Source organism: Patiria miniata, unplaced genomic scaffold (genome assembly GCF_015706575.1).
Source record: "Patiria miniata isolate m_02_andy unplaced genomic scaffold, ASM1570657v1 HiC_scaffold_6, whole genome shotgun sequence".
Lineage (NCBI taxonomy): Eukaryota > Metazoa > Echinodermata > Asteroidea > Valvatida > Asterinidae > Patiria > Patiria miniata.
The window spans coordinates 23,729,738-23,801,826 of NW_024037073.1; the positions used below are offsets into that span (position 1 = coordinate 23,729,738).

Sequence of the window (72,089 nt, forward strand, 5' to 3'; positions counted from 1 at the left end):
CAAGCACATTATTTTGAAGATTTGGGCAAAAAATCACCGACTAATTGATAAAAAAAATATCATTTTTAGCCAATCTTTCAATAGAGGGCGCGCCACATGCACAGTGGTCGCTACTCGTACCGCGTCAACACAGATGTCCGACTTTTGAGTAAAAAGAAGACATCTATCTCAAATATTGAGTAATGCATTAAATTGAACGGTGGCCAGATGGTTTATCATGAAAAATAGACAAACTAGACAGAAGATTAAAACAAAATATTGTTTTTCTCTCCCTCAACAGTTTCTGGTGTCAACGCAGAGAAAAACTTGGAGATAGGATGCAGTCCCAGTCCAAACACTTTTTTTCTCACTTTTTGCTCGAAAACGATAGTCCTGTTCGACAAACTATCTCAAAAATTGAGTAATGCATTAAATTGAACGGTGGCCAGGTGATTTATCATGAAAAATCGACAAACTAGACAGAAGATTTAGACAAAATATTATTTTCTCTCCCTCAACAGTGTCTTGTGTCAACGCAGAGAAAAACTTGGAGATAGGATGCAGTCCCAGTCCAAACATACTATTTTTCTCACTTTTTGCTCGAAAACGATAGTCCTGGTCGACAAACTCTCTCAAAAATTGAGTAATGCATTAAATTGAACGGTGGTCAGGTGATTTATCAAAAAAAGACAAACTAGACAGAAGATTTAGACAAAATATTGTTGTTTTCTTCCTCAACAGTGTCTTGTGTCAACGCAGAGAAAAACTTGGCGATAGGATGCAGTCCCAGTCCAAACATACTATTTTCCTCACTTTTAGCTCGAAAACGATAGTCCTTGACGACAAACTCTCTCAAAACTTGAGTAATGCATTGAATTGAACAGTGGCCAGGTGATTTATCATCAAAAATAGACAAACTAGACAGAAGATTTAGACAAAATATTGTTGTTCTCTTCCTCAACAGTGTCTTGTACAACACTGAGAAAAAGTTGGCGATATGATGCAGTCCTAGTCCAAACATACCATTTTCCTCACTTTTTGCTCGAAAACGATAGTCCTTGACGACAAACTATCTCAAAAATTAAGTAACGCATTAAATTGAACGGTGGTCAGGTGATTTATCATGAAAAATAGACAAACTAGACAGAAGATTTAGACAAAATATACTTGTTCTCTTCCTCAACAGTGTCTTGTGTCAACGCAGAGACAAACTTGGCGATAGGATGCAGTCCCAGTCCAAACATACTATTTTCCTCACTTTTAGCTCGAAAACGATAGTCCTTGACGACAAACTATCTCAAAAATTAAGTAATGCATTAAATTGAACGAATGTCAGATGATTTATCATGAAAAATAGACAAACTAGACAGAAGATGTAGACAAAATATTGTTTTTCTCTCCCTCAACAGTGTCTTGTGTCAACGCAGAGAAAAACTTGGCGATAGGATGCAGTCCCAGTCCAATCATACCATTTTTCTCACTTTTTGCTCGAAAACGATAGTCCTTGACGACAAACTATCTCAAAAAGTAAGTAACGCATTAAATTGAACGGTGGCCAGGTGATTTATCATGAAAAATCGACAAACTAGACAGAAGATTTAGACAAAATATTGTTTTTCTCTCCCTCAACAGTTTCTGGTGTCAACGCAGAGAAAAACTTGGAGATAGGATGCAGTCCCAGTCCAAACATACTATTTTTCTCACTTTTTGCTCGAAAACGATAGTCCTGGTCGACAAACTCTCTCAAAAATTGAGTAATGCATTAAATTGAACAGTGGCCAGGTGATTTATCATGACAAATAGACACACTAGACAGAAGATTTAGACTAAATATTGTTTTTCTCTCCCTCAACAGTTTCTGGTGTCAACGCAGAGAAAAACTTGGAGATAGGATGCAGTCCCAGTCCAAACATACTATTTTCCTCACTTTTAGCTCGAAAACGATAGTCCCTGACGACAAACTATCTCAAAAGTTAAGTAATGCATTAAATTGAACTGTGGCCAGGTGATTTATCCTGAAAAAAAAGACAAACTAGACAGACGATTTAGACAAAATATTGTTATTCTCTTCCTCAACAGTGTCTTGTATCAACACGGAGAAAAACTTGGCGATAGGATGCAGTCTCAGTCCAAACATACTATTTTCCTCACTTTTTGCTCGAAAACGATAGTCCTTGACGACAAACTATCTCAAAAATTAAGTAACGCATTAAATTGAACGGTGGTCAGGTGATTTATCATGAAAAATAGACAAACTAGACAGAAGATTTAGACAAAATATTGTTTTTCTCTCCCTTAACAGTGTCTTGTGTCAACGCAGAGAAAAAACTTGGAGATAGGATGCAGTCCCAGTCCAAACATACTATTTTTCTCACTTTTTGCTCGAAAACGATAGTCCTGGTCGACAAACTCTCTCAAAAATTTAATAATGCATTAAATTGAACGGTGGTCAGGTGATTTATCATCAAAAATAGACAAACTAGACAGAAGATTTAGACAAATATTGTTGTTCTCTTCCTCAACAGTGTCTGGTGTCAACGCAGAGAAAAACTTGGCGATAGGATGCAGTCCCAGTCCAAACATACTATTTTCCTCACTTTTAGCTCGAAAACGATAGTCCTGGTCGACAAACTCTCTCAAAAATTTAGTAATGCATTGAATTGAACAGTGGCCAGGTGATTTATCATGACAAATAGACACACTAGACAGAAGATTTAGACAAAATATTGTTTTTCTTTCCCTTAACAGTGTCTTGTGTCAACGCAGAGAAAAACTTGGAGATAGGATGCAGTCCCAGTCCAAACATACTATTTTCCTCACTTTTTGCTCGAAAAAACGATAGTCCTGGCCGACAAACTATCTCAAAAATTAAGTAACGCATTAAATTGAACGGTGGCCAGGTGATTTATCATGAAAAATAGACAAATTAGGCCTATATCATTGGTTTTTAAAACTCTACGCTTGCAGTACTGACATGCGTGAAATGTTTTGGTTAAATATGTTTTATTTTGTGTAATGCTCTGCAACTAGTTCGAGAATAATACCATAGTCAGTGATAACTCTGTGTTAAGTTTCATATAAACTGTTAAACGAAGTTGAAAAATCTAAATTTCAAATGCTTTTCAGGAAACACTGTGTTATTTCCAAACTTGTCTCTCCTATAGTTTTCAATTCTTGGTCCAATCATGGAGGAATATTCATAAAAAAAGAATATTTATATTTTTAATTATATTTGATTCTGAAAACAACAGTTCAATTTTTCTAACATAAGTTCAGTCAATTTATGTCTCGGGAATGTAAAAAAAAAAAAAAGGGAAGAAAATTAAGTAACAATAAAATAATGGTGGGACTCGAACCTGAGTCGCCTGATCGGGAGTCATATGCCAGTCCACAAGACGAGTCCACGAGCTCAATGCTCGACTAGTTCTGCTTAAATATAACTGTAAGATAGGCTTATCGTGGCTTTTCACATTGCGCCCATGCACGCTTAGACGTAAAACACAGTCTGACGATGTAAAACATTCGTTTGATTTTGGGTGTAGCTGTTCAAGTTGATCTAAATTTATTTGGAAAAGGGTGTAGGGTGTCAACTGAACTAAACTCCTGAAATTCAATGAAATAAAACTCGTACAATCTTTGGTTTCAGTACGAAACACACGTGTTCAACGGATGCAGAGAAGCCCATTTCTTTTGTTAAATTCCTTTGTTGAATCTGGCGTTAACAATAAAATGTTTCCATTGAAGCGAAAGGATTAAACGCCGCGATCTTTTTTCACGCTTGAGTGCATCTGAATGGGGAATATTGAAGCGGAAAATCACGAATTACAGCACTTAGGCAGCATTTTATCCTACATAATGATACTTTTTGAAGAGGAAATTGCATACTGAATACAACTATAGTTTCAAAATTCAAAAATTCGCCGTATTTAAAGAGTCGAGGTAATTTTTTAGGAAAAATTTCACCAAAACTTTCCTCATCTTAACGTAGGCGGCGCTATATATATTCATTCCCGCACGTGCACCGTATCCAGAGTTGGCTAGCGCATTAGCGTGTGTGTGTTATGGCATTGCAAGGGGATGGGGGCGGGGCTGGCTTCCTTTTTTGAATACATATACAGTTTATAGCCCTTTTATTTAAAAAACATTTCTCCACTTACGACTTCAAGTTTAATAAATATATTTCGCTTGTTCCCCCCCCCCCCCCATCTCACACGACAAAAAAAATCCCGCCTCCCTCTTGCTCATGTGTATACCGGAGCCCTTTAATTAATATCCTGATACGCGTCACTTTTGTTCCATTAAAGTTGACTTTTATTCGGATTGCATTTTTTCACTGACCTTAATTATGTATTATTTTAGTTTTAGACCTATTCAACTTTTATTCGTGAGATAAATTGAAATTGTGATGCTAAAATGAGATTGGGTAAACAGGTGATACACAGATCGGGCGGCGGCTATCGCGCGCACTGAGAAGGAAATATATATATAGCGCCGCCTACGTTAGGATGAGGAAAGTTTTGGTGAAATTTTTCCAAAAAAATTTCCTGGACTTTTTAAATACCGCGAATTTTTGAATTTTGAAACTATAGATGTATTCAGTATGCAATTTCCTCTTCAAAAAGTATCATTATGTGGGATAAAATGCTGCCTAAGTGCTGTAAATCGTGATTTTCCGCTTCAATATTCCCCATTCAGATGCACTCAAGCGTGAAAAAAGATCGCGGCGTTTAATCCTTTTCCCTCAATGGAAACATTTTATTGTTAACGCCAGATTCAACAAAGGAATTTAACAAAAGAAATAGGCTTCTCTGCATCCGTTGAACACGTGTGTTTCGTACTGAAACCAAGGATTGTACGAGTTTTATTTCATTGAATTTCAGGAGTTTAGTTCAGTTGACACCCTTTACCATTTTCCAATTACATTTAGATCAATTAGAACAGCTACACCCAAAATCAAACGAATGTTTTACATCGTCAGACTGTGTTTTACGTCTAAGCGTGCACGGGCGTCAACGTGAAAAGCCACGATAAGCCTATCTTACAATTGTAATTAAGCAGAACTAGTATAACATTTGAGTGCCTTAATGGTCTTGTGGACCGGCGTAGGACTCTCAATCAGGCGACTCAGGTTCGAGTCCCACCATAATTATATTATTCTTTTTTTTTCTTACCTTCCCAACTTTTTATAGCTCCATGCCCAAACATAAATTTACTGAACTTATCTTTTAAATAAACTGAAATTTTGTTTTCAGAATCCCAAACAAACTTCCAAGAAAACAAACAAAACAATAACAAACAGGTATTTTTTTTCACTTTCATTTATTGTGATGATTTAATATCCTTTATTCAAAGAACTATGCACAGCATTCCAACAATATTTTAAGTACACATTTACTTTTAAAATTCACCTACACAATATTTACACTGCAAGAAAATATTTATCAGACTTAAAGGGCATGTACAACATTTGCTTCGCTGCAATTTTCAGAAATAAATGGATTTGGAGGATTAGTATGTTTTAGCAAATATTGTTAAAATGACTTTTTTCACGTTTGGGCTTGTAGATGCTGGAAAAGCCAAGAAAATCAGTCATGTATTTGCAGTCTGGTGACCCCACTTATAAGATAAAACGGAGCAACTAATAGACTTTGGGGAATCAAAAAGTCAGAGAATCAGTCTAGCAGACTTATACCTCTTCACAGGTGTGTAATCAATTGCAAAGAAAATAACTAATTATAAAAAAATTGGGAGCAATTTTTGAAAAATTGCCAGTTTTCTCCAATGCTGGTCGGCCGACCAGCGTTGGAAAAGTACCATTTTTCTTTAAAATGTCAGCACATCAGGAGCCACAATTTTACAGGATGCTTTAGACTGTCATTCCCCAACAATCCAGTAAGGTATTTCGTGATAATTTGATCATTTCGTTTTGTGATGTTTGCAAATGTTGTATCTTCCCTTTAAAGAAAGGCAGTAAACATTTAATGTTTTTACAGATGAAATAAAGAAATGAAGTCAGACTATCACACAATATTGGCAAAGAATGTTGCAACCTGACGCCACTTCAGCGGCGTTAAGTATGGAGCGTCAAGAAAATGTTCTCTTAAGTATTTCTCAGTCCCAGATTCATGTCTATTATCATCATTTTTGCAATGAATGACTTCATTGACATGATATGAAGAAAAAGCAGCATCAGGTTGCAACATTCTTTCCCAATATTGTACATGAAAAAAATATAGTATTTACAATGTGATAGATTGCCTTTGAGAAAGATTCTGTTGGATTGAAATTTCTGAAACTGACTTGGGACATGGATGACAAGATTGACTTTCAAGGATTTGTGTGGACTCGGGACTTGAATACAATCTGGGCCCAATTTTATGGCGCTGCTTAACAGTTACCAGATTGAGATCTACATGTACATTGTCACGTCAAAAGCTAAGCAAATTGTTCCTCTGAGGTATACATGCCTTTTGCTGTGTTTACTGCTTACGGCAAGTTAAGCAAATTGTTCCTCTGAGGTATATTAGCATGCCTTTTGCTGTGTTTACTGCTTACGGTAAGTTAAGCAAATTGTCTCTGAGGTATATTAGCATGCCTTTTGCTGTGTTTATTGCTTACGGTAAGTTAAATTGTTCCTCTGAGGTATTAGCGTGCCTTTTGTTGTGTTTACTGCTTACGATCTCCGTAATATAGACAGAGAGGCTCTGCTGGCAGAAATTGTGTGCTTAGCAGCGCTATGAAATTGGGCCCAGTACAAATCACTTATTTTCAATTTGTTTCATGCCTTCTGGACCTTACACCCAAATTGCTTGACAAACGTGCTCTGAAAACTTGTACATGTATATTTATATAAATATACACCATTATTTAGTATAATTACATTACATACAGGCATGCAACTGGGAAATCATAAAAAAAGAGGAAATTCAAATTTTTCCCAGACTTTGTACAGTGTTTTTCTATTTTCAATGGCACACATGGGAAGTAAAAAAAGAGGAAATCAGCTGATCCGAGGAAAAGTTGCATGCCTGTACATACAGATGACTACCCCCTCCTTGAATAACCATTCCTGGCCCATTCTCATGCCGTTGGGTTGTCTCTAAACAGGCCCAAGAAACTCCAAGATACAAACTTGCAGAGTTGTCCTACATGTAAGCAACATTTGTGACGTGAACATTCACAATTATGATGAACATTTCAATGCTGCCTGACTGACTGTCCGACCGAGTCACTGAGTATTAACTGATCGAGTCAGTCACTATTATCACTGACTGACCGAGTCACTGACCGAATCACTGACTGCGCGATGAGACACTGAACGAGTCACTGAGTCACTGCATGACTGAGTCACTGAGTCGCTCAATGAGGCACTGACCGAGTCACTGACCGAATCACTGACTGCGGGATGAGACACTGACCGAGTCACCGAGTCACTGCATGACTGAGTCACTGAGTCACTCAATGAGGCACTGACCGAGTCACTGACCGAATCACTGACTGCGGGATGAGACACTGACCGAGTCACCGAGTCACTGCATGACTGAGTCACTGAGTCGCTCAATGAGGCACTGACGGAGTCACTGACCAAGTCACTGAGTTGATGACAGCCACCACGTTGCTCAATGAGTCACTGAGTGATTCACTAACCAAGACATTGACCGAATCACTGACGAGTCACTGACGAGTCACTGACCGAGTCACTGACCGAGTCACTGACTGAATCTGACTGAATCACTGAGTTGCTGATCGAGTCACTGAGTTGTTGACTGAGTCACTGACCGAGTCACACAGTCCAGCTTAACCAGGCAAGCCTACTTTGTTTATGCCATGAGAGACTTAAGCCTCTCTCCAGAACTGTTGTTTTCTCCTGCATAATCATCTTGCCAAAGCTAAATAGAGAAATATTTCAAGGCAAATTTCCCAATGTGAAGAACAAATACTTTGGAAAATCCCTTTGCGAAGCAGGACATTCGGGATGTACAAATCTAAACAATCTCAAGACTAGGATAGGGACCACCTCAGGAAACTGGTACCCTGTTGTCCTTGGCCCACTTCTTCATGACACGGATGATGTATTCCACCTGCGGGTTACTGGTGTTGCGCAAGATTTGGAGGATGTCTCACAGAGTGTTTCTCTGTAGAGGAAAAAAAATGACAAAAATCTAGTGGCTTGAACTTCACTGGGTTTTGTGCACATAAAAATGAAAGCTATTAACAAGATGGACTTTGCGTCGGGATGATGCATTTCAATATTAAGATTTGCCCTTCAAAAAATCACTCGGGTGGGATTTGAACCCATGACTCGACCACCCAGTTTACGAGATTGGTGGTCCAGTGGTAAGATGTCTGCACTAGAAAGCAGGAGGTCATGGGTTCGAGTCCCAACCGAGTGATTTTTTTCCAACTTTCACTCGGGAGGTAACGCACTGAGTAAACAGTGTTTATAAGTCGGTGAAGGGCAAAACCTAATAGTGAAAATGAAAGCTGTTCATAGAATATGGGGACAAAGGAAAAATCCATAAAGATCAATGAATTTGAACTAAAGGGGTAAGAAGTTGAAAAGTATTCATGAAAATTTGTAATAAAAAGCCGTATCCTCTCTGAGTGATCCCTGTTTTATATTTCCCAGGTCTGCATCGTGACTCTGGGCGTGATCCCTGGCTGCATGGCATATGCGGGTTGAGGGCTTCTGACTAGCGCCCCTTTGACAGAGACATTGACAATTAGGGAACCGCCAACATTGGGCTGGATAGCTCAGTTGGTAGAGCACCGGTGTGATATACTAATTGAGATGTAATTGGTCAGTACGCACTGTTTGATTGATGAACTGTGGTCACCTGACTGTCACCTGACCAAAGGTTGAGATCTGATTGGTCAGTGTGCACTGTTTGATTGATGTACTGTAGTCACCTGACCAGAATTTGAGATCTAATTGGTCAGTGTGCACTGCTGATTGACAGAGATGACACCCACCTTGGTTCATGACCAGCAATGATCTGCTGGAATACGCCCACGCACGCCCCTCGCTTGCCTTCCCAGTATTCAGGATTGGGGTCCAATCTTTCCAGGACATCGAAAGCATAGTAGAACTGGCCCATCTACCGACAGAAAAGTTGGAATATGAAAATTGAGAGGAGACCTTGACAATTCCAATTTGAGGTCGAGCAAAAAAACCAGAAGTTTGAATGAAAAGCCTGAATTTTTCGATCATATCCCACCGTGTTGAAATTGTCCAAAAATCAATATTTTAAGCAGTTTGGGATTTTTGGCTATTCTAGTATTTTATGATGCCCTCTACATGCTTACCAAAGTTGGGACACAAAAGTGCATCCTTCATTATTCAAGCTAATGACACAAAGTGGTAAATGTGCAATGAATCATTTTTTTCTTTTTTTGACAGGGATTCGTATTCTCGTTGATTTTACACGTGGGAAACAATGTTGCAACCTGACGCCACTTTTGTCTTCACACATCATCTCAATAAAGATCAGTCATTGCAAAAATGTTTCACAAACATGAATCTGGGACTGAGAAACACTTCCAATTTGGTTCAGAAATACTTGGAAAGTTTTCTTGACTCTCCATAGACTTTGTACACAACCGCTGAAGTAGCGTCTGGATACTGCATTCTTTTCTACACATGCGTTATATTTAGATTTATGTCTCCTCTACCATTTGCGTTTGGACGAAGTGACCAATCTGTTTTGTGAAATCGGCTGCAGGTTGAGATTGAGTGACTGGATACTAATTTGGGGCTAATGCCAAAATCTTGACCAAACATCCAACGGACTAAAATAGGGGATGATGATTTACCTTGTAGCCGTCGTTGGCAATGAGCTGCAGCAGGCTGAACGATTCACCAGACGTCTCCATCTTAAGGTACAACTCCCAGGCTAGTCTGGCCTTACGATTCATGATGTCTGAACAACGAAAACAACACAAAGAAAGGTTATAAATACATAGGATACTGCTGTAAGAAAACACATTGGGTCCACAAAAGATGGTTCGGTTCAGTGGATGCTCATTTCAGCAATTTTCGGCCAGCAATGCTCAGTGTAACTGTGTACAATATTTGGGAGCCAAGAGGGATGTTCAATGTAGCAAATTTCTGTCGTACAATCTGCTTGAAATGTGATAGAACAAATCCAACATGGCAAATATAGGATTAAGATGTGACGTTTACACGTATGAAACAAAAAAACTTCTTACTCCGCTTACTAATTTTTCAAAACATTTAAACAAAACCCGAATTATATAAAAGGGATCTCCGTTCACCCGATCTTCCTTTGAGACAACCACACATATATGTAGCACAAATAATTAACGTTGTTTTCAAACCTACTTAAGTTACAAAACCTTAGAAGCACCTCATAATTGATTACATTTGGGGAACAGGTAGAACATGTTTACTTTATCAACGACTGCCCGCTATTTACTATGTCAACCATTGTTGATTTATCATGTCAATCACGCCGCTCTGCAGATCAGACAAAATGGGTATGCAAAAACCACTGTCAATGGCTAAATGTTTAAAACAGTTCGTAAAATATTTGCTCAAGGTTTACAAAATAAAACGCCAAGTCACATCCTTAATATACGATCAGGGCAAGTGCATGCTGGTTATGTCATTGTTAGAGACACGTCAGTCTACCTCACACATGGGCAACATGTGCATCTCCCTAATGCCACTCTGGATTTTCCAGCAGTACATGAAATGCATGCACGCGACGTGTCGTGACTTTAGTTGGACATTTGCTTGTGCAGTCACAGTTGTGAGTGCATGGTCAATACATTATGAGTTGAGGCTTAACAGGTAGATTCATTCTCATAATTAGCAACTTTGAAGTTGGAAGAAGAAACGTCATTAACAACTGACGGTAATACTCACAGCATCTTGCCAACCAGAGACACGTGTAGTCATTCTTGATCTTCTCACTCTGAATGAGCATAAAAATCTGGAAAACAAGAGAAACGATTAACCCACTCCAATTAATTCATGGTAAAACCAAGTGTTCCCCACCAAAACAGTGGTCTAGGAGGCACAGAAAGATCCCCATCCGGGTTTTAGACTTGTTTTTTTTATGCCTATTCGCCCTGAACAAGGCTACAAGCCACTCCAGATATACAGGGCTACACGTCGGCGCAAAGCAGCTAAATCAACCACACCATCTCTGCCCTCATAGGCACCCACTTATAAGCCATCAGTGTGGGGGTTTGGTCAGTATCAAATGAGGGGAATAATGCTCATTGTGATGTTTGGCAAGGTATGCACCCCTCTAGTCAAAAAATATGCGACAGCATTGCAGCGGTGGCAGCTTTTTGGGTGCTGTCCCTTGTTTTCTTTTTTAAAATGGAGGCCAAAACATGCTTGTAATTACCACATATAATTTATTTGGTTCAAGCATATTGACGTACAGCCATTTTGAATGAAAACACAAATCAAAAGTGATAACACCCAAAAAACTGCCACCACTCACACTGCAAAGCTATCACACATTCTCCAACTCTAGATATGCCTTTCAAAAAATCGCTATGAGCATTGCTCTTTTCAATCGTCTGGTACCGGTGGCCCATTTTTTGGACCAAAGCTGATAGCCTATTACTCCTGGGTGGGAGAGAAGCAATTAGTGACAAGGTGCCTTGCCCAAGGGCACACCCACCATGACCCCAGGCTGGACTCAAACCCACAACCTGCAGCTTTACCCGCAGACCACCAATCCAACGCCCTTGAAGGGCCTCTTGAAGCAGGACAGATCATAGGTTGGAGGGAAATAAGCACCAAGCAAAGAATTCCAAGGAGATGCAGCACGTGGGAAAAAAAGCTATTGCAATATATCTTTTTGTTCTACATCTAGGTATACGGCAACAGTAGATGGATGGGAACAGACAGAAAGTCAAGCTTCTCTCTCAAACAGGGCCGACCATCGGTGGAAATTGATACAAAATCCCACTTTTCTTGAAAATGACAGCACACCAGGTGCCGTGATTTCACAGGATGCTTGAGACTATTATTCACTAACAGTCAAGATATTTCATAATAACTTGGCAGTTTTGGTTTTTGATGTTTGCAAATGAAAGGCGCCATGACTAGTTCCTGATTGGTCGATCCATGGCAACAATGTGGTATTATTAGTTATCCCGCGAGTGCGAGTGGAACACGGAATAATGCAGTGTGTCTGTGTCCCACATTCGGCTGAGTGGTATGTGGGACACAGACGCACTGCATTTTTTGTGTTCCACAAACGTGAGCGCGATAACAAATTCATCTTTAAGCAAACTTGAGGCACAGTAAGATGAAACACACATGCCGCTGTTCATGTTCGTATGGAATGGCGCGCGCATCTTAGAATAGTGCAATATGCGGAGTGCAGTATGGACTGTGGCCGTGCTACATTGTTATATGTAGCACGGCTTGTTGCCATGGATTCACCAATCAGGATCGAGGATTCAAGTTTATTTGAAGATAATATCTCATATACCATGGTCCATATCACACTCTGCCTATCATACAGACCCAACCATCGCTGAGAACAGACAGTTATCTAAAATACTACATCTGTTAAACAGCTGTGAGTTGGCTGTTGACTTCATGCATATACTTGGGTACACTACATATATCTGTGCATTACTTTCCCCTGACAGAGCTGGCACTCAGGCACTCCCTGTGACCTATGGGTTCTATGCATGACAGATTCTACAAACTGCACTTTGAGGGATGAAAAAGAACAGCTTTTTTTCGTGGTTTTTCAGCATGGAGACACAATACATTGAACAGCTCAGTGGAACGACGTCAGCTATAAATTATTAGCCCTTAAATTTGGTCCAGTTCATGAAATGATGGCAAATGATCCTATATGCCTTGAACTCAGCTTACTTTCCCGGCTGGTCCTATCTGATTTTGGCGAGCGCTGTGGCTTGTCTGTCGGTGTTCTGGAAGATGGCCTGTATCAGGCTCTTCACGTCACTGGCGCTGAACACCATAGCGAGTGGTCCCTGGAATGACGGAGAGAATCACAGTCTCAAATGTTTAAAGAGCAACTAGACAAGAAGAGGAGTTCCCAACATAAACAATGTTTTTAATTTTAAAGTTGAGCAAAGAGCAGGGGTTGAACCTGTGACCTCCGGATTGCCGTTCCGGTGCTCTACCAACTGAGCTATCCAGCCCAATGTTGGTGGTTTGTCAATGTCTTTGTTCAAGGGGTGCTAGTCAGAAGCCATAATCCCACATATACCATGTAGCCAGGGATCACGCCCTAAGTCACGATGCTAGCAACATGAGCAATGCTGCAAACCTACAAATACCAAATGGGGATCACTCAGACAAGATACAACTTTTTTTATTACAAATGGGGAACTGCCAGCATAGGGCTAGATAGTTCAGTTGATCGAGCACTGGAACGACAATCCGAAGGTCACTGGTCCAAACCCCACTCCAGTCAATTTCTTTGTTCAACCTGAAAGAATTTTCCAGCTTATAATTTGAATCTGATTTGTGTTGTATCTCACCTTGCCCTCCGCCCACCTGTCAACAATATCTTGCATGCTGGCGTCTAACATTAACAGCATCTCGCTGAATGACATCCACTGATCAACGGTACTCTGCACCAAAACTGGTTCCTACGCATCAATCCAAATACGAACAGTAAACCTCCTTTACAATAAGGAATACACTTCTACATGGGCGTCGCCAGGATTTTTTCTAGAGGGGGGCAAAATTTTTTTTGCCCCAAAATGCTTTTATTTCTCAACACATTCTCGATTTATCAGTTTTAGAGGGGGGCAGGGACAATTTGCCACCCCCCCCCCCAACTCATTACATTTACACAACACTTTGTCTTCGCGCCTCTTTTTCTTTTCTTTTTTTTCTTTTTTTTCTTCCTTTTTTTTGTTTTTTGTTTTTCTTTTCCGGGGAGGGGGGGGGGGGCAAGTGCCCCCCTTGCCCCCCCCCCTTGCGACGCCCATGCATTTCTAGTTGTTTGACAAGTGGATTTGTGGGCAATTTATGAGCAAATGAAGCATAAGCTTGCAATGGTAATCACGTATCGTTCAAGCAATGCATTATCGGTCGTGTCCATCCTCTGCAACTATATATACAGAGATCATACACTTTTCTAAGCTATGGAGTAGTCTGCTACACACCTAACAAAAAACACAGTGATTCATTTTTTTAATGTGAAATAATGCACCTCTCAACGGTAATATGTTGTTTGCATTCAACAGAATGTGCTTGTTAAAAACAAAAAAAAACACATTTGTGTTTATGTTTGGTATGCACAAAGCCACATACTGTGCATTATTCAACACATGATATACATCACTTCGTGGGCCACCTAACATCTTATCAACAAATTCTGCAACAACAAACAAATTAGATTCAGGAATTGCTTTCTTACCTCATCTTCTCCTGGTTTGATCAAGTGTGGAATTCTGTCTTGCAGTCCCGAGAGTAACAAATATAACTGCTGCGCATCATCAGCTGAGATGTCCTGTCAAGTTGAGCAACAACAAAAATGTTCTAACCAATTAGTGGCAGTATTCCACAAGGATATCACAGACGAAACAAGTGTGAGTGCACAATAAGCTCTGGTCACCTTGCATGAAATGATTGTGCATAAAAACAAGCCCGGGCAGCCGTCTCACGTGAAAATCACGAGCTGAAAATTGACCAAAATAAGCCCCCTAAGTTTCCCATCAAAATAGCGGGCTACACACTACGTGACTATTAACATTATTAAGCATTATCTTGCCTCCATTTTACAAAATGTTCATAAACAACTTTACAAAATGTTACAAACAATTTTTGTTAACTATATCACTGTTTTTGTTTGCGAAAATGTTGTAGTTACATTATATTGGAAACTTAGGGAGCTAGCGTTTGCTCAATTTTCCGAGGACAGACATATGCAAAATAGATGCGCATACGCATCGATCGAGACAAACCTCGTTTTCCGATAACTTTTGTCAAGAGTGCATTTACTGACAACGGCATGGCATTTTGTCAATTTTTGGTCAAATAGTTTTTGTCAATTTTTGGGGACAGACAGACAGACCGACCAACTGACCACCAAGTGACATGTAGAAGCTCCTGCCACAGCTTAACAATAGTCCCTAAGACATGCTGAGTCAGGAATTTGTTGGCAGCCTATGCACTCCATGCACAAGTACCACCTCCACACTTACGAAAGGAGAGTTCAGGGAGACCACTGGGAGGGACAATCTAATGCATTGCCAACGGCGCCTGACGCCCATGCCAAGACGCCAGAGGTTTGCACAGAATTCAATCAGTTGTGTGTTCTTTACGACATACCTGCATGAAACAGTCAAATACTTTAGGGATCTTCTCACCTCAAGTGACGAGACTTTCTCCACGATGTGCATGAGTCAGGGATGTGATTGGTCTGTAACAAAAAAACCTGAAAATTTTATGCTTGAAGTGCAAACCCCGGCGAGCGCGAAGCGCGAAGCCGTTAGGATGTGGGGTCCGGGGCCCGCTTAAGGGCCCCGGAAAATTTTTGATTTTAGATGCTCTGTGGTGCAATCTGAGGCAATTACTGGGCACTTTCCTCTTAAATTCTGAAGCAGAATTTGTTGTAATTTTATGAAGAATTTTCCCTTATTTGTTAAAATGTACTCTTGTTCTAATAAAGTTTTTTCTGTACTCAAAAGTTGAGAACCATGCTGTTCTCCCCAGGATTTTTTCAAACCTGTGGGGGAATTTTTGTTGTGATACAACAACCCGCGAAGCCACGGCGTGGGTTCGGGGCCCGCTAAAGGGCCCCGAAAATTTTCGAACTTTAGAAGCTTTCTGGTGCATTTTAGAGCATTTCAGAGGAGATCTTGTATTTTTTTTGTAAAAAAAAATCAAAATTGTAAACTTAAATCACTTCTGCTTCCGATATTATGCCTATCAAAATAGCGTCGGTAGTATTGTTGGAAAAAATTATTTAACCATTTCTATATTTGTAGTAAAGCAAGGAATCGTTTATATTCCATGTATTTTGTGCCTGGATTATTCTCATTTGCGCAACAAAAATTATCAAGACTAGCCATCAAAAGTGATTAAAACTTGCCTCACCTACTTAAAAATATATTTGAGGTGGGTCATTCCACAATTATGCTTAACGTACATCATGGCCGCTAGCGCCGCAAACATTCAGTCTGGCCGGCCGTACATCGCGCCGTACACACGGCCGGCCCGGCGCGGTATCAGTGTGGATTGCTGCACTGTGAACGGCCCATCCCGTGTGGCCGAAAATTCTGCCGGACTGCAGAAACACGCTACGATGTTTCTCCACAGGCTCGAGTTTTGCAATCTCGTCATTTCAATGGAAAATACATACACAGAAAATGAAGATCACGTTCTGTGAATTAATTTCCAGAAATCCTCTTTTTCCATCGATGGTCGTTTTACTATTTTTACGATCCAACTTCGGCCGATTGATTCCGCACGGAAAACGAACCTGTGACGTGAGTATACTTGCAGTAGTCACTGGTTCCGATCCTTCATCATAGCATTGATTCTGTTAGCGCGCGAAGGGTACCAGTGTACCATGCTGCACTCGTCTGCACACCTGACCAGCGCAACACGTGCATCTCAAGTACCGACACAGGAACTAGACCTGCATAACCACAACCTCGGCCCCGAGCGAAAAATCACATAATCGCACTAATGGCAACCGCATGGTCTTCAACTTCGTTCTCACATTGGGTGTTCAATATGTGCGTGCGGCATACATATCGGCGAAGTTTATGTCCGTAACTCGTAAGTAAATTTCGGATATTTCGGCAAGCAAAACTCATTATGAATAATTAATTAGCACATTACTACCCCCCTATTTTCTCAACGGATTCACACGATTCACGTTGGTGGACTTTTGAGGCCCAAAAAACCGGATTTCCGGATAAAACCGGAGAAATCACATCCCTGATGAGTACCGTGTTGATGAGTGTAGACATGGCCTTGGTGTAGATGTTACTGGGGAGGATGTCGGTCCAGACTCGCTGGAGGTGACCCAACTGATGGACAACCTGCATTGGGATAAAGACAGGGATCAGATTGCCTCTGAAAGATGCATTCCTTTCGAGACCGGTAATGTCTTTCTCTCAGATTCAAAAGGTCTGATTTCAGACAAAATCGTGCCTGTTAAAGGCTTAATATACAACATTTGCTTTTCCTGTAATTTTCAGAAATTCAAAATGGAGGATTTGTTTAAAGGATTTGGGAAGATTCCTAGCCAAAAGGCAGAGGTGAAACTTTACTTTGACTTCATATTTATCAACAAAATTGAATATTTGAATATTCTTATGTGGAAATCCAAGTCCTAGATAAGGCCGAGTAAAAAAAACAAAAATAGTTTATCATCCGAGGCTTTGAAAAAAAATTAAGGAGGCGCCCCCCCCCCCCCCAAGATGGTTGATTTTCCAAGATGATGAATTGATTGATGCATTTTCTCGACTCTTTTGCTGGTACAAAATTGTGTCTGAAGGAGCTGTCACCCCTTCTACAAAGGTACAATTTCATTAGAAACAAATACATTGACAATACATTTGTAACTTATTTTGTAAATATATGAATAAAAACAACACAACAAAGGAAGCGAGCAGGAAAAACCTAAGTGGGCCATGGCAAGAAACTGGTTTATTTTTCACTTGGCCTAAAATGTTGGATTGTTGCCGAACCTACTTGTTTAATGGCCCTCTCACACGCCAAGAAGTTGTCGTCAGTCGCTACTTGGTCAAAGCCCTCAGCACCAGACAGACTCTCCACTAATTGATCTCGCTGAATTCTCTGCAACATAGAAGCGGTAACAATAACACGATCAGGAAGGTTATTTTGCTTGAATGTGCACATTTGACATCACATAACATTCAAAGCCAAATTCGCTGCAGGTGACTTGATCTGCAACTCCTGCGATCTGCAGCAAGAATACCTGCTGTGATGTCAAAACTTAGGATTGGCGAATCCAAGAAAGATACACTGGCCTCAACCCTAACCCTCCAGGGTAGTCAGGCTAGAAACCCTGCTAAATGCAGCAATGTGTAACACTTGTCAAAATGACATGTCTGGTCTTTCAGCAAGATCTATCAGGTCAAAAATCTCCAGTCAAAACTGCCTCAGAGTCTGTGGTCACTGAATGCAGCAGGATACAACTGTGGCATTTTTCAATGAGACTAGCTTGGATTGTTTTAGAATTGGCCGTCTATGCAATGGTGTTGGTGGCTCAGTGCAGCAAGGTCCCACAGAGGATTACACCTGATGTACAGTGTTAGGGTTAACAAGCGGCTAAGTTCTACATCAATAATTAAACAAGCTCGTTCGGATCTTGGAGGCTGCGGGCCAACAAATGCATGTGCAACTTATTTTGACCTTTTACCCCATAGCTGTAGGTCAGATGAAGAGGACACCAGGGACATTTTTTAATGTTTGACCCACAACCAACATGTTGACAGCGCTACTTTTGTCATTTGAGCTTATTTGGAATTCGACAATATCTTAACCTTGACCCCATGATGACCTTTAACCCCAGTTTGGTCATGTGACATGGTGGGGCTGGGCTACTGATACTTTTGACAAAGTTGGGTTAAAATCTGTCCAAGTATGTAGGAGCAACAGACAATGTCAACGTTTGGTACTAACTAACAAACGAACGAACTAACTAGCGAACGGACTAACGGAGAGACATGATGATTTGTTGAGCTGCTAGCCGCTGCTAAAAACTCAGTGCTGAAGATTAGTCCGACTGAAATATTGGGAGGTACAGTAGAAACCCAACATGTGTTGACTGGGTACAAATGAGAAAAAAATAGGCTGCTATTTTTTTTACCATGTGAGCCAAGAAACATTCGGATGCCAGCTTCCTGAAGACAGAAATTAGGTCGACAAACGTGGACGTGCCGTCACAGAGGGGCGGGGGTAAGGATTGACGATACTGATGGCCCAGCATCAACAGGTGATGGGCGATGTACATGCAGTTGTTGTGGTGGAGTGGGCACACCTGGGGTAGCTTTTGCTGTTTCACAAGAAAAATGAGAAAAAATAATGCAGAAGTCAAGATTTCTGTAAAGCAATTGTAAGACAATATCAATATTACTTTGGTTGTTGATTTCATCCTTGCTTTAACAAGTTCAAGTTGAAATTATTTTGACAAGAACGGAACGAAGAGCGGGATATATTTTCACTCAACCTCAAGCCAGGCGGGTTGAAGCCGTCACCCTCGGGCAGCACACTCATATTTCTGGCCTCGCTTGCTGCAAGCGGGTCGCTGACAGATATTTCCGGCCTTGCTCCCTGTGTGTTTATCTGTCATCTTTGCGTGTATACAAGGCGTCCGGCATGAACTGGTTTAAGGAATATGGGAATATTTGCCTTTGGTGCAATTTTTTTTTTGGGGGGGGCTCAATATTGCTCAAAATCTTAAGAAGGGTTCATAACAACTAACTTGTTGACATTTCAGCTCAGTGGTTACTATACATTTTGAGAAAACAGAGAAAATGTTTGCACAATTTTAGGGGTCTCATAACTGGATTTCATTGCTAACACATGAAAAATATGTGCCAGCGGGCACACTTTCTAAAAGCACCTTCAATGATTATTTTCTTCTAAATGATACCAGGCAGAATAGTTCCAAGTTATTTGGTACCGGTCCTATCTTCACTTTGAGCTAGGATTTTCTCGTTAAATCGATAGGTATGTTTCGGGATAATTGCAAATGTCCCTATGTGCCATTAACAACCCAAGTTAGCAATTCGTCGAGTTCGTGCAACAAGGTCGTATCTCCTAAAATGGGCCGTACGAAAAACGCGAGTTTCAGAACGTCAAAAGGTCGTATCTCACTTAAAATAAGCCGGATGTAACACACAAAGTCAACGGACCTCGAGATACAACGTTTTTACTCGCGCGAGATATGACTTTGTTGCAGAATGGAGTTACGACCTTGTGAATTCATATTTGGCTATTGTATTTCCAACACGAGTAGAATTTGCTTTTGCAAAATTTGGATCTTCATTGGATCACAGTTGACAGGTTGAGATTTTCAACCCGGGTTGAGAGGCTCTAGTTTAAAAAGGCCTTAAGTGACTACTCAGGTTCACTTCTGACTATGTGAATGTTCACATTTTCATGACACAGACTTGGACTCTATTAATCGTTCATTTGTTCAAAACAAACTGGCCAAAAAATTTACAAAAATTACTCAGTGAAAAATTAGTAATGGTACAAAATCTTCCCATAAAATTTGTCAGTTGCACCACAAAGTGATATATCGTGTGCACAAAGTCCATAGACGATTTGTCACTCTGTGGTGCACCCGAACAATTGAAACATCCGGCATGTTATCATTTTGAAGAAAAACTACACACTGAAAAAGTCTTCTTTTTCCCCCTAATGGTACATGACTAATCTCTAATACAATCTTTGAGCACCTATCTATGCATTTCAGACAAATTGTTTTGAGCAACTATGCCATTTAGCAGATGATAATGAAATTCAGTATTACTAAATGACCGTTTGAAAAAGTCCAGAAGTTGACTCACCAGACTATCTCTGTGGTATGTGGGTACGACATCACAAAATATCTCAAACATGTTTTGCACTGTGTAAAACAGCTGGATGGCACTGCAAACATAAAAATAAGACATTAGCAGAAATCCTTTACACTATGTAGGTTGAGGTTGAATATATTGTGTACACTGACATTTTGTTCAACACAATTCAATTTGCTTGGACAAAAGGCACTTTTGCTTTTTCACATGACTTGGGACAAGTGCAGCCAAGTGGTTTGGGTTCGTGACTCATGATCAGAGGGTCAGAGATTCCAATCCAGCTGCTGGCCATATGTTGTGTCCGTGGGCAAGCCACTTCACCCCCACTTGCCTCTCTCCACCCAGGAGTATAAACAGGTACTGGCATTAGCTGGGGAGTAACCTGCGATGAACTAGCATCCCATCCAGTGGGAAACATACATTTTCTCAGTCGTTTCATGCTACTGAAACCGGAGGTAAACACCAGCCTGATGGGCCATATTGGCTCACGACAGACTTCACTTTACTATGGTTAGAACAGCATAAACACATCAGATCAGGCAGTTGGCATGGGTGGCGCAGTGCGTAAAGCACTTGCCTCTCACCGCTGTGGCCTGGGTTCAATTCCCGGATCGGGTAATATGTGAGTAGAGTTGCTCATTAATTCTCTCCTGTGCCACGAGGGTCATACGACGGCTGCTTGAGGCGCTTGTACATAACATGCCTTCGGCTCAACCACGTTGTAGCCGCGTCCTTCACAATTCAGCTTCTGCTGCGAGTAAGGATGATTAGCTCCCCAAATTAATTAATGAAAATGCAAAGCCAGATGGACCCATTTTCCAACTCACCATTGTGCTGTATTACTAGCAGCTTCTTGTAATGTCTGGTAGGCTAGATTAACAAGACACTCTATGCTTTCACTGACTGCACACTCAGGCAGTGCAAAGATACCCTCACTCACGTGGCACTTGTCCTGAAAGAAGTAAAAAAATATGCATTGCAAGTGTCCTCAAGTGAAATTGAATTTGAATTGAATTTAATATGATAAGTTCATTCAACACATTTCAACAATAAATATTTCAATTAATGTTTTAAACTTGCAAGAACTCTTAAAGGCTGATTAGAATGACAAAATCATATCCAGTTTAGTCTTGAAGCGCACAATTTCCAACAAATTCTAACCTTGGCATCTTGTTTTTGATCTTTGACGTTCTTGTTGTCAACCTTCATTGTACCGACTCTCTTTGTATTGTGCAGCTCTCTCTTCATCAGCTTGCGGGCCTCAACTATCAGCTCTTGACACTTGCAAAAAGGAAATAAACCAAACATAAACAATGTCAGGGATGTAGTCAAGTACATCACAAGCATGGGCGTCGCCAGGATTTTTTCTAGAGGGGGGCAAAACATTTTTTGCCAAAAAATGCTTGTATTTCTCAACACATTCTCGATTTATCAGTTTTAGAGGGGGGCAGGGACATTTTGCCCCCCCCCCAACTCATTAAAATTACACCACTTTGTCTTCCCGCCTCTTTTTCTTTTCTTTTTTTCCCTTTTTTTTCTTCTTTTTTTTTTTTTTTTTTTTTTTTTTTGCTTTTCCAGGGGGGGGGCAAGTGCCCCCCCTTGCCCCCCCCCCCTCGCGACGCCCATGATCACAAGTCCAGTCACAAGTCCAGTCACAAGTCCAGTCACAAGTCCAGTCACAAGTAAATCACAAGTCCAGTCACAAGACCAGTCACAAGTCCAGTCACAAGTCCAGTCACAAATCCAGTCACAAATCCAGTCACAAGTCCAGTCACAAGTCCAGTCACAAGTCCAGTCACAAGTCCAGTCACAAGTCCAAACAAACTGAATGTTGCTATTAAAGAAATGTTGCCACAACATATTGAGAAGTACCTTAAAAAAAAGAATTCACCTTTTTGTTAGCAAAGTGGACATTGACATCTCTGGCGTAGGTCAGCAGTGGAGAAGCAGTTTCTGCAATAAACCCTGAATAAGAGAAATTCTCTGCTATTTCAAATATTTAGCTTCCAGGCAGTGTTTTATTTTATTATTTATATGAGGCTTCCAGCGGTCAAAAATAAATCAGCGTATTGTTTGCTTTTGTGAAACGAACCAAGATAGCAATAATTTGGAAATTCTCCGGCGCGCCCTCATCCAGGCATTTTCGCTGCAAACTCACAGTTGTCAACCACTCAACAGAGCGTAGTGCGCGGTACCGTTGAACAAAGACACCCACGCAGCGAGCATGCATGCGCGCAGCAGGTCAGATATACGCGCACTGTTGTCAACAATTACAATGGCAGCTTCAAATAGTTTGACGAAACAGGCAAAATGAAGATAGTGTCTTGAATTGTATTTCTAGCGAATTAAGTCAGCTCGATATAAAAAATAATAATATTGGATGGCTTTTTTGGGGAGGGGGATACAAGAATATATTGTCTTCGACTCGTGCAATATTGTCATAGCTCATGCAATATATTCTTGTATCCACCTCAAAGCCATCCAATATTATATAAATATTCTGTATTCTGTAACTGCTGACTGACCTGTTTTCCGTAGAGAAGCTTCAAATCCCTCGGTAGCCGTGATGACAGCTTTGTATTCATTGAGCTAAAATGGTGAATATGATAAAATAAACAAATTAACAAATGTTATCATACACTATTTCTGTAAATACATTTTCAAACATGAATATTCACTACACAGCATTAAATGTGCAGACTTCTTTCTTTTTTTTATTCATATACACCACAAAATCACAAGTGAATTTTATTGTTTCTACCAAATTGGCACAATTCCATCACTGAAAACCTCCCGGTTCGATTTTCAGTGTTTTAATTTCTAGAACACTTTTTGTCCCCTCAAATTTTCCATTTAAGATTTTCAAATAATATTCCAATAAAATAAACTTTAAAGGGGCACTAGGTCCTGAAATCCCCGAAAATTTCAGGTTTTGGATTGTTTACTTATCATACAGTAAACTCCGGCTAAGACGGCACTCTGGGGACCAGAGAATTTGTGACGACTTACGCGAATGTCGGCTTCTGCTGCAAGTCGTCATTTTGCCGACTTACACAAATACACAAATTAAATCACGGAGTGAAAAAAATAGATTGAATTAATGGCCCATGCGCATCTTTATCTGGATCATGCAAACAAGATTCATGGCTAAAATTCAAAGGATTTGATTTACCCTCTTTTATTTCTACATCCATGGTTGATTCCAGCAAATAGATCCTCAATGTTTATCATCACAAACAGGCTGTGGTATTGATCACAGAAAGTCATGCATGTACATGTACGTACGTACCAAGCAAGGACGGCGCGGCCGGCTAGCGTTAACAGTGGTACGATATACAGATCACTTGCATACTGTACGTCCATGTACATGTAGTGTACATTGTGCACGTACGTGCTGGTACAATAAGGGGACCCCCAAAATGAACAAAGCACATGCCTGCAGTCGAGAGGGGGTACTGGTATTGATGTGCTATCAGGAAAACCCCTTTTTGATCGCGCACGTGTAAGCGAACGATGCACACAATGTACAGACTGTGCATGAAACAGTGTACAAGTGCGATTAGTGTACACGTGCTGGCCGATGCATCAATCACGGGCCATGCCATTGATAAACAGATGTCAGTTCGTAGTGTGTGGGACTTTTCACTCGACACTTCTTGCAAACCGCAGAGCACGATGCCGACTTATACAGAGAAATGTTTGTGGTTTTGAGGAAATGGGACTGAAAGTAACACGCCGACACAGGCAAAATGGCAGCTTACAAAGGCCGACTTAGAAATAAAAATGTCAATGGAAATGCATTAGAGACAATCGGGACTGTCCTCAGACGGCCGATTTAAGCGATAGGACGGTTTATACGATGTCGGTTTAGCCGGAGTTTACTGTATTTCAAACATCTGGTTGAAAGGAAACCAACCTAATGTAATAGTGTTCCTGGGAATAGACAAAAAGAAATTGGTTGTTTACATCAGACACGACGGAGTACGAATACACTCTTCCTGTCGTTTTCAGTGTATTGACATACAGCACCATATGCTCATGAACAGCGGTGACCAATCACCAATGCCCAAAATGTGGTTTCTTACACGTCCGCAAAAGGCAAACACTTTATGGATGGAATCACAACTACCGTAATTTCCTGCGGATAAGGCGCGCGGCGGATAAGGCGCAGGTCCCTAAAATCACCCAAAAAAAATTCAAACGCCAACAGATAAGGCGCACCGCCGCATAAGACGCATGTTTGACCGCACACAGAAGAACACCAGGCGTCACCCGGTGTCGGTACATCGCCACAAAGGGGCCATTGTGTTGCCTTAGAACGATCACACTATTCGGAGGATGAATTAAGCCGTGTCCGCACTGGACTTTTTTTTTGGAAGGTTTTACCGAGACGATAGTAAAATGAGAAATGGTCAAATGTGACCACTGTCCGCACTTGGACTTTCGACACGGGAAAATTTACCCAGACCGCGTGGGAGAAGTAACCGAGCTGTCACAGTGTCAGTATAATTACTCACCGTACACAGAAAACAAATTGCCGATCACATTTTCAGCCGCCGATACGCACAGTAATATTACACACGCCATTTGCATGCACAACATAATCGTTTACACGATATTATTTCATCTTGACACGCTAAATCTTGACGAAAAGGCCTGTAATTCTGACGCATTTGTGATGCACGTCGTCGAAGCCATGCCGCTGTACGATATTCCGTGCGGCAGCAGTGCCATCAGTATTCGTTGGTTCCCATCGCATGCTTACAGAATCGAAGCTATGATGTGGGCCAGGAACCAGTGACTACGGCCTACATACGGTACCGGACCATGATGTTCCGTGCATGACTACAGTAGCGTATCAGGACGAATTTGGATCGTAGAAAATAACATACATCGGTGGAGAAAGAGAATTTCCGCAAATTAATTCTCAGAACGTGATCTCTCTTCACTGTGTATGTATTTGTCCGTTGAAATATATATTTTAACGAGATTTTACCGCTCGGACTTGATGATACACCGCAGCGTGTTTCTACAAAATGTTCGGCCACACGTGCACTGAGGTTCGCGCGGTCTCTGTATGCATAACATGGCGCTCGGGCCGGAAGTACGCTTTCCTGAGCCGCTTTTACCGACTCGCACTGTTTTCATCTTGATCTTCAGGCTTGCAGACTTCGAAGATATCCTGTACAATAAACACCCTCAACGTTCACACAATAGAACTTGAGTGAATGCGATTTCCAAACGTTTAAGTAATTCTGATTGCAGCATTTTCGGAATGAAAAAACGGCCACAAAGAAAAACGTTTGTATGACGGCATTGTTGGAACGAAAGCACGATCACTAAGGGGGATCAACGCATTGCGGCATTGTTGGAAGGAAAGCACGATCATGGGGGATCAACACATCGCGGCATTGTTGGAATGAAAATACGGTCACAATGTCTGGAGAGTTGAGCCTCGGTTGACCGCATTATTGATTGCGGCATTGAAAGAATTCTTCACACAAAGACCGTCACTTTGAACTCAAGCGACACCAGATAAGGCGCACCTGTAGATAAGGCGCAGCGATGTTTTTGTGGTCTAGAAAGTCAGATAAGACGCGTCTTATCCGCAGGAAATTACGGTAGTACCCAAACAGCTCGACTTTTGGGGGTCGAAAATTGGACCCGAAAGTCGTTTTCGCATGCATAATACAAGAATAACACAAAAACGCCCAGTTTTTAAAGGATAGCCGTGTGAATGTTTATATCCTACTTTTAAAAGTAACATCATTTTGTTCAAAGCGTGTTAGCCCAATTGGGCTGTTCCAGGACGCAGTGTCCCTTTAATTCAGAGATGACGATACAGACAACAAATCTTTAAGGAAATGATGTTGATTTTGTTTTAACCTAAACCCTGAAACAATTGTCTTGAAGAGAGTAATCCTGTGTGGCTACCTTTGAGCTGCTTGTGGGTATCGAGTGCACCAGACAATGTGTGATGATACACTTGGACAGCTCTGGCCAGATGTGTTCTCCTGTAAAGATCAAAGAAACATTTGGTTAACGCCCTAATTTATGTGTCAGAGGGACAAAATGATTAACTCCCTAGGCATTTTTGCTAGGATGCAACCTCAATCCTGCAAAATCCTCTGTCATTTCTTGAATGTGGTCCTTGGAGGGGTGACTACTGCCTCAATCCTACCAAATCCTCCAATAATCACGGTCAAAATGTTGAGGCAATGCCAGCGACATCCTGGAGCAGTGGGGAGGATTTCTGGTGTAAATCTAGGCCTAAATTTATGCACGGCTGAGCATAAACAACACAAGGTCCGACCCAAGACCTTGACACAGTGCATCATCCAAAAAGAGCCGCACATTTTGGCCATATAGCCTCAATTCTGCAAAAACCTCCATTTTTCAAAGAGGATTTTGAAGGATTTGGGAAGGTTAGGGTTAACAAAAACTTGCCTGAAAATGTTTCTGTTCGGACACAATATGGTCAACTGTCGATGTCACATCATAATTTCACCCGCTGCATTTTCCAAAAGCAGCCATAAAACTGACACTGAAATTGGTACTTAAAACATCTACTTACAAAAATGACACTTAAAACTGCCTAAAAGATCAGAATAATCGATTCTAACGATGAACCCAAACAACCCTTGATGAAGGCATGATAACGAAGGTGTTTGGCACGCATCTTCAGATGATGGTTAATGAATATTGTAATAAGGTGTTTCACGGTAATATGCGCCATCTTGCTGATGGGGCAATTTTTCACGCGCTGCTGTGTACGCATCGTCGATGGAAACATTTGGCGCTTCCAAGTCATCATGCGGTCATTCCAAAATGGTCCGCGTCTAGCAACGCGCATTCTTTTTGCCCCGTGAACAAGATGGCGTAGTGCATATTACCGTGAAAGACCTTAATATAAAGTTGATTAAAGTTCCCAAAGTGACTTGTAGAATGAAAACGTATGCAAAACATATGGACAAAATGGGGAAAAGAAAGACAAAAAGTGGGGGAAAAAAACAAAACAATGAAATGGTCTCTACCTAGCATAGCCATCAGCGTAGTGTTCTCATCTCTGTTTTTACCCTCTGTCTTGAGGCTAAGTAACGGCCCACTCAGTGCTTTCAGTATTGCCAGTGTGCCCTTGTATACAGCTACGGGATCGGATGGATCCTCAGAGCTCTTGGGTAGCACCTTGAATCCAACGGTGGTTGACTGCGACTGCAAAGAAGATGTTAGCACATTCATTCACTAAATGCACAAAAAAAGGTTTTGCTGAGGAGTGCTGTGGCCTCGCGGTCTGGAGCATTGAATTTGTGGTCTGCGGGTAATTCTGCAGGTTGTAGAAAAAATCTAGTACTAAAAACTTAGTAAGCAATGTTTTCTGCTTAATAGCAGCTCTATGGCATTTGTCTAAGTGCTTAACATGTTATTCTCTGCTAACAGAGGATGTGTCCATTACAGGGAGATCGTAAGCAGTCAGTGCAGCAAAGAGCTTACAATTTATGTGACAGCATTTGCTTAAATTGTGATGCAACAATAGGAAGCATCAGCAAATCTATGCCAGGAGGCAGCATTGTTTACTAAGTTGGCACAATTTTCCAATAATATTAATAATAATAATAGTGGCATTTATAAAGCGCCTAATCCACCAGGTCTGGTGCTCAAGGCGCTACACGTACATCATTATTACCCCTGCTAATTTGGCCAACATACAGCTCGATGCAACCTGTTAGGCGCAAGGAAGCTAGAATCAATCACAATAACCATCTCTGCCCTCACAGGTACCCATTTACTCCTGGGTGGAGAGAAGCAATGAGTGACAAAGTGACTTGCCCAAGGGCACACGCACCATGACCCCTTGAGGCTGGACTCAAACCCACAACTTTACCCGCAGACCACGAAACAAATGCCCTTATTAACCACTAGGCCACGGCACTCCACGTAACTGCTGGCAAAACCCGACTGAGAAACCCACACTCAGCTGTTTTTCTGTGCCTATAAACTCTGTATGCTTATAAACTTGTATAATTTGTATAATATTCATGTCTTCTTGTTCTCATGAAAAAAAAAAAATGCACTTGTAACTTAAGACTTAATTGAAAATAACATAACCTTTTTAGTTACGTTAATTGATGGCGCAACATTTGACAATGTCACAACCGGCTTCAAAATATACTCCATCAGTTTCTTTCCTGAAAATGGAAAATTGACAATAATTTTGTTGAAATAAGTCGATTTGCAGCTGACGTTTTCAAAGGACTGAAAAGATACAATGAGCAAAGTCTGTTTCAAATGTGAATTCAAAATTCAAATTCGTTCTGCCAATGTATTTTTGGTTTATCAAAGCTCGGTTTTGAAAAACAGTCACAAAGAGAAGACAAACATTTAAGAAACTCACCGAAAAATTACATTTTGCTCTTCAGAATTCCAACCTGGCTCATGGCATTGGCAGTCACCGAAGCATTTTCACTGTGAACTGGTTAAAAAAAGTGAAAAAACAAAATTTACTTCTGGGTGGGGAGAAGCAATGGGTGTCAAAAGGTAATGTGCACGAACACACGCACGACACCGCTACCCAAGGTTGGACTCGAACCCACAACCTACAGAACTTGAATATGATACTCCAGACCACATGCCATAGCGTCCCACGTCTTGTTGACCTACCTAGTTTGAGTTGGACTTGGCTGACGTTGGTCAGGGTGACAGGTTCTTTGGCATGGGGTATAGTCCAGACAGTCATGGCAGACCAGGCTTCTCCTAGATGATGCAGCAGCGTCTCTTGGTTCACCCGCAGCTCAGACTAAAACGGGGAAAAAAACTCTCATCAGCAATGTCTCTCTCTTGCTGGCAAAATTCAACAACCTCATCCCAACTGACCTGTCACCGTTTGCGAGTTAGCCACGCCCCTTTAGACAACCCCGTGGAATATTTGTACACTATGTTTTGTTTGTCTCAGATTTTGCGAGTTCCGTGTCCATTCGTAAATCTGTAATTGGACAATATATTGCAAGCTGCATTGACACAATTCTACTGCAATAGGTCAATCCACGTTCTGCATCCTCACTGGCCTGCTACAAGTAAACAGACAACGGATAAGCTCCTTACCCTTAGAGCCTTGACAATTTCCAGCTCACAGTATCCGTCTTCAATGAGAACATCCAAATCAGATTTCTGCAGGGAAAAAAAAGAATTGAAATACAGTAAAATCTCAATATGTCAAACTTCAAGGGAACAGGTTCAAAATTCGACTTAAGCAGAGTTTTGAGTTAGGCAGGGTTGTACATCATTGCTATACTACAGAGGGGAATGGATTCTTTGTTTGACTTAAAGGGAATGTACAACATTTGCTTTTGCTTTAATTTTCAGAAACAAATGGATTTGGAGGATTAGTATGTTATGGCAAATATTGTTAAAATGACTTGTTTCATGTTTTGGGCTTGAAAAACCAAGAAGATCATTCATTTTCTTGTAGTCTGGTTCCCTGACCCCACTTCAGATGAAACGGAGAATTTATAGACTTTGGGGGAATTGTAAGTTCAGAGAATCAGTCTAGCAGGCTTGTACCCCTTCACAGGTGTGTAATCAATTGCAAATAGTTTTTGCAGTTTTTGCAGCAAAGAGTTTGCAAGCAGTTTTTGAAAAAAGCCAGTTTTCTCCAACGCTGGTCGGCCGACCAGCGTTGGAAAAATACGAGGTATGAATTATGGAATCTTGAATTTTGTAATGCACTGGGGATACAGAGTACGGGATTTCGGGACTCTTACGACCCGGTACTTTTAACGTAGTTGTGACTCCAGGGGGGTCTGACAAGTCGACCGTTGAGACAACTCGACTCGGGACAAGTCGACCGTTGAGACAACTTGACCATTGAGACAACTCGACCATATGTGTGATAAATGGAAAGACAAATCGACTGTTGAGACAAGTCGACCGTTGAGTCAAGTCGACTCACTTGTTTTTGGGCCTAGTTTTGGGGATTGTACCGGAAATTTTGATGGCGGCTGATCGCCGTTTGGGAGTTATGACACATGAGTTTTTTTGTTGTATCTCAAAAAAAAAGAGCCGATATAGCGCAGCGTGATTGTCCGTGCACATCGTCCGTTTTTCCGGGCCACGCGCATCCCCGGTCAACGTGGCCGTACCGTGCACAGTGACATCGTTTTTGCCGGGCCTGTGCGCGCACTTATTCCTGGTCAATGTGGCCGCGCCGTGCACGGTGACATCGTTTTTGCCGGGCCTGTGCGCCCACTTATCCCTGGTCAACGTGGCTGTACCGTGCACGGTGACATCGTTTTTGCCGGGCCTGTGTGTGCACTTATCCCCGGTCAACGTGGCCGTACCGTGCACGGTGACATCGTTTTTGCCGGGCCTGTGCGCCCACTTATCCCTGGTCAACGTGGCCGCGCCGTGCACGGTGGCATTGTTTTTGCCGGGCCTGTAAGCCCACTTGCCGCGCCGGTCGACGTGCCCGCGTGCCGGGCTGGGCGCGGTTCTCGCAGGCGGGGCGCGCTGGCCCAACGTTGTCAAACCGGGCGACTTGTCTCAACGGTCGAGTTGTCTCAACGGTCGACTTGTCCAGAGTCGAGTTGTCTCAACGGTCGACTTGCCCGACATTCGACTCCAGCTCTAATGCGATAGGCATTAGAGCTGAAGTTACTCAAGCTAAGTTACATCATGGGACTATGTCATTGCCAATTACCCCTAGAACTTAGCTGGAGTAACTCCAGCTGACATGCTCATAATATTCATTCACATGTAACGCTGGAGTGTGGTAGCAAGAGACCCTAAAAAAATGGCCTCTCAAAAATTGTTCATTTTCACCTCTAATATCCCACCTCGGATTTCATTTACATACCTCGTAGATTCAGCAGTCATTCACAGAGCCTAATGATCGACTTGAAACAGACCACACAAAAAACTGTCTGGTGAGGTCAGGAAGATCACTGGTGGAGCTGTTGAGCTGGGTACTGATGTCTCCCTGAATACCAACAAAAAATAAAGATACCAAATTGACTTCTTTTGACAATAAAAAGTAACATCTTAACCAGTTTGCATCAGAGGACGTGATAAGACGCACTGGCTGTTTTTATGCACAGGCAGGGCTGATGGATTTTCTAGGGTTAAAAGGTCAAAATTGCCTCCACTCACCTCCAGGTAACATTCTGCTTTTGCACACACACAAAAGTCTGTGAAGTCATACAGGCCAGACTGTGTGTTGATCTTGAATTGGCCGCTGTGCATGGCCAATTGTTTGACAATTTACGTTCCAGTGCACACCTCAAAGTATTGAACCATATGAGGTTTCAGCACAAAGTGGGACGCTTGGGTAAAAAGAACCCCTATGCCAAATATCAGGCCAAAATATTTCCATGAAAAAAATGCATCATTTTACCAACTTGCTGTGCTCACATTTGTATGGCCCTTAGCACAGAGATTACTCCAGTGTGTGGCCATAGAATAGGCTAGGTTTTTACCAATGGTGCAATAAGTGATAACCAGAGACACCAATGCCTATCTCATCAGACAGCCCCACATACCTAGTCTAGGGGCTAGACGTTATTATGGTTTGATACGCGATAACCCCCGCAGCGATAACCCCCGCAGCGATAACCCCCGCAAGAGGGAGCTCTCACTCATGACCAACCAATATCACCCACCATCAAAACTTTCTACATGCAGTTTACCATTACTTTCATATAGACATGAGGCTAGGATATTTCCAGGTTTTAGTGAAATTCATCCAATTGCCTTTAAATTCTGTTATACAAAATTACAAAAAGACCCTGAGAAATCTTCACCATGGAGAACATCATGAACTCCTAATAGAGCACAAACTGTATTATCATTATCGAGAGTTGAATGCTTAGAGAGCAAACTCACCACAAATCCAAAATGTCTTGGGAGGTTTTGGATCTCAATCTTGAAGATCTCTGAGGTGAAGTGCTGTTGTGTCCGATAGTGATAAGGATCCGTTATGGCAGCGCCAGTCACCGGTACGTCAGAGGTGCTGGTGGAATGGTTATCTTGTGGGTCAAGACCTGATAGACAAAAACGAACAAATTAAAAAACCAACTCCAATCAGAGAAAATAAATTTACTTTGATTCTTTTTAAGCATGAGATATTTGTAAGTTTAATTATGAGTTTTCAAGTGAGACACTGCACAACAAAATCAGTTCACACTGACAAACAGATCAATGAATTGCAAATTTTGAATAAAAACCATCCCAAAGTTGAATACTGTTAATATATAGATGTACAGCAATTGTACACAGTACCTGACAAAAAATTAATGCTTTAAAATATGAACCTCTTTGTAAAGTTAGAGATAAACCTATATATAAATATCTGAATTTGGACGGTTCCCAAAAATGACCAATTTCTACAAGCTGCTGTTTTTGTGTGCGTAATTCAAAACTGCCAAGCACAAATAATGCTACATGTATGTACTATCACCATTCTGGTATTTGAACTAGTATGCTTTTCTGATACTTGATACTCTATTGATGCCTCATAATATTTTGATATTTTTATTTGCCTTTTTTAATGGGCTTTGTATTAATCAACAAAAGAATGAATCAAATTAGGTTTTGCCCTTCACCGATGTATAAACACTGTATACTCAGTGTGGTACCTCCCGAGTATAAGTTGGAAAAAAATCACTCAGGTGGGACTCAAACCCACAACCTCCTGCTTTCTAGTCCAGACATCTTACCACTCGACCACCAAGCTGGTTGGTTCAAATCTGATGTACATAGCAGCGGGTACTGCATTAACTATTCATAAGATGGATAGTCGGTGAAGGGCAAAACCAAATTTGATTTACATCACCCCGACACAAAATTCCATCTTAAGCCGTGTCCGCACTGGACTTTTTTTTTGGAAGGTTTTACCGAGACGATGGTCAAATGAGAAATGGTCAAATGTGACCACTGTCCGCACTTGGACTTTCGACACAGCAAATTTTACCCAGACCGCGTGGGAGAAGTGACCGAGCTGTCACAGTCACGTGCACAGGAAATAAATTCCGATCACATTTTTTTCAGCCCCCGATACGCACAGTATAATATCAAACACACCATTAAAATGCACAATATAATCGTTACATACGATGTTATTTCATCTTGACACGATAAATCTTGACGAAAATGCCTACTCTTCTGACGCATTTGTGATGGACGACATCGAAGCCATGCGGCAGCAGTTCCATTGGTAATCGCTGGTTCCCACCGCCTGCTAACAGAATCAAAGCTATGATGTAGGACTGGAACCAGGGACTGCGGCCTACGTACGGTGCCATGCAGACTACACGGCGTAACAGGACGAATTTAGATCGTAGAAAATACAAAACAAACATTGGTGGAGAAAAAGAATAACTGCAAAGTATTTCCCAGAATGTGATCTTGATATTTTCTGTGAATGTATTCTCCGTTAAAATATATTTATAACGAGATTTTACCGCTCGGACTTGACACACCGCAGCGTACCGGTACGTGTTTCCACAAAATGTTTGGCCACATCACGTGTGGGATAGTGCGGTCTCTGTATGCATGATACTCGCGCTCGGGCCGGATCTCACTTTCCTGAGCCGCTTTTACCGACTCGCACTGTCCGCACTGGACTTATCGTCTCGGGAAAAGTGACCTGGTCAATTTTCCTGGGTGCGTGGTCAGTTTTCCTGGGCAGCAGTTGGCCAGTAAAAGTAACCGCTGGACTCAGGAAAAGTAACTGAGAGGAAAATGTCCCACGCTGTCCGCACTGGACTTAAAATGGGAAAAGTACCCATAGTCTCGGTAAGTTTGACCAAAGAAAGTCCAGTGCGGACAAGGCTTTATAAAAGAATGAATGTTTTAAGATATGAATGGCTTTGTAAACTTTGCATTCATTCATCAGAAATTCACAAGTTTGACAGTTGAACAAAGGTTCAAGGACAGAGGAAACGACAGATGTGGCGGAGGTGTCTTTATCTTGGTTAAGGATGGTTTCTCAGCCATTGAACTTTCTGAAGATGGTTGTGAATTACTCTGGTGCCAACTACCGCTCAAGCCGAAAGGAGAGGACATCTTCATCTGCATATTATAGAGCCCCCGACTCCTACAGGCCAGAATCTCTAGAAAACCTAGACAGAAGTCTGAGTAAATTGCAGGCTCAGGTAAACTCCCCATTCATCATTCTTTCAGGAGACTTCAACATCCCGGGCATGCTTTGGAACTCAAGGACTGGTACATGTACTTTCTCGGCAAACGGTATTCAATCCAAAATGATCAACATCGCAGATGACTACAATCTCCAACAAAAGGCAAATTTTACTACAAGGAGAGACCCAGTTACAGGAACATATAACATCTTAGATTTGCTCTTCACCACACGTAAAACTCTGGTTTGTAATGTTTACAGCAACTCCGGAATTAGCGATCACGCAACAGTGTTAGCTGACATAAACATCACCGCACCTCGCTCTGTCAAGCCCCCTAGGACAATCTTCAAGTGGAATGATGTGGATGAATCCAAGCTGAATAAATCTGGCTAGAGCTTAAGACCGAATTCATGCAGTCATCTCCTGAAACCAGAACAGTTGAGGCAAATTGGAGTATTTTTAGGGACAGGCTGAAAACTAACGAATTAGTACAATGCACCACAAAAACCAGTCCAGGGACATTCTAGACCCTCATGGCTCACTACTGTCCTAATCCGTTGCTGCAGGAAGAAAGAGCGCAGCTATGTGAAGGCAGTAACAAGCGGTCTACATTCAAACTTTTGCAAAAGGGTCATTCCACCGGGTTGGGGAACCATATGTGACATATGACCATATTAACAAAAGCATAAATGCTTTGCTAGCAGTTGCTCTACATAATATTTGTTGTTGGGTGTTTCACGACCGCAGAAAGTTTGAAATGATTTCAATGTATTTTGCCAAAAATATAAGCAAAAAATGTCATTTTGGATGTAACAATGACACCGTGTCAGTGTAACGTCCAAATGTGACATTTGTTACTTTTTTAAAAATTTCTGCAAAACATCACAGAAATTCACTTTGCTTACTTCTTACTATACATGCAACACAATAAAAAAAGCTTTTGTTACGGTAGTCAGGTATCAAATGGAGCAGAAATGATAGCTTAGTTGTGTGGATGTAACATTGACACGGTGTAAAACCCAACGTCACACTTCCATTGAGTGATTTTTACACCGTTACATCCACACTAGAAGTATTGTTTCTGCTATATTTGAACCCTGACTATACCAAAACAAAAGCTTTTCTTGGTGCTTAGGTGTCCAGTTGTAAATATGCAATGTCAGTTTGGGTAATATTTTACATACGTGTAAAAAATGGCAAAAAAAGAATATTTGGATACAACATTGACACGGTGTCAATGTTACATCCGAATTAATACATTTTTGCTCATATTTTTGTCAAAGTACTTTCAAATCATTTCAAACTTTCTCAAGTATTGAAACAACTTAAGACAAATATTAAATTGAGCAATTGTTTAGAATGCATTGATACTGTTAATAATATAACCAAATATATAGATGTAACATGCACTGCTTCCCAACCCGGTGGAATGACCCAAAAGCAAGTGAACAGCGAAATCCGAAGGGCTAAACGCACACATTTAAAAGAAACTACATCTACAGGTAACCCCCAGAAATGTTGGCGCTACATAAACAGCACTCGTAAAGACAACACAGGGGTTCAGGTTATAAAACTCAATGGGAAAAATATCAAATCTGACCAAGAAAAAGCTGAAACCCTACAAGACCAATTCTGTAGTGTTTTCAGCAGGGATGACACCGATGTGCAGCCAGTTCTACCACCGAGTCCCTACTCAGACTTGACAAACATCACCGTGTCTGTTAGCGGAGTCCTCAAGTTACTGACATCGCTCAACTTGAAACTAGCTGCCAATGAAGTTGCCCCAGTACTCGCATTCATATTCCAACAATCACTTGACCTGGGTTCTCTACCATCTGACTAGAAGGAAGCCAACGTAACACCCATTTTTAAGAAAGGCTCTCGTGCAGACCCGGCAAACTACAGACCTGTGTCGTTGACCTCTGTTTGCTTTAAGTTATTAGAGCACATCATTGATAGCCAATAAGTTAAACACCTCCAGGAACACGACATCCTGAACGAAAGGCCTGTCCTGCGAATCCCAACTCGTATCAACTCTGGATGAAATCTCCCACAATTACAACAATCAAATCACCACAGACATGGCAGAACTTGACTTCTCCAAAGCATTCGACATCGTTTCTCATCAAAAACTGGTCCAAACATTAGACTACTACGGGATAAGGGGAAAAACACAGAGATGGATCAGGGAATTCTTAAACAACAGGTCACAATGAGTTGTGGTAAATGGAAGATCTTTGAAATGGCAAAGTGTCGACAGTGGCGTACCACAAGGCACCGTGCTTGGCCCCCATCGATTTTTACTTTTCATCGATGACATTAGCAAATCAGTGACTGGCACAACTCGCCTTTTCGCTGACGACTGACTGTTATATCGGAAGATCTGCTCATCAACTGATTAACTGATGTTCCAAAAAGACCTGGACAACTTGGCTCACTGGGCGCAAACCTGGGAATGAAATTTAACTCCAGCAAATGTAACATCATGCGAATCTCCGGGAAGCGGGCCCCCGGCAAAACTAACTACACCATGTTAGGATCCAACCTCGTAGAGAAAACCAACATCACATATTTGGGAATAATCATTCAGAATAACCTAAGTTGGAATCACTAAACAGCACATGCCACTTCCAAAGCAAGTCGTATATTGAGCTTCATCAAAATAAATTTTCATTCTGCATCCAGATCAGTCAAAGGAAAGCTGTACTTAGCAGTAGTCAGACCACACCTAGAATATGGCAGCATTGCTTGGAACCCTCACATACATGTAGCTAAGAACATAACATCCCTGGAAAAAGTGCAACTGATGAGGGCTGCTCGTTTCGTAATGCGAGATTATTCCAGACTGAGCAGTGTGACCGACATGTTGACAACCCTAGGCTGGTCTTCACTGGAAGAGAGAAGGAAAGTTAACCAACTTACCTACTTACCTACTAAAATAATACACAACATAGTTCACATTAACTCATCATCCATAGTCCCCAAACCAGCACCGGCTCGTAGAATTTACAACCACCAGTTAACAGAAATTGCAGCAAGGACAGACATCTATATGCAGTCATTCCTACCCAGAACTATCCGGAAATGGAACAAGCTCCCTCAAGACACCACAGACGCCCCAAACCACAACACCTTTAAGGATTTAATTTAGTTCCACTTCCCCAAGGCCTCCTTGCTAGACTTCCACGTGGAGTATTCAGGATAACCACCAAGTATGGGTACCAAGTAAAGGTGCAATTTTTTTATGAAATTGAACCCTCATTCCCCCAATTTATAAAAATTACCTGGAAAGCAACAAAACTATCTTGCAGCAAAATTAATTTCACTGGGTTAAAGTATTAAGTTTCCAATAAGCAAGAATGGACAAAATCACATGAATGGGATTACACTTTTGTAGCTGACCTGGCAAAGGAGCAAACGTCTTCACCAAGTAAAAGAATAACAAGTCACCTTTGGATTTGTCCTCCTCATCTTCATTGGGAATAGCATCCATAGTGATGGCCACATCTGTTGGCATCTTGACAACATCACCCTCTGTAACTGTGGTTGACGTTACCTCCCCAGTTGGGACATCATCAGAAGTTGGTCCCTGCTTCTCATCCATTTTGGTGTTATTACGTTGGACCAAAAACACACTGGAAATATAAAGAAACTGACATAAAGCAGTTGTATACTATTGCAAGCCATGACCAGTGGGATATCTAGGGGGAGGGGTCGAAATTTGAAATCACAACGTGCACCTGAAAATAGTATGGTAACCATATCGTGTACATGTCTCTATGCAGTGCGATGTATATGTGGATACCATACCAGTATGAGATGCGAGCTGTAAATGTCGCCATAACACGGCTGCAACGCGACGGTTCTATCTGAAAAGCCACCAAAATCATCATTGTTTCCCCATATTTTAGCCAGTGTAGTTCTGTTTCAAGTCGATCCTGTGCTTTGTGATGACTGCTGCATGGTATTTAGGTGAGTTTAATCTCAACTAGGTTTGGATAATCGGGGAAAAGGACAATTTCAGGCAATTTTTCATGGCCTCCGTCATTTTCTGACTGCTAGGGAAAAAATAGTTGGGGAAGAATTCCATACATATTACATGCTGCATGCACATCACTAATATTTCCCCACAGTGACCTACATGTATCAGCCATCAGAAATGGATAACATGTTTAAAAGTCAAATTTAGCAGGGAAAATATTGAAACGTTTACGAAGAAAACACTTCAAATTTTTCAGACCAGTCTCTTAGGGTTTGTGCACCGGGTGTCAAGTGATGTCCAGGTGTGGAACTCTTTCCAATAGTTGTTCTCCCAGCTCTAGCTTAAGAAACTCTAGTCCAAACATTTGGGACTCTCAATACTGTCTATGAGAGTGCCAAATATTAAGGTATTGAAAACTTGCAATACAAGATGGAGATGAGAAACTCCAGCTCAAATGCTCATCACGAATTTGATATGTAGAGCTGGAGGCACATCTAGTTTTTGTCCAGCAGTTGGAAAATGGCGGAGGCCGTGAAATTTGGCAAATACTAAACTTTACCTTTTCCCGTATTATCCAAACCCAGATGAAATTAAACTTACATGTACTTCACACCATGCAGCAATCATTTATGAAGCATTTGGTCGACTTGAAACAGAACTATGCTTTATAAGTATGAGTTGAGGCCTTGCAAGGTGGAGATACATGTACTAAATAATGAAAGGTTTGCGGAAACACCATGGGAGAATAATTTCTCAACTATTGAGAATGGTTCTGAAAAGCACCAGAGGTATCAACTCGACGTTCTGGTCAGTATGCTCTGACTCTCTTCAGGAGAGACATTTCATTATTCATGCTTTATACTAACATATGACAAAAATTATGATTTTGGTGGCTTTTCTACCTTGTATACTGCATTGGGGCTGCTATTGATGACACGTATACATTCTAATGTTGTTTTCAGAAGAAAAATAAGATATGGTTTAATATAGACCCATGAACGTGGCTATATACATGTACATATGCACTCAATATTTTGTTATTGCTGCCAAGAAGTTTAAGTGATCATTTAAAGTTACAGTCCATCATTTGCAGCTTTCCAAAACGATATTTAGTGTTGAATAACTACTTGGTTGAAAGATAGTAAGGGGACTAAATTCCCTGTGAAATTATTCTTTCTGGCAAGCTGTCATTTTGAAGAAATCAATGAAAGAAGGCCTTTCCAACGATGCGTCTAAAGGCACATGGTTGGAAATTTCCGTTAGTAGTTCCTTTTTTTAGTTGGTGAAGTGCGCGCAAGCGTTGACACGGCGCACACGTGCTTGCTTTAATTCGTCAGATCAGTGCGTGACATTGCATGGATGCAATTAGCTCAGTGAGAACATGTCTCCAACACTGAATTCAGGCCAAATTCAAAACAAGATTCAGCATCTTTTGATTTGAAATCGAGATCCTAGAATGTTTACTTGAAATGTACAGCTGAAGCTGAGCTGAAACTTCATCACGTTAGTTGTTCAGTACCCTTCTTTAGATTCTGAGCACGATTGTTGCTTCAAACGAACAAAGTACAGTCCATGCAAATGATGGACTGTACATGTACCTTTAAAGAATATTTGGAAACTTTTATTTTGTTTTCTTTAAGTACATTTTTTTTTTGGGGGGGGGGCCTTTTTTGTAAACAGAAGGATTATTGCTGCCAAGAAGTGTTAGTTATTACTTCAAGAATATTTGGAAACTTTTTTTTATAATGCTTCAGTGCCCGATGCGCATTCTGCATGCACCAGTACCAAGGTAGCAAGTTCAAAGCTTATGATGTTCTCATCCAGAACGAGCTTTAGCAAAGAATTAAACAGAGACAAAATAAGAGAAAGCAAATTTAAAGATTTACTTTGTCTAAATTTACTTTTTTTCAGTTGTGTCTTTACATAATCATAAATCTCATTTTTTTTAACAAACATTCGTTTCTTGACCTTTTTGTACAGTTACCTGAATGTTCTTTGAAATATGGAAATAAATGTTGAGATGAATAGGAGAGAGTAACCATTTCATCTTCACATATGGTGACTGTCAAAGTAATTCCTGCATTCGTTTTCTTGCGAAGTCTAATAACCAAAATTAAAACACATATTACAAGATCAGTCTGTACTTTTAATTGATTCAGTACGACTTGACTTTACACGTAATGGAACGAGACGTCTTTATTGAAGGCACGAGTTGTCCAAGGTACGAGTTGGCATAATGATGTCACATTAAATGTATGAGTTGTCCAAGGTACGAGTTGCCCAAGGTACGAGATGACCTGTTTCCTTGCACATTGGAACAGCAATACTGGGTGATTTGGCAATAAATAGTTAATGCGGTACCCGCTGCTAAAGTTCAAATCGAACCGGCCAACAGATCCCGTTAGCTCGGTGGTCGAGTGGTAAGACATCTGCACTAGAAAGCACTGGACATCGTGGGTTCGAGTCCCACCGGAGTGATTTTTCCCAACTTTCACTCGGGAGGTAACAGACTGAGTATACAGTGTTTATACGTCGGTGAAGGGCAAAACCTAATTTGATCAATTCTAAAAGTTTACATTATCTTAAAGAAACCTAAAGGTATTTTTTTTTTTGCCAGAGGTAAACTTTCGAAATCACTGACTACGACTTTTTGAATTGACATCATCATTGATTCATGATGGACTGCAGACAAGCAATCGTTTCTCGGGCAGCGCAATGGTTCATCAGAAAACCGCAGGATCATCCGTAAAATCAAAAATAAAATAGCAAGAAATACACAGTTTGGTACGGAAATATATTTAGAGTGTAAAAATTCAGTTCGGTAATATTTGCAAGTAATTCTCTAATGCCGTTAAAAAATGGCAAACTGCAACAATGTCACCGGGTACGGACGGCCACATTGGCCGATCAGCACGGCACAGGAACCGTGTCACTTTGCAGTTTGCACAGTTGGCTAGGTTTACCATACGTACCGGCCCATGAACCTGGCAATGTGAATAATTTGTACGAAAAATGCGTACCGAAGTTCCAGCGTTCCTTTCAGTAGAGCTAGGAAAATATTGAAGTATTAACTGAGAAAAACACTTAAACATTTTCAGACCAGTCTCATAGGGTTTGTGCACAGGGTGGCAAGTGATGGCCACATATGGGAATCTTTGCTTTGATGTTAATTGGGAAAGATTCCCATATCGGCCATCTAGTACAGGCATTATGTGAAAAATTAAGGGGTAACCTCAAACAAATTGCAACAGAAACCATTTAAAAAGGTTATTACTCAGAAAAATCTCCTCTATAACATATTAAAAGTCTTAAGAAATCCGAGTGGTGGAAAGTAGTTTTCTAATGTGTTTCTTAACCACACCCAGTACCACTATTTTTTGCTACTTTATAATGGAATATTTAGTGATGCTGCAACAATATATTTAATACTAAACACAGAGAATTGATCTTAATTTATTATTGAGATGCCCATTGACTTCAGAAAAGATCTGTAGATGATTTATATTCATTTATTATGCTGTAATATATATATATTATCTGCAATATGATATATATATGAATCTATATATAACATATAGGTTCAGTCTATTCTGCTACCATTGGTTTCACGCACACGCACACTGCGTGGCGATCATCAGGCGAATTTACTCATTATTCTAGACCTTGGTAAGTTTCAATATCCCTATGTTTCCCAAATTTGCGATATGCCGATAATAATTTGCATAAATGCCATTTATTAATTTGCATAGATTAAAGTTTATATTATGGCTGTCATGTGTGGACATGTCACAATAAAATTTTCCCTGATAATCCTAGTCCAGTCATGTACATAAATTAATTTCACACCATGGTGCATTGCTATAAGGTTCCTTAAAAAAGGAAAGAAATCCAAGTGGTGGAAATATGCCTAATTTGCATAAATTCAAAATGGCCACTAATTACATGAATTTTGATTTGGCCATAACTCTTGTCCTGCATTGCTTTTTGGAGTACTTTGAACAACAATTTTTCCTTCGACATTGATTTCATCATCATTCCAGTCCGAGGTACCTTATGAGATCCTATGTTTCCTATGGGGTATAATATTTTTTGTTAAGGTTTCTAGCTCTTGTCAAAGTTGGTATAAGTGTTGGAAAATGTGATATCCCTGTGTCGCAGAGCGAACCCTTGCGCCGCTCTACTCGGACCAAAAATCAAGGAATAACTCAAGAGAACAGAGGATTCAAAACAGGAGTTACAAATCACAAAAAATCATATTATATATACGGGAAAGAAATAAACCAAAAAACCGCAAACCTCAATCCGAAAATACGTGGGCGATGGTTTTATACCCCTCCCGCATGGGTGCAAGCCGGGAATTGGTATGCAACAAAGGGAAAAGGAATTACGATTTGCATAATTCACCTAGCAACCACCTCCGAAGTTACATAACACTTTACGGCCGTAAAAAAATGATTGATGAATTAACTCAGAAAATAAAAGGAATAGTTTTAACACATTTCAGGGACAAAAAAAATCCGTACTTTAAATCCACTAGTACACTGCATAGGGATATCACATTTTGCAACGCGTATGCCAACTTTGAGATGAGCCAAAAACCGAACAAAAAATATCTTTCCCAATGTTTTGATATTTTGTAGCGAACATCTTGGGGTTTAATTTTCATCCAAGTTTGTCTCAATGTCGGGTGATCCACAAGGTCAAATTCAAGGTCAAATTAAAGGTCAAAATGTCATTATACTTAAAATAACCCAGACATGAAAAAAACAATGGTAAATTTGGATTTCTCATGATGTAACCTTTCAAAAGAAATTAAGGTTAACAAATTTGGCTCAATGATTATAGAAATATGGTCATTTTAAAATGGCAGCAATGTCTATTTTGACCAAAATTGCCTGGGCGGTAGCGCGAAAACTGTTTGTCCGATTGTGCTAAAACTTAAAATTTCGGCTTTTCAGCCGAAATTACCCCATAAACTAAATATGATCCAATTTGAAGAGGTTGGGGATTCAAATTTAAAAGTTTTGGGGGGTGATTTGACACTGAATGGCCCCAATGTCAAATGACAAAATGTTGTTTAAAGCAACTTAGGACGAGAGTTATTACTAGATAGCATATTATGTCATATTTTTGGCCACTGCATTTTTCTTTGCTAAAGAAGGAATTTTTCTCATAATTATTTGGATAGACTTTACCTTTTTAAAGCTGGAAATCCATTGGTAACATTTTTTTCTATCTACCATGTGGCAGTCATCTTGGAATTCAAAATGGCCGCCATTTCGGGCCTAATTTGTATCTAACTTCGGACCTGATTGTCATATGAAGTTCAGTTTGGTGGCAAACCCCATGTTTTTGATACCAATGAACCCACGAAAATCATTGTTGATGGGGTATACTCCCAGTGGAGTACCCCATCAACAATGATTAACTTCGGTTCCTTGGTATCAAGAACATGCAGTTTGCCACCAAAATGGACTTCATACGACATTCAGGTGCCACCTTATTATTTAAATGAAATCAAAGATGGCCGCTATTTTTGAATATCCAATATGGCTGCCATCCATTTGGGATGCCTAAATGTGCTGATTGGATTCCTTAGTATCAAATTTATGGGCTTTGCCACCACCAATAGTGACTTCATACGACATTGAAGTCCAAATGTATTATGCAAATAGTTCAGAATGGCGGCAATTATGAAATATCAAAGATGGCTGCCATCAACTGTAAGTACCCCGTCCACAGTGATTTACTTGAATTCATTCAAATACACGGACTTCATAGGACATTCAGGTGCAATGTTATTATAAATAAGATCCAAGATGGCGGCTATTTTGAAAAAAAATCGAAGATGGCTGCCATCCATCTGGGATAGATCATCAGCAATGGGTCATTAAGATTACTTGGTATCAAATGTATGGGGTTTGCCACCGAAATTGACTTCGTACGCCATTCGAGTCCAAATTTATTATGCAAATAAACCGAAAATGGCGGCCATATATTTGAAATATCCAAGATGGCTGCCATCCATTTGGAGTACACCATAAACAATAATGTACTCAGGTTCCTTGGTATCAAAAACATGGGGTTTGCCATCAAAATAAACTTCATGTGACAATCAAGTCCGAAGTTATGATACAAATTAGGCCCGAAATGTCGGCCATTTTGAAATCCAAGATGGCCGCCACACGGTAGCTGGGAAAAAATGTCTTCAATGCATTTCCGGCTTAGGGAGGTAAACTCTTTCCAAATATGGCAAAAATTACTTCTTAAACATAAAAAAGCAAAAGTACATAACGGCCTATAAACTATTATGGCCGCGCCAAATCATATGAAAATCATGTAATTAGCGGCCTTTTGAATTTATGCAAATTAGGCATATTTCCACCACTTGGATTTTTAACAACTTTTTTAGGGACCTTATAGCAATGCACTGTGGTGCGAAATTTGACTTGGATTATCAGGGAACACTCAATTGGTACATGTCCACACATGGCATCCATTATTTTAACTTTAATTAGGCAAATTGATATACGGCATTTATGCAAATTATACGGCATTTGAAAAATTTCGGAAAAATAGGGATCTTGGAATTCACCTAGGACTTAAATAATGAGTAAATCAATGTAAAAGGACTAAAACTGTTGTTTAAAGTACCTCTAAAATCCACCTAGTATGAGAAATATGACCAAATCAATGCGAAAGTCCTAACATATGCGGCCATTTTGGATTTATGCAAATTAGGCAAATTTCCACCACCTCGATTTTTTAAGACTTTTAGTATGTCATTTTAGGGACCTTATAGAAATGCACTGTGTCAAACCTTATATTGCCTGTACTAATCACTTGTCACACTGTCACACCGTGCACAAACCCTATGGGACTGCTCTGAAAATTTGTAAGTGTTTTCTCGGTAAAAATTCATCATTTGTCACTGATAATTTAGACTTTTTAGGACAAAATATCACTTTCAGATGGCTGATAGGCCTAGGTCATTTAGGGAAACATTACGGCGATCATGAAGTGTAGGGCCCCTGTTTTGTTTTGGTCATATTGGAGTCAAAAGTGTGTTTTTTTTATTGCTCAAAAATCACCTTTACAATCAAAGCAGTTTTTCCTCAGTTCTAATGACACCCGTTTTGCAATTTTGAACGGATTTTTGGGATAGAAACCACGATTTTCCTGCGCGGTTTGTGCCTTGCGATTCAGCGCGCCGTGCGTGGCTATGGATGCCACGCTATACAATAAACGCAGTACGTCTATGGCCACTTCTTGCAGTACGTTTCACTAAATAGAATAGTGCAGATTGCACCAATAGATAATATAAACAACCAAATTAATGTTACCATTTATTAAATGGTTAAATAAAATTAGTAATACTGACGTACCAGTAATAAGAAAGTGGCAAAGGTGACAACAGGTACAGTTTCGGCCACTGACAGCGCCGTACAGTCACGTGTTTATGTTGTTGAATGCTGCCCTCATGTGTCGTTCGATGGGCATGCAAACTCTATCGAAACATCGGCCTCCATCGCAGATCACAAATGCTTCAGGTTCATATATTGAATTGGCATCCTTCTTTTTTTAGCGAGACACATACGTCTCCCGTAACGGAATCCCAATAATACCTTTTTGTCTATTTCTATTTGACAACTGACGCTTTCTGAGTAGCTGTGTGGAAATTTCATAATCTTCAAATAATTATAGTAGACAAAGCCGCAGCTGGGAATGAATCGAATTTTCAAAAACCCTTTAAACCCATGTTTTCTTTTTTTTTTCTGGAGGGCGCTGTTTACGCTGAACATGGAGATCAATGTTTTTGAGTTTTTCTCATAGACATAAAGAACTCTTTCCAAAAATCGGCCTCAATCGAAGTTCCCAACTGCTTCAGGTTCATATATTGAACTGGCATCCTTTTTTTTTTACGAGACACATACGTCTCCCGCAACGGAAGCCCAATTATACCTACATATATTTGTCTATTTTTATTTGACAACTGACGCTTTCTGAGTAGCTGTGTTGAAATTTCATAATCTTCAAATAATTATATTAGAAAAAGCCGCAGCTGGGAATGAATCGAATTTTCAAAAACCCTTTAAACCCATGTTTTCTTTTTTTTTTCTGGAGGGCGCTGTTTACGCTGAACATGGAGTGTTTTTGAGTTTTTCCCCTTGAATCCCCCCCCCCCCCCGAATTTGTGTGATTTTTCAACACAAAGGAGTTATTGAAAATGGCTATCTATGTGGTAGGTACCCAAAAGATTGTGGAAAATTGTTAATATTCTTTAGTTGGACACCTCGTCGCAAAAGTAATTTTAAGAAAGCAAAATGTGAAATTGTCCAGTTTCCGGACACTTCACAATGAATATTGAATGGCTGCTGCTACGGTATTCGGTTACTCCTAGAACTATGATGCTCCGCGTGAGCGGAGCCGCATAGACACAGAACCCCACAAAATGGTTAATTGCAGCACAATCCCTCTTGACCATGACATATCGTCAGTCCACCAAAAATGACCAGGATATGTTTTGACGCACTCGCATTCAATTTGCGTTGGACAACACGCGCGTGTTGCAAGCGTTATCTGCCTCAATTATGGTGAGTCGAGGATACTCATGTAAGTTGCGCCTAACAAACATCGGTGGATTCTGTCGGTTTTTAGGCCAAAATGATGAAAAATATGCCCTTTCTGCACTGAGCCAACCTGACACTAGAAACGTGCACAAAGGTAATGACCGATCACTGATTTTCGGTTCGCTCGGAGCACGCCGCGGGGGGTACGGTACTTGCATTTGTGCGCATGCGCGTATCATTTGCTTGCGGCGTGCTCAGAGCGAACCGAAAATCATCAATCGATCAAATCTGCGTACACGTTTCAAGAGTCAGGTTGGCACAGTGCGGAAAGGGCATATTTTTTCATCATGTTGGCCTAAAAACCGACAGAATCCAGCGATGTTTGTTAGGCGCAACTTACGTGCGTATGTCATGAGGTATTGTATGGAGTTTATGGGCAAATTGTGCAGCGGTTCTGTGGAAAATGTCTCTGTTTTGATGAACGTTTTTGTACTAAGTTGGTGTTTTGTAGTAGCAAACAATTTTGCGAGGTTCTCTGTCCATGAGGCTCCGCTACGCGGAGCATCATAGTTCTAGGAGTGACTGCTAGGGTAGTACTCAGTACTCCCTACTATTCTACATCACTTCCTCGTGTTGGTTCAGCATCTGAGGTGACAGAAAGAATGTTGCAACCTGATGCTGCTTTTTCCCTCATAAATCATCTCAATGAAGGTCAGTCATTGGAAAAATGATAAAACATGAATCTGGGACTGAGAAACATTTCCAATTTTGTTAGGAAATACTGAATTTTTTTTGACTCTCCATAGACTTTTTACACAACCACTGAAGTAGGGTCAGGTTGCAACATTCTTTCCGCGGTGACTGTTGGCTCCCCAAGAAAGCCTTCTACATGTAAAACCTCTTCCACCGTCTCAAAAGAGATCCCATCTGCGAGTGGTTTCTTTGTTAAATGTTTTATGCCTGGTTTTTATGAACTACCACTTTGAAAACTGCTGTGAAGATTTGGATTTGAGTAGAATATGAGATTTTCTACTGATTTTATTGGCATAGCCGTTTTATACATTCACATTTTTTTTTACATCATACATGTTTACTTGACAGTTTTTCTCATGTTTTTTTTTCGCAACTGTAGGCGCATCCATCAGTGCGGGTGAAAGGCGCTGAGGCAGACTGGACGCCCATACAATGCACAGACAGGGAGTGTAGCCACTCCTTGATGAAGGCTCCGCATCTGCACTGTCCATTCTGCTCCCAGGACAGTCTCTTCACTGATGAGATTCTCCTCAAGGCGCACTACAGGGTCAAGCACGTGGATAAAGGCATCAACTTTGGGGATGAGTTTGCATTTGGGAACAAGACCAAGCGCTCGCATACTTGTAACTGGATCCCAGAAATATGTTTTAGGTTAAGCCAAAGGACAATGTTTTTCACTTTCTCTTCACAGGTCATGCTACAAGATGACTTTTAAGGTCCATGTGAGTTGCATGCAACACTTGTCTAAGTGACAAGCCTGCCGAGTGCAGCAAAATCCATCAGGTCAAAAGTCTCAAAGCCAAATTGCCTCGGAGTCTGTGGTCCTCGAACGAAGCAGGATACAACTGAGGCATTGTTTCAGAACTGGCTGTTGATGCACTGGTGTTGATTGCTGAAATGCAGCAAAGTGCACCAGACTTTTCCACCTGATGCACTGTGCTGCATGTGGCAGGGTTAGGGTTAATTAAGATAAGTTGAAGGTAGTGGACAGCAGGACAAGATAGTGGAATTTGTGGAAGTTTTATGAAATTGACAGATACCTGGGCTGGTTATTCTTAGCAGATACCAGTGTTTGATAGACTCAATTGTCACAGGCCATGCCCAAGCGCCGGCTGTGTCTCAGGAAAAACTTTGCATCCGGCCTGCCTGAACAAGAGTCCTAACTCAGGTCAATAGCTTACTTGTGCCTGTTACAGCAAGAGAACCATATAAAAAGATCCATAGTTCATGTTTTGTCAAAGTGCATATAGCTGTCAGCTTTTGTCAAAATTGCCAAACCAATCCTCTACTGTATCCCTCCCCAGGTCTTAAAATATTGCAGTGATGTAGATCCTGCATCGTCCACGGCATCATTCATGAGCAGAAATACTTCAAGGGTGCCCACTAGCACTGCTACCACTGTCGCAACAGGTTCAGCAAGAGGGACGAGGCTATGAAGCACTACCAGCAACACTTCCGTAATCCAGAGACCACAATACAGATAGTTATTACTCGGGTACAGTATGTCATGGTCAATTTTACAATCATGTACTTCATTTTATCCCAGTGGGCACATCAGACTGCACGTACAATACATGTAAACCACAATTCATAAATACCTATGGCAGTTTATCCATTCCTATTGGTCGAGAAGCCGCCATGTGGCCGGTCTTAAAACGGATGATAAAGACATGGCTGGCTGGTCTTCAACTCTTTTCCAGTCTCACTTGAAATTTTGGCTCCTATGAAATCCAGTGCCTCTTTCCATTTTATTGGTCCTCACGTAGGCATGCGCAATGCTACCAGTGAGTCAGTATTTCATAGTCCTTAATTCACAACGCAACGCCCCAGGTGCGTTTTGCATGACATCGCGCAGTATGTGCGACGCATGTGCCAATCTCCAAAAAAGGAGTTGTTAACATCTTACTCGCGAGCTGGACACTCCATTATTTAGCTAAAGAGGGGTGTTAAAAAAACATGAAGTGAACTTGTTGAGCAAAATCAGGTTTTTTACCAAAAGGTTTGGATTTTTTTGACCGAATAGGTATTTATGAATGGGAATAAATATGTGCTTGGTCGGTATTTAAGTTTAAGACCGCTTGGAGTCTGGGTGCTGATAAATACCATCGCCTTCGACTCCAAGCGGTTTTAAACGGAGTGATTAAGACCTTCCAAGCATACTTTTATTCCCTTTAAACTGCATCAACAGTGATAAGCTATTAAACATTGGCACAGGTGGGTAAACTACCATGGTTCACTCAGAAAATGTTGTAAATTCCTGATGCTTGAATTCCGGAGCTCATTGGACTTATGTATAGCTTTAAAGACTCTCTGAAATAAATTTCACAATCAAACATTTGACTCAAGTATTTATTCTTTTGAGAATGATTAGAGACACCTTTTTGGCTTAAACTGTTTGAAAATGCACTTATTTTTTTACCTTCGCAGTTTCAGTGCTGTTTCAAGACAACTGAGTATGCTGTTGCTGTAATGTAATGGTCCCCTTTAATCTGCATGAAAAAAAAAAACAATGAAATAAATTTAATCAGTTGAAATTGTGAGCAGGTATGGTAGTTTACAAGGATTTTGGTGGATTTTATCAAATGCCAACACTTAGGGTCTTTTAAAATAATTAAGTTTGAACTTTAATTTTTCCTTGTACATTTGCGGTGTAAATTGAATCTTTTGCAACCCTGCAGGTTTTGTCTCATTTTATCATCCTCAACCACTTCTCTCCACCAGTTTTACCCAGGATGTCAACTAGATCTTCACCACATACACTGACCCAGCACCCAACAGTACCAGCCTGGTAACACACCTCATAGTCCCCCAGTCACAGCAGCCATCGGAGACGGACACATCATCCCCGGGGCTATGAGCAGACTGACGGGCAGCAGCCGCAGATCGAGTACCAGTATGCCTGCATCAATGATCCGAGCCAGAGCACTGCCAATGGGGAAGGTAAGATGGTAAGAATATTAACCCTGACCCTCCAATAATCCTTCAGCATCTACCCAGAGGTTAAGGTGGATAATGCCACCAGCAGTGGAAGAAGGGAATGGGTAGACAACAGCATGTTTAATACAGTTGTCTTCACTCCTGCACTTGTTTGGTCAATAAAATAAATAAAACAACAACCAAAAGTTCAGCATTTTTTTAGGGGGTTGGGGTGGATGAGGGCCAATATTGACAGTGGATTTTACAAATTGAAATAACAAGGTGCAAAGGGTGTGCCATTGGTGTTATTTAAGTTGATTGAATTTTGGAGGATTCAGGAAGGTTCTAAGCAAAAAATTTTTTTTAATAAGTCAGGGTGGCAGTACATTTTGAGAGCTGACTTCAACGATTAATTAAATATTGGCATTTGTCCTTCACCTTGCCCACCTAATGTTAGGAATAAGGTTTGAAGAAGTGAGTGATTGCTTGCACCCAGTTACAAGGAATTACATCTTCTTGACACACTGCATCACTTTGGACTTTCTTGCCTGTATCCTGTTTTTACCGCTACATATCATCTGTCCCATTCAAGCGCAACATATATGTCGACCTTTCTACTCCATAAACCCCTCCCATCATTTCCCCTCTTTGTGTAGCCCACACCTGGAGTGACCTTTTGATGACCAACTTTCATTATTACAGGAATTATTATCCAGGATAATTACTCAACCCTTTCCCTCTCGTAAACAGTTGTCCTTATTGAAATACCAGACGAAGGAAGCAAAGAGGATTTGGAGGACGAGACTTGCTACACAGAGCACAACTTGTCGCTGCTGCTGCAGGAGAAGGAACGTCTGGAGAAGACTCTTGAGCAGGAGCGGACCACGTGGGCCCAGACAGAGCACAGGATGAAAGGCACTATAGAAAGGCTTCGTACAAAGGTGAGTGGGCATTCCATCTGGTCTTGGTCTAAGAATGAGTTTGGATCTTGTTCCCTGCATGCAACAGGTACCAAGGGCGTCAATCGCTTCTCAAAAGTGGGAGGGGGGACATACCTTGATCAGAACTAATGCAGGCACACTAATGCGACTGCGTTCTTTCAGTGGTCAGATTTCTGTCAGGATGCCAGCTGTCATGGCTGTGGGCGATCATGGTGTGCACTGTTGTTGTCATTGCTCTACATTTTCTACACGTTCTACGTTGTTTTATGCGCTGACGCTGCTTATGATAAATGCAGACAAACCGTTGCACACATTTTGTACACAAGCTCAGATGTGTCGTTTATCCTTGTGTAGAGGATTCGTGGTTTCACTCAAACTCTAGTTGCACTAAATAACTGGGTAACAACACATGTGCCTTCTTAAGCATTCATGCTCCAACTGCACACATCATGAAGTGCATAAATGTCAGACTTTGGTGTGCGCTGTCATGGTTGTGATTGGTTACACATCATGGGGCAGAGCCTAATGGATTGGTCTATTAAAATTCCATCTGTCAACAAATAATTTCTCTGCCCATCCGTCTTGCCCTCCAGGTTGAGTATTTGTCCAACACAAACATGTCACTCAAGCAGCAGCTGTCCATGATTCACACGTCCAGTTTGAAACATCCAACCAACGACAGCGAGAACCAGTCCATTTTGCAAGAGTTACTGCAACACATGTCTGAGGAGCACACCCAGCTGCTGCACCACCATCTAGCACAGCTACGACTGTACGCTCAGGCCTGCGCATTATCCAAATCAGCCCCCGAGGAATCTGCAGCTGAATCTACAGTCTTGGTACCAGACCTGGCTGACCAATCACAGGACATCTCACACATGGCCATGATGTCGTCCTCGGAGGGCACCCTTGGGAACATGGAGCAGACAGTCGTCATGACGATAACGTCTGAGGAGGATTCGGAGCCGCTCGACAACATCGTGGATAACCCCGGAGATACTGTGGGACATTACTCCTTGACTTTGGATAAGGACGTTCACTTGTCACCAAATGACATTCCATACCAGCTGACAAGCGAGGGACTGTCACCAAGACATGCCACCTCTGAGTCGGGTCACGTTTATCAATCAGGTAGAACTCATTCACATCACAACACAGGCTGTGATGTCACGCAACAGGATTTTCACAAGAACAAAAGTTGAAAATTGGTTCTTTCCAACAGCATGCCAAAAATATTCTGCCCCGATGGCTTTGACAAAAGAACGTTTGATGACAACATGTCAAATGAGGGACCACCATTAAAATGTGGGAGAACTAACAGCCTGAAAGCCACTTAACTAAATAAAACCGGACATATTTTGTAAATAGTGTACACTCAGTGTTGTCTTAGGGCTTTGTAGTATTCATAGCCATTCATTTTGTATCCTAGGCATTCCATCACATGCAAGATCACTTGTGTTATTCTGTGCTACTAGGCGCTCCATAGAAAGGTCACGGAAAAGGTCAAATAAAGCATGCTTGCATTGCACCACAATAGTACCGTTTGTCTATCTCGATCAGTCCAACAAAACCTCCAAGTTATACACTTGAAATATCACAATTGGCGACGAGGATGGGATCTTTTCGTTGCTGAGGAACCCAGCATTGATTCTATCGTCAGTTGTTGTCAGTTTGTCGTCGTTTGTTGGCTGAAATTCCGGTCTCAAAACTGAGTAAGTTTTCGGAAGATCGTCTGTTGAACATTATCGTACGTGTGTACTGTATGCATCACATGCACTGTTACACGACCGTGTGCGTCGTATAAACGCTGTACTGTACCGTCACAAGCAGTGCACTAATCACCATGGCTGCATCTAACTGCCCTAATCTGCCATCTTTTCCGAACTTTCAACCACACACCGAGCCATCTACCGTTGGCTTGCGATGGCAGAAGTATGTAAAGAGACTGGAAAACCTCTTTGTAGCTTTCAACATTGTTGATGATAAACAACAGCGGGCACTCCTACTGCACTATGCAGGCCAGGAAGTCATGGACATTTTCGAGACGCTAGCTGATACTGGGTCAGATTACAAGACAGCTAAAGAGCAGCTTGACAAGTACTTCTCCCCACGACGCAATATTGAATATGAGAGATTCTTGTTCAGAGAAGTGAAACAGTCTCCGACTGAAACAGTTGGTGATTTAAACACCCGGCTCCAACAGCTGGCACAAAAATGCGAGTTCCATGACCGGGACTCCGAGGTCAAGTCGCAAATCATCCGTGGTTGTTCTTCGTCCAAGCTGCGTCGTTACGCCCTGCGTGAAGCAGATCTCACTCTCACGAAGCTGCTTACAACCGCACGTGCCTACGAACTTTCGGATACGCAGGCAAAAAGCATGGAAACACATCCGAGTCCCAGTGCAGAGACAGTGCACAAGGTACACAGCTCCAAGTACCGGTCAAGCTCGAGTCAGCAATCGGGCAAATCTGCGCACATGGCCAAACCCCGACACAGCGTGCCATGTCGCAATTGCGGTGGAACATTCCCACACAAGACACAGTGTCCTGCCAAGGGTGTCACGTGTAAACTGCAGAGACATACAAACACAAAAATCTTCGCGTACGGCAGTACTACTCCCCTCGAGATTGTAGGCACATTCGAAGCAACTGTTGCCTACAAGTCTTCCGATGTCAAGTCGACATTCTACGTGACGAAGCAGCAGGGGGACACGCTTATCAGTTTCGCCACCGCATCAGAACTTGGCATCATCCATGTCGCGTACAACATCCAACCGGATGACTCGCCACAGATACATCAGTTGCTCGAGCAATACTCCGATCGTTTCATCGGCATCGGTAAGCTCAAAGACTTTCAGTGCATACTCCATGAGGACAAGTCCGTCCAGCCCATCGCTCTACCCCATCGCCGCATACCGTTCCAAGTGCGGAAAAAAGTCGAAGCCGAGTTACGCAAGCTACTTGCCTTGGACGTCATCGAACCAGTGCGTGACGAGCCCACTCCATGGGTCTCGCCCATCCATGTCGTCGAGAAACCCAAACGGCCCGGGGAGATACGCATGTGCGTCGACATGCGTAATGTCAATAAAGCCATCAAGCGCGAACGACACGTAACCCCCACCATCGATGACATCATCGCGGACGTCAACGGCTCCACGGTGTTTAGTAAGCTTGATCTTAACGCAGGCTACCACCAGGTGGAGTTGTCCCCAGAGTCGCGTCATCTTACAGTCTTCTCAACACACGCAGGACTGTACCGCTACAAGCGCTTGAACTTTGGCATTTGTTCAGCTGCTGAAGTGTTCCAGAATATCATCAACGCTACACTGCAGGGGCTTGAGGGAGTCCTCAATATCAGTGATGATATCCTCGTGTTCGGCAGCACTCAACAAGAGCATGACACGCGACTCAAAGCCTGTCTTAACCGTCTCCGCGAAAGAAACCTCACGCTGAACAAAGACAAGTGCCGATTCAGCAAGAGCCGAGTTGAATACTTCGGACACATCTTCAGCCGTGACGGGGTCTCACCTGATCCAAAAAAGGTTCAGGCTATTCAAGATGTGTCTGAGCCCCAAAACGCCAGTGAAGTCCGCAGCTTCCTTGGACTAGTCACTTACTGCAGTCGTTTCATCCCCGACCTAGCTACCATCTCCGCACCCCTACGCGAACTGACCAAAGACTCAGTCCCTTGGTCATGGGGTCCTGAACAGCAGCAGGCTGTCAAGCAAGCCCAAGAACGCGTTTCGCAGTGCTGCACCATGGCGTACTACGACCCAACCAAGAAGACAGAGATCGTAGTGGATGCCAGTCCAGTCGGTCTCGCTGGCATTCTTGCACAACGCAACGCCAACGACGAACTCTCAGTTGTCGCACTCGCGAGTCGGTCACTAACACCCGTTGAGCAACGGTACTCGCAAACCGAGCGAGAAGCGCTGGCCATAACATGGGCAGTTCTTCATTTTCACCTCTACGTATACGGGGGCGATTTCACCATCGTCACAGACCACAAACCGCTGGTCACGTTATTCAACAATCCAAACAATCAAGCTCCAGCTCGAATCGAACGCTGGATACTGAAGCTCCAGGAGTACAACTACACTGTTGAATACCAGCCGGGTAAGCTAAACCCTGCTGACTACATGTCACGTCACCCCCAGCCCCACACGCGAGCTCCAAGCAGAGAACAAAAGATCGCAGAAGAACATCTCAACTTCATCGCTGAGAACGCTGTGCCCAAAACTGTTACGCTGGAAGAACTCCAAACCGCGACACAACAAGATCCAGTTCTCCAGAACTGCATCAACGCATTGGTCACTGGTAGTTGGGACAGACTTCTCACCCAACCACACAATCAGCATGCCAGTGACACAGTGCGAAGCTTACACAAGATACGTGCTGAGCTTACAACAACCGCAAATCGCGATCTCCTACTCCGCGGACACCGTATTGTCGTTCCCCAAACTCTCCAGCAAACAGTCGTCAACATCGCCCATGAGGGACACCAGGGAATAACCAAAACCAAACAACTGCTGTGTGAGAAAATATGGTTCCCTGGCATTGATCGTCTGGTTGACCAAACCATCCGCGACTGCCTGCCGTGCCAAGCCTCGACGGTGGACACTACACGCGCTCCACTGCAAATGTCACCGCTCCCCAACGGTCCATGGCTTGAGGTCAGTGTTGACTTCTGTGACCTCCCTTCTGGCGAGCACATCCTAGTCGTCATTGATGACTACAGCAGGTTTCCAGAGATCGAAATCGTCTCATCTACATCAGCACGCGCAGTCGTCCCGAAACTCGATCGCATATTCGCAACGTTCGGTGTGCCACAAGTCGTACGCACGGACAATGGCCCACCATTCAACAGTGGAGAGTTCTCCAACTTTGCGGACTACCTAGGCTTCAAGCACCGCAAAGTCACGCCACGTTGGCCACGCGCAAATGGAGAGGTCGAGCGGTTTATGCAAACTCTAAAGAAAACCTATCGCACCGCCATTGCTGACCACAAGCCGTGGAAGCAAGCCCTCTTCCAGTTCCTTCGAAACTACCGCGCAACCCCACACGCGACCACAGGCAACCCTCCTGCAACACTTCTCTTCGGTAGGCCAATGCGCACTCGCCTTCCGGAGACTACACGCACGACTCCCAATCCCAACGCCAAACGCAAAGACAAACGGCGAAAGGCTGCCATGAAGGCATACGCGGACAAGCGTGAACACGCCAAACACAAAAACATCACCGTGGGTGACACAGTTCTCATCCGCCGCGATGGTATGGTTGCAAAGGACCAAACACCATATCACCTTCAACCCTACACCGTCACCGACACGCGAGGATCCATGATCACTGCTCGACGCGGGTCTCACAGAGTGACTCGCAACATTTCTCGCTTCAAGCGCATCAATGATCAACCTCAACCATCACATGACTCAGATGAGTCTGACCTGGATGACATGTCTGATACACCTACCCAAACACCCAATCAAGCACCACGCAGAAACCCACCTCGAGCACGCCACCCACCAGCGCGTTTCAAAGACTATACTGTGAAATAACTTGGCCACTCAAACTACCAACACCAGAGAACACTTGGTTTCAATCATGACAGTTTGAACTTGTATATACATGTAACCGTTTTGATTTTAACATGTAACCGTTTTGATTTTTATGAACATGTAACTGTTTGCACTTTATATAACTGCGTAAACTTCATGTAACTGTTTTGATCTCTTATAATGTGTTTTCACTGTTTTGACCTAACCTACTTTGTTTGAACGAGCACACAGCGCTTACCAAAAACAAACAACTTTGGCATTCCTGATTGTTTTCATGTTCCAAAAAAAAGGAGTGATGTAGTATTCATAGCCATTCATTTTGTATCCTAGGCATTCCATCACATGCAAGATCACTTGTGTTATTCTGTGCTACTAGGCGCTCCATAGAAAGGTCACGGAAAAGGTCAAATAAAGCATGCTTGCATTGCACCACAATAGTACCGTTTGTCTATCTCGATCAGTCCAACAAAACCTCCAAGTTATACACTTGAAATATCACAGGCTTAGTTGGGGGGGGGGAATTGAACTAATGAGTTGAGTCTTCATGGAAGTTTGTCTTACCTGAATGAAAAATTTTACCAAAGCAACTGGCCTTGGTCTCTCCTATCTTTTCGAGTTCTCGATGGGCAAATCCCGAATCCGCTCAGTGAATGGGCGTCGTTGTAGGCCCAAACAGATCCATGTAGGTCCTCAAATCTATTACTGAAACATAAACGATGCAATTATGATTAACATTGAAACATTTGGTCGTATGTATAAAAACTAGCATTTGCTTTTTTTTTTACTACGTATTTTTAAGCATAACTTTTATTTGCATGAATAAAAATGAGAGCAAATGCTTTCACTATTTGCTTCAAGCTAAAAGTATTTGCTTTTTTACTTTTTGGCTTTTGCTAGACTAGAAGTGTGGACTGGTTTCAAACTTGAAAAAAATATAAATTTCAATTGACCTCAAAATTAATAAAATTTTAAAATCTAAAACTCCAACTGTGGGACTTGAACCAGCAACCTTCAGAAGTTCAGATTTAGGGTCATCAGTCCGTATTACTTGATTAAGCACAACTTCACACTATTTTGTGGATACAAAATTAACTGTAAAGTTTCAATTGACCTGAAAGGTAGTAACATTTTGAAATCTAAAATTCCCAGCGTGGGAATGAACCTGCAACCTTTAGATTTATAGTCAGCAGTCTGAACCACTGCACTAAGCATAATTTCATGCTTTTTAGTGGTTACGGAATTAACTATCAAGTTTCAATTTACCCAAAAGAAATAAAATTTTAAAATCTAAAATTTCCACGCTGGATTTGAACCCACAACCTTAACATTTAAAGTCAGCAGTCCGTACCATTGTACTTAGCATAATTCTACTGTTTTAATTCGTTAAAATATTAACTATGAAGTTTCAATTTACCCAAAAATAAATAAAATCTAAAATCTAAAATTTCCAACCTGGATTGGAACCCGCAACCTTCAGATTTAGAGTCGGCAGTCCATACCATTGGACTAAGTGTAATTTCACAATTTTTAAATGTTACGATATTAACTATGAAGTTTCAATTTACCCAAAAATAAATAAAATCTAAAATCTAAAATTTCCAACCTGGATTTGAACACGCAACCTTCAGATTTAGACTCGGCAGTCCATACCATTGGACTAAGCATAATTTCACACTTTTTTTGTGGTTACGAAATTAACTATAAAATTTAAATTTACCCTAAAAGACATAAAATTTTAAAATCTAAAATTTCCACCCTGGATTTGAACCCACAACCTTCAGATTTAGAGTCAGTAGTCCATACCATTGGACTAAGCATAATTTCACACAAAATTAACTATAATGTTTTAATTTACCCAAAAAAGTAATACAATTTTAAAATCTAAAATTCCCACCCTGGAATTGAACCCACAACCTTCAGATTTCGAGTCAGTAGTCCATACCATTGGACTAAGTGTAATTTCACAATTTTTAAGTATTACGATATTAACTATGAAGTTTCAATTTACCCAAAAATAAATAAAATCTAAAATCTAAAATTTCCAACCTGGATTTGAACATGCAACCTTCAGATTTAGACTCGGCAGTCCATACCATTGGACTAAGCATAATTTCACACTTTTTTGTGGTTACGAAATTAACTATAAAATTTAAATTTACCCTAAAAGACATAAAATTTTAAAATCTAACATTTCCACCCAGGATTTGAACCCACAACCTTCAGATTTAGAGTCAGTAGTCCATACCATTGGACTAAGCCTAATTTTACACTTTTTAAAGGTAAGGAAATTAACTATAATGTTTTAATTTACCCAAAAAGTAAAACAATTTTAAAATCTAAAATTCCCACCCTGGATTTGAACCCACAACCTTCAGATTTAGAGTCAGTAGTCCATACCATTGGACTTAGCATAATTTCACACTTTTGAGTGGTTACGAAATTAACGATAAAGTTTAAATTTACCCAAAAAGAAATAAATTTTAAAATCTAAAATCCCCCCCTGGAATTGAACCCGCAACCTTCAGATTTCGAGTCAATAGTCCATACCATTGGACTAAGCCTAATTTCACACTTGTTAAAGGTTACGAAATTAACTATAATGTTTTAATTTACCCAAAAAGTAACAAAATTTTAAAATCTAAAATTCCCACCCTGGAATTGAACCCACAACCTTCAGTTTCGAGTCAGAAGTCCATCCCATTGGACTAAGTGTAATTTCACATTTTTTAAAGGTTACGAAATTAACTATAATGTTTTAATTTACCCCAAAAAGTAATAAAATTTTTAAATCTAAAATTTCCACCCTGGAATTGAACCCGCAACCTTCAGATTTAGAGTCGGCAGTCCATACCATTGGACTAAGCATAATTTCACACTTTTTTGTAGTTACGAAATTAACTATGAAGTTTAAATTTACCCAAAAAGACATAAAATTTTAAAATCTAAAATTCCCACCCTGGAATTGAACCCACAACCTTCAGATTTCAAGTCAGCAGTCCATACCATTGGACTAAGCATAATTTCACACTTTTTAGTGGTTACAAAATTAACTATAAAGTTAAATTTACCCCAAAAGACATAAAATTTCAAAAACCAAAACTCCACCCCTGGATTTGAACCCACAACCTTCAGATTTCAAGTCAGCCGTCCGTACCATTGGACTAAGTGTAATTTCACACTTTCTAGTGGTTACAAAATTAACTATCAAGTTTAAATTTACCCAAAATAAACTAAATTTTAAAATCTAAAATTCCCCCTCTGGAATTGAACCCGCAACCTTCAGATTTCGAGTTTGTAGTCCATACCATTGGACTAAGCCTAACTTCACACTTTTTAAAGGTTACGAAATTAACTATAATGTTTTAATTTACCCAAAAAAGTAATACAATTTTAAAATCTAAAATTCCCACCCTGGATTTGAACCCACAACCTTCAGATTTCGAGTCAGTAGTCCATACCATTGGACTAAGCCTAATTTCACACTTTTTAAAGGTTACGAAATTAACTATAATGTTTTAATTTACCCAAAAAAGTAATACAATTTTAAAATCTAAAATTCCCACCCTGGAATTGAACCCACAACCTTCAGATTTAGAGTCAGTAGTCCATACCATTGGACTAAGTGTAATTTCACAATTTTTAGTGGTTACGAAATTAACTATAATGTTTTAATTTACCCCAAAAAGTAATACAATTTTAAAATCTAAAATTTCCACCCTGGAATTGAACCCACAACCTTCAGATTTCAAGTCAGTAGTCCATACCATTGGACTAAGTGTAATTTCACAATTTTTAAGTATTACGATATTAACTATGAAGTTTCAATTTACCCAAATATAAATAAAATCTAAAATCTAAAATTTCCAACCTGGATTTGAACCCGCAACCTTCAGATTTAGAGTCGGCAGTCCATACCATTGGACTAAGCATAATTTCACACTTTTTTGTGGTTACGAAATTAACTATAAAATTTAAATTTACCCAAAAAGACATAAAATTTTAAAATCTAAAATTCCCACCCAGGATTTGAACCCACAACCTTCAGATTTAGAGTCAGTAGTCCATACCATTGGACTAAGTGTAATTTCACGATTTTTAAAGGTTACGAAATTAACTACAATGATTTAATTTACCCAAAAAAGTAATAAAATTTTAAAATCTCAAATTCCCAGCCTGGAATTGAACCCACAACCTTCAGATTTCAAGTCAGCAGTCCATACCATTGGACTAAGCATAATTTCACACTTTTTAGTGGTTACGAAATTAACTATGAAGTTAAATTTACCCCAAAAGACATAAAATTTCAAAAACCCAAACTCGACCCCTGGATTTGAACCCACAACCTTCAGATTTCAAGTCAGCCGTCCATACCATTGGACTAAGCATAATTTCACACTTTTTAGTGGTTACAAAATTAACTATCAAGTTTAAATTTACCCAAAAAGAACTAAATTTTAAAATCTAAAATTCCCCACCTGGAATTGAACCCGCAACCTTCAGATTTCGAGTCGGTAGTCCATACCATTAGACTAGGCCTAATTTCACACTTTTTAAAGGTTACGAAATTAACTATAATGTTTTAATTCACCCAAAAAAGTAATACAATTTTAAAATCTAAAATTCCCACCCTGGAATTGAACCCACAACCTTCAGATTTTGAGTCAGTAGTCCATACCATTGGACTAAGTGTAATTTCACAATTTTTAAGTATTACGATATTAACTATGAAGTTTCAATTTACCCAAATATAAATAAAATCTAAAATCTAAAATTTCCAACCTGGATTTGAACCCGCAACCTTCAGATTTAGAGTCGGCAGTCCATACCATTGGACTAAGCATAATTTCACACTTTTTTGTGGTTACGAAATTAACTATAAAATTTAAATTTACCCAAAAAGACATAAAATTTTAAAATCTAAAATTCCCACCCTGGATTTGAACCCACAACCTTCAGATTTAGAGTCAGTAGTCCATACCATTGGACTAAGTGTAATTTCACGATTTTTAAAGGTTACGAAATTAACTACAATGATTTAATTTACCCAAAAAAGTAATAAAATTTTAAAATCTCAAATTCCCAGCCTGGAATTGAACCCACAACCTTCAGATTTCAAGTCAGCAGTCCATACCATTGGACTAAGCATAATTTCACACTTTTTAGTGGTTACGAAATTAACTATGAAGTTAAATTTACCCCAAAAGACATAAAATTTCAAAAACCCAAACTCGACCCCTGGATTTGAACCCACAACCTTCAGATTTCAAGTCAGCCGTCCATACCATTGGACTAAGCATAATTTCACACTTTTTAGTGGTTACAAAATTAACTATCAAGTTTAAATTTACCCAAAAAGAACTAAATTTTAAAATCTAAAATTCCCCACCTGGAATTGAACCCACAACCTTCAGATTTCGAGTCGGTAGTCCATACCATTAGACTAGGCCTAATTTCACACTTTTTAAAGGTTACGAAATTAACTATAATGTTTTAATTCACCCAAAAAAGTAATACAATTTTAAAATCTAAAATTCCCACCCTGGAATTGAACCCACAACCTTCAGATTTTGAGTCAGTAGTCCATACCATTGGACTAAGTGTAATTTCACAATTTTTAAATGTTACGATATTAACTATGAAGTTTCAATTTACCCAAAAATAAATAAAATCTAAAATCTAAAATTTCCAACCTTGATTTGAACACGCAACCTTCAGATTTAGACTCGGCAGTCCATACCATTGGACTAAGCATAATTTCACACTTTTTTTGTGGTTACGAAATTAACTATAAAATTTAAATTTACCCTAAAAGACATAAAATTTTAAAATCTAAAATTTCCACCCTGGATTTGAACCCACAACCTTCAGATTTAGAGTCAGTAGTCCATACCATTGGACTAAGCATAATTTCACACGAAATTAACTATAATGTTTTAATTTACCCAAAAAAGTAATACAATTTTAAAATCTAAAATTCCCGACCTGGAATTGAACCCACAACCTTCAGATTTCGAGTCAGTAGTCCATACCATTGGACTAAGTGTAATTTCACAATTTTTAAGTATTACGATATTAACTATGAAGTTTCAATTTACCCAAAAATAAATAAAATCTAAAATCTCCAACCTGGATTTGAACATGCAACCTTCAGATTTAGACTCGGCAGTCCATACCATTGGACTAAGCATAATTTCACACTTTTTTGTGGTTACGAAATTAACTATGAAGTTTAAATTTACCCAAAAAGACATAAAATTTTAAAATCTAAAATTTGCACCCTGGATTTGAACCCACAACCTTCAGATTCAGAGTCAGTAGTCCATACCATTGGACTAAGTGTAATTTCACACTTTTTAAAGGTTACGAAATTAACTATAATGTTTTAATTTACCCAAAAAAGTAATACAATTTTAAAATCTAAAATTCCCACCGTGGAATTGAACCCACAACCTTCAGATTTAGAGTCAGTAGTCCATACCATTGGACTAAGTGTAATTTCACAATTTTTAGTGGTTACGAAATTAACTATAATGTTTTAATTTACCCCAAAAAGTAATACAATTTTAAAATCTAAAATTTCCACCCTGGAATTGAACCCACAACCTTCAGATTTCAAGTCAGTAGTCCATACCATTGGACTAAGTGTAATTTCACAATTTTAAGTATTACGATATTAACTATGAAGTTTCAATTTACCCAAATATAAATAAAATGTAAAATCTAAAATTTCCAACCTGGATTTGAACCCGCAACCTTCAGATTTAGAGTCGGCAGTCCATACCATTGGACTAAGCATAATTTCACACTTTTTTGTGGTTACGAAATTAACTATAAAATTTAAATTTACCCAAAAAGACATAACATTTTAAAATCTAAAATTCCCACCCTGGATTTGAACCCGCAACCTTCAGATTTAGAGTCAGTAGTCCATACCATTGGACTAAGTGTAATTTCACAATTTTTAAAGGTTACGAAATTAACTACAATGATTTAATTTACCCAAAAAAGTAATAAAATTTTAAAATCTCAAATTCCCAGCCTGGAATTGAACCCACAACCTTCAGATTTCAAGTCAGCAGTCCATACCATTGGACTAAGCATAATTTCACACTTTTTAGTGGTTACGAAATTAACTATGAAGTTAAATTTACCCCAAAAGACATAAAATTTCAAAAACCCAAACTCGACCCTGGATTTGAACCCACAACCTTCAGATTTCAAGTCAGCCGTCCATACCATTGGACTAAGCATAATTTCACACTTTTTAGTGGTTACAAAATTAACTATCAAGTTTAAATTTACCCAAAAAGAACTAAATTTTAAAATCTACAATTCCCCACCTGGAATTGAACCCACAACCTTCAGATTTCGAGTCGGTAGTCCATACCATTAGACTAGGCCTAATTTCACACTTTTTAAAGGTTACGAAATTAACTATAATGTTTTAATTCACCCAAAAAAGTAATACAATTTTAAAATCTAAAATTCCCACCCTGGAATTGAACCCACAACCTTCAGATTTTGAGTCAGTAGTCCATACCATTGGACTAAGTGTAATTTCACAATTTTTAAATGTTACGATATTAACTATGAAGTTTCAATTTACCCAAAAATCAATAAAATCTAAAATCTAAAATTTCCAACCTGGATTTGAACACGCAACCTTCAGATTTAGACTCGGCAATCCATACCATTGGACTAAGCATAATTTCACACTTTTTTGTGGTTACGAAATTAACTATAAAATTTAAATTTACCCTAAAAGACATAAAATTTTAAAATCTAAAATTTCCACCCTGGATTTGAACCTACAACCTTCAGATTTAGAGTCAGTAGTCCATACCATTGGACTAAGCATAATTTCACACGAAATTAACTATAATGTTTTAATTTACCCAAAAAAGTAATACAATTTTAAAATCTAAAATTCCCACCCTGGAATTGAACCCACAACCTTCAGATTTCGAGTCAGTAGTCCATACCATTGGACTAAGTGTAATTTCACAATTTTTAAGTATTACGATATTAACTATGAAGTTTCAATTTACCCAAAAATAAATAAAATCTAAAATCTAAAATTTCCAACCTGGACTTGAACACGCAACCTTCAGATTTAGACTCGGCAGTCCATACCATTGGACTAAGCATAATTTCACACTTTTTTGTGGTTACGAAATTAACTATGAAGTTTAAATTTACCCAAAAAGACATAAAATTTTAAAATCTAAAATTTGCACCCTGGATTTGAACCCACAACCTTCAGATTCAGAGTCAGTAGTCCATACCATTGGACTAAGTGTAATTTCACACTTTTTAAAGGTTACGAAATTAACTATAATGTTTTAATTTACCCAAAAAAGTAATACAATTTTAAAATCTAAAATTCCCACCCTGGAATTGAACCCACAACCTTCAGATTTAGAGTCAGTAGTCCATACCATTGGACTAAGTGTAATTTCACAATTTTTAGTGGTTACGAAATTAACTATAATGTTTTAATTTACCCCAAAAAGTAATACAATTTTAAAATCTAAAATTTCCACCCTGGAATTGAACCCACAACCTTCAGATTTCAAGTCAGTAGTCCATACCATTGGACTAAGTGTAATTTCACAATTTTTAAGTATTACGATATTAACTATGAAGTTTCAATTTACCCAAAAATAAATAAAATCTAAAATTTCCAACCTGGATTGGAACCCGCAATCTTCAGATTTAGAGTCGGCAGTCCATACCATTGGACTAAGCATAATTTCACACTTTTAAGTGGTTACGAAATTAACTATGAAGTTTGAATTTACCCCAAAAGACATAAAATTTTAAAATCTAAAATTTCCACCCTGGATTTGAACCCACAATCTTCAGATTTAGAGTCAGTAGTCCATACCATTGGACTAAGTGTAATTTCACAAATTTTAAATGTTACGAAATTAACTATGAAGTTTCAATTTACCCAAATATAAATAAAATCTAAAATTTCCACCCTGGATTTGAACCCGCAACCTTCAGATTTAGAGTTGGCAGTCCATACCATTGGACTTAGCCTAATTTCACACTTTTTAAAGGTTACGAAATTAACTATAATGTTTTAATTTACCCAAAAAAGTAATACAATTTTAAAATCTAAAATTCCCACCCTGGAATTGAACCCACAACCTTCAGATTTCGAGTCAGTAGTCTATACCATTGGACTAATTGTAATTTCACAATTTTTAAATGTTACGAAATTAACTATGCAGTTTCAATTTACCCAAATATAAATAAAATCTAAAATTTCCACCCTGGATTTGAACCCGCAACCTTCAGATTTAGAGTCGGCAGTCCATACCATTGGACTAAGACTAATTTCACACTTTTTAAAGGTTACGAAATTAATTGTAATGTTTTAATTTACCCAAAAAAGTAAAACAATTTTAAAATCTAAAATTCCCACCCTGGAATTGAACCCACAATCTTCATATTTCAAGTCAGTAGTCCATACCATTGGACCAAGTGTAATTTCACAATTTTTAAAGGTTACGAAATTAACTATAATGTTTTAATTTACCCCAAAAAGTAATACAATTTTAAAATCTAAAATTCCCACCCTGGAAATGAACCCACAACCTTCAGATTTCGAGTCAGTAGTCCATACCATTGGACTAAGTGTAATTTCACAATTTTTAAATGTTACGAAATTAACTATGAAGTTTCAATTTACCCAAAAATAAATAAAATCTAAAATCTAAAAATTCCAACCTGGATTTGAACCCGCAACCTTCAGATTTAGAGTCAGCAGTCCATACCATTGGACTAAGCATAATTTCACACTTTTTAGTGGTTACGAAATTAACTATAAAATTTAAATTTACCCTACAAGACATAAAATTTTAAAATCTAAAATTTCCACCTTGGATTTGAACCCACAACCTTCAGATTTAGATTCAGTAGTCCATACCATTGGACTAAGTGTAATTTCACATTTTTTAAAGGTTACGAAATTAACTATAATGTTTTAATTTACCCCAAAAAGTAATAAAATTTTAAAATCTAAAATTCCCACCATGGAATTGAACCCACAACCTTCAGATTTCGAGTCAGTAGTCCATACCATTGGACTAAGTGTTATTTCACAATTTTTAAATGTTACGAAATTAACTATGAAGTTTCAATTTACCCAAATATAAATAAAATCTAAAATTTCCACCCAGGATTTGAACCCGCAACCTTCAGATTTAGAGTCGGCAGTCCATACCATTGGACTAAGCCTAATTTCACACTTTTTAAAGGTTACGAAATTAACTATAATGTTTTAATTTACCCAAAAAAGTAATACAATTTTAAAATCTAAAATTCCCACCCTGGAATTGAACCCACAACCTTCAGATTTCGAGTCAGTAGTCCATACCATTGGACTAAGCCTAATTTCACATTTTTTTCAGGTTACGAAATTAACTATAATGTTTTAATTTACCCAAAAAGACATAAAATTTTAAAATCTAAAATTTCCACCCTGGATTTGAACCCACAACCTTCAGATTTAGAGTCAGTAGTCCATACCATTGGACTAAGCATAATTTCACACTTTTTTAGTGGTTACGAAATTAGCTATGAAATTTAAATTTACCCCAAAAGACATAAAATTTTAAAATCTAAAATTTCCACCTTGGATTTGAACCCACAATCTTCAGATTTAGAGTCAGTAGTCCATACCATTGGACTAAGTGTAATTTCACAATTTTTAAAGGTTACGAAATTAACTATAATGATTTAATTTACCCAAAAAGTAATAAAATTTTAAAATTTCAAATTCCCAGCCTGGAATTGAACCACAACCTTCAGATTTCAAGTCAGCAGTCCATAACATTGGACTAAGCATAATTTCACACTTTTTAGTGGTTACGAAATTAACTATGAAGTTAAATTTACCCCAAAAGACATAACATTTCAAAAACCAAAACTCCACCCCTGGATTTGAACCCACAACCTTCAGATTTCAAGTCAGCCGTCCGTACCATTGGACTAAGTATAATTTCACACTTTTTTGTGGTTACGAAATTAACTATAAAGTTTCAACTGACCTAAAAATTAATAAAATTTTAAAATCTAAATTTCCCACTGTGGAAATGAACCTACAACCTCCGGATTTAGAGTCAGCATTCCATGCCACTAGACTAAGCACAACTTCACACTTTTTAGCTGTTACGAAATTAACTATAAAGTTTCAACTGACCTAAAAATTAATAAAATTTAAAAAATCTAACTTTCCCACTTTGGGATTGAACCTGCAACCTCCAGATTTAGAGTGAGCAGTACATACCACTCGACTAAGCACAACTCCTCACTTTTTAGCTAGTACGGAATTATATATGAAGTTTCAATTGACCTAAAAAATAATAAAAAATTTTAAAATCTAAAATTCCCACTGTGGGATTGAACCTGCAACCTCCAGATTTAGAGTCAGCAGTCCATACCACAAGACTAAGCACAACTTCACACTTTTTAGCTGTTACGAAATTAACTATAAAGTTTCAATTGACCTAAAAAGTAAAAACATTTTAAAATATAAATTTCCCACTGTGGGATTGAACCTGCAACCTCTGGATTTAGAGTCAGCAGTCTGTACCACTCAACTAAGCACAACTTCACACTTTTCAGCTGTTACAAAATTAACTATAAAGTTTCAATTGACCTCAAAAGTAATACAATTTTAAAAACTAAATTTCCCACTGTGGGATTGAACCTGCAACCTCCAGATTTAGAATGAGCAGTACGTACCACTCAACTAAGCACAACTTCATACTTTTTATCTGTTACGGAATTAACTATAAAGTTTCAATTGACCTAAAAAGTAATTAAATCTTAAAATTTAAATTTCCCACCTTCGAAATGAACCTGCATCCTTCAGACTTCACAGGTCTGAACTACTGAAATTTTATTAATTTTGAGGTTAACTTAAACTTTATAGTTAATTTTGAAACTAGTGTATGGTGTGAAATGGTGGTAGTCGAGTAGTGTGGACTGCTGACTCTGAATCGGAAGGTTGCAGGTTCAAATCCCACAGCGTATTTTTAAGTTACAAAATTGTATTAATTTTGAGTCAACTTAAATTTTGTAGTTAATTCGAAACTAGTGTACAGTGTGAAATGGTGGTAGTCGAGTAGTGTGGACTGCTGACTCTGAATCGGAAGGTTGCAGGTTCAAATCCCACAGCGTATTTTTAGATTACAAAATTTTATTAATTTTGAGTCAACTTAAACTTCATACTTAATTTCGAAACTAGTGTACAGTGTGAAATGGTAGTAGTTGAGTGGTGTGGACTGCTGACTCTGAATCGGAAGGTTGCAGGTTCAAATCCCACAGCATATTTTTAGGTTACAAAATTTTATAAATTTTGAGGTTAATTTAAACTTTATAGTTAATTTCGAAACTAGTGTATGGTGTGAAATGGTGGTTGTCGAGTAGTGTGGACTGCTGACTCTGAATCGGAAGGTTGAAGGTTCAAATCCCACAGCGTATTTTTAAGTTACAAAATTTTATTAATTTTGAAGTCAACTTAAATTTTATAGTTAAATTCGAAACTAGTGTACAGTGTGAAATGGTGGTAGTCGAGAGGTGTGGACTGCAAACTCTGGATCGGAAGGTTGCAGGTTCAAATCCCACAGCGTATTTTTAGGTTACGAAATTTTATTAATTTTGAGGTCAACCTAAACTTTATAGTTAATTTCGAAACTAGTGTACGGTGTGAAATGGTGGTAGTTGAGTAGTGTGGACTGCTGACTCTGAATCGGAAGGTTGCAGGTTCAAATCCCACAGCGTATTTTTAGGTTACGAAATTTTATTAATTTTGAGGTCAACCTAAACTTTATAGTTAATTTCGAAACTAGTGTAAGGTGTGAAATGGTGGTAGTTGAGTGGTGTGGACTGCTGACTCTGAATTGGAAGGTTGCAGGTTCAAATCCCACAGCGTATTTTTAGGTTACGAAATTTTATTAATTTTGAGGTTAACTTAAACTTTATAGTTAATTTCGAAACTAGTGTATGGTGTGAAATGGTGGTAGTCGAGTAGTGTGGACTGCTGACTCTGAATCGGAAGGTTGCAGGTTCAAATCCCACAGCGTATTAAGATACAAAATTGTATTAATTTGAGTCAACTTAAATTTTGTAGTTAATTCGAAACTAGTGTACAGTGTGAAATGGTGGTAGTCGAGTAGTGTGGACTGCTGACTCTGAATCGGAAGGTTGCAGGTTCAAATCCCACAGCGTATTTTTAGATTACAAAATTTTATTAATTTTGAGTCAACTTAAACTTCATACTTAATTTCGAAACTAGTGTACAGTGTGAAATGGTGGTAGTTGAGTGGTGTGGACTGCTGACTCTGAATCGGAAGGTTGCAGGTTCAAATCCCACAGCATATTTTTAGGTTACAAAATTTTATAAATTTTGAGGTTAATTTAAACTTTATAGTTAATTTCGAAACTAGTGCAAGGTGTGAAATGGTGGTTGTCGAGTAGTGTGGACTGCTGACTCTGAATCGGAAGGTTGAAGGTTCAAATCCCACAGCGTATTTTTAAGTTACAAAATTTTATTAATTTTGAAGTCAACTTAAATTTTATAGTTAAATTCGAAACTAGTGTACAGTGTGAAATGGTGGTAGTCGAGAGGTGTGGACTGCAAACTCTGGATCGGAAGGTTGCAGGTTCAAATCCCACAGCGTATTTTTAGGTTACGAAATTTTATTAATTTTGAGGTCAACCTAAACTTTATAGTTAATTTCGAAACTAGTGTACGGTGTGAAATGGTGGTAGTTGAGTAGTGTGGACTGCTGACTCTGAATCGGAAGGTTGCAGGTTCAAATCCCACAGTGTATTTTTAAGTTACAAAATTTTATTAATTTTAAGTCAACTTAAACTTCATACTTAATTTCGAAACTAGTTTACAGTGTGAAATGGTGGTAGTTGAGTGGTGTGGACTGCAGACTCTGAATTGGAAGGTTGCAGGTTCAAATCCCAAAGGGTATTTTCAAGTTTACAAAATTTTATTAATTTTGAGTCAACTTAAACTTCATAGTTAATTTCGAAACTAGTGTACAGTGTGAAATGGTGGTAGTTGAGTGGTGTGGACTGCTGACTCTGAATGGAAGGTTGCAGGTTCAAATCCCACAGCGTATTTTTAGGTTACGAAATTTTATTAATTTTGAGGTCAACCTAAACTTTATAGTTAATTTCGAAACTAGTGTACGGTGTGAAATGGTGGTAGTTGAGTAGTGTGGACTGCTGACTCTGAATCGGAAGGTTGCAGGTTCAAATCCCACAGCGTATTTTTAGGTTACGAAATTTTATTAATTTTGAGGTCAACCTAAACTTTATAGTTAATTTCGAAACTAGTGTAAGGTGTGAAATGGTGGTAGTTGAGTAGTGTGGACTGCTGACTCTGAATCGGAAGGTTGCAGGTTCAAATCCCACAGCGTATTTTTAGGTTACGAAATTTTATTAATTTTGAAGTCAACCTAAACTTTATAGTTAATTTCGAAACTAGTGTAAGGTGTGAAATGGTGGTAGTTGAGTAGTGTGGACTGCTGACTCTGAAGCGGAAGGTTGCAGGTTCAAATCCCACAGCGTATTTTTAAGTTACAAATTTTATTAATTTTGAGTCAACTTAAACTTCATAGTTAATTTCGAAACTAGTTTACAGTGTGAAATGGTGGTAGTTGAGTGGTGTGGACTGCTGACTCTGAATCGGAA

General features: G+C 39.9%; 2 long non-coding RNA genes and 2 pseudogenes across 2 annotated transcripts; 1 reads left to right on the top strand and 3 right to left on the bottom strand.

The window, feature by feature from the left end:
* Positions 1-7,433: 7,433 nt before the first annotated feature.
* On the bottom strand, positions 7,434-9,842 carry LOC119743607. Its single transcript, XR_005273071.1, has 3 exons — positions 9,793-9,842; positions 8,953-9,077; positions 7,434-8,114 (listed from the first exon to the last, which is right to left on the bottom strand). It is a non-coding gene; the product is annotated as an uncharacterized LOC119743607 (long non-coding RNA).
* A 2,324-nt stretch (positions 9,843-12,166) lies between these two features.
* LOC119743348 lies at positions 12,167-31,755 on the bottom strand (annotated as a pseudogene).
* Positions 31,756-32,490: 735 nt separating this feature from the next.
* Positions 32,491-46,100, bottom strand: LOC119742748. Its single transcript, XR_005272897.1, has 3 exons — positions 46,017-46,100; positions 38,100-38,284; positions 32,491-32,552 (listed from the first exon to the last, which is right to left on the bottom strand). It is a non-coding gene; the product is annotated as an uncharacterized LOC119742748 (long non-coding RNA).
* A 709-nt stretch (positions 46,101-46,809) lies between these two features.
* Positions 46,810-53,197, top strand: LOC119742747 (annotated as a pseudogene).
* Positions 53,198-72,089: the final 18,892 nt, after the last annotated feature.